The following is a 72,089-nucleotide window of genomic DNA, read 5'->3' on the forward strand; positions in this document are numbered from 1 at the left end:
CTACAGTGGCGCTTACGTCAACTATGCGACTATGGGCAGTCGAACTTGGTCCAAACTTGGTACGTTGTCTATTTAGTAAATATTTGGTACATGATGCAGATTGGGATGAACTGGGAAGTTCAACCAAAACGTTTGGCACATTGCTTATCGTTGTTTTGATCAGTCTTGCATGCTTCCCACGAAAGCCAGAGAATATCCATAAGTAGATCTGTGTGGTTGATACTGTCGTATGTCACCTTCAAGTCATTGATTTGATTGTGAATGGGGATCTGGTATTCAAGGTTGTTAATTGCGCAACGTCTACCAACGACCTTACTACGCCTCTGACCGTACCTACTGCGAACTTCAACCACACCCATGGAACAGTGAAAGGATCGGCAATGAGATAAAGGTCAGAGCGAACGGGAACGAATGAGCAAAAACTGAAAAACAATCGAAAAGCTCGAAAGGAATTGTTCGTTCGATAATTTGTTATTACTATTTTTTCCTAAAACCGTAAATTTATTATTCTATTGATTACTTGAACGGTAAGAAGTTATTTGAATTTTGATACCTAATTTGTTGAACTTAAACTATATATTATAAAAACAGGAATTGAAGAGAATTTGTTACTAGTAAAACCTAAGGCGTAGATGTGATAGCTTCTAACTAAAATCTACGAGGTGAGAACAAAAAAAAAATACAACATTATGATTCATGCACATACTTACTCTAAACTCTTAAGGTTTCTACGATCGAATTAGCGAGCTAACTCCCCGAGTTCATGCAATTGAATAGTTGTGCGATAACGAGAAAATCACTACAGTAGGTATATTAGAAGTATTCATGTAACCTCACCTAACGCATATTACCACCTACAGGAATTTTGTAATACGCCAATAAACCGCCTATTCACAAAATTGGGATTTTCATTTTACATCGCCAACAATTTACAAAATTCTGTACGACTAACGAATGGCGAGCCAAAGGTCAAAGGAAAGCTCCCAAGGTCGACGTCCAGCCGGCGCAGATGGAACCTTAGCCGATGTTGGTGATGCGAATCCGGGTACAAGCGATACGAACCATCCGGAACAAGTTCATCCGGAGACGACGAGCCAGTTGGAGAATGCTGCCCAAGCACGCCAACAAGGGCTAGCAGTACAGCAGAAGGTAGTCCAACGAGAAAGCGAGTCTCAGTCGGCGGTCATCGCTGACCCCCCTCTCAACGATCAGGTAAAGGTAGATGGAATGGTGAGTACCGAGAAAGGAGCAGTTCGAAGGCCCCTCCAAACACAATCGAGCGCCGCGAATAATAAAGATCAGAACAAGTTATCTCATTCCCTGACTCGTCCCATGCCCGTGTTGCCTAATACCTTTCAACCGCGACGAAACCCACTGCGCCGCGTTCGTCAAAAGATTATCAGTAGCTGTGGATTATGTGAGACGCCCGATGACGACAATATGGTGCAGTGCGACGAATGTGAGTTGTGGTTCCATTTCTACTGTGTTGAAGTGACCGAATCGATAGCCGAGGTTAGCTGGTTTTGCCCTGGATGTGCTAATGTGACGATAATGAAGACCCCCAGTGAAGTGTCGAAAGCTAAGTGTATTTCCAAAACATCAGCAGTGACGAGAATCCAGCAATACGTTAATCCACCTCGTAACGAAGCAGCATCAAACAAGTCAGCTGGAAGGTCCAGCCGACGTAGCGAGACAGCGCGAAAAATCGAGTTACAGCTGCAGAAACTCGAGGAAGAAAGAAAACTACAGCTGAAGTATCTAGAGCAAAAATACAGCTTGCTGGAAGAACTGGAGAGCGAACGTTCGTCCGCAGCGAGTGACCAGGAGTCCTTTACCGAAAATGCATCGAAAATACAGCAGTGGTTGAAAGACACGGAACATTACGAAGACGATTCCGGTTTAGTTGACGTGCTAGCGGAAGATGACCTCGAAGCGATATACTGTTTAGACGGAGATCCGGAGCCGAGCAACTCGAGACAAAACTCGGATGCACGGAAAGTGTTCCCAGCGCAGCGTGTGCGATCCTCGGTGCGATTTTCCAAAGCAGACAGTGGGATCTTTGGTCAACAACAAATCCCGATTTCAAGCTTTCAACGTTCGCAGCGTCCGTCAAACGTTCGTCCAGAAGTGCGGTCCCAGTCCATGAGCAGGCGCGCGACTGACACCTTCGTGGATGGAGCGAATTTCATTCCCCGACAAAGATCTACCCCAGTCCAGCAACGAAGAATCAGGGAGGCTCCGGTTAGCACCGATGGCGGGGACTTCGTTTACTCCCTTAATCGAAATCAGCTAGCCGCCAGACAAGCCGTGTCAAAAGACTTGCCAGAGTTTAGCGGAAGTCCAGAAGACTGGCCGCTGTTTTTCTCGATGTTCAACTCGTCCACTCAGCTATGCGGATTTTCAAACGAGGAAAATATGCTAAGACTGCGCAAATGCCTCACAGGAAAAGCTCTGGAAGCAGTCAAATGCCGTTTGCTACATCCCTCGAACGTGCATGGAGTTATTTCTACACTCAAGATGCTTTACGGACGTCCGGAAACGATTATCCAGGCGATCGTTAGGAAAATTCGAGCTCTGCAGTCTCCTATCATCGAGAGGCTAGACACCGTGATCCAATTTGCATTGAGTGTAGAAAATTTAGTTGCAACGGTGGAGGCTTGCGAGATAGGGGATTTTATGTACAACGCATCGCTAAGATATGAACTGGTGGAAAGGTTACCTCCGACACTGAGACTGGATTGGGCGAAAACCTCTCGCGACAATCCCTCTCCTAACCTTGCGGATTTCAGCTTATGGTTACGGTCCATTGCGGAAGATGCCAGCGCTGTGTCAATACCCGCAGGAGTTGAAAGTCGAACCAGAAGTGGAAAGAAAGACGGCTACCTAAATTTGCACGCAGAAGAGGACCAATTGGCAGAAAGACTGACCACGATTGAGGTAACCAGCAAAACCTTCATTCCAAAGGAGTCGGCCAAAGAATGTGTTGGCTGCAGAGGAAGCTGTACAACACTCGCGCAATGTGAACGGTTCAATGGATTCAGTTGCGATTCCAGATGGGCGGTAGTACGGGAGTTCAAACTGTGTAGGAAGTGTCTAAGAAAACATAACGGGCCCTGCAAGTTGAAGAAAGAATGTGGTACCCATGGATGTACTTATTTGCACCATCCACTTCTGCATAGTGAAATGAAGGAATCGAATACCTTGGCTTCCGTCCCGACTCCCCCGTCAATTCAAAGTACTACAACCACGAACTCAAGCTGTAATGTTCATCAAGGTCAGTCCGAAATTCTGTTCAGGATTGTTCCAGTGCTTCTTCATGGTCCAAGAAAATCCTTGCGCACTTACGCCTTCGTAGATGACGGATCAGAGCTCACGCTGATGGAGCATGGTTTAGCTGATGAACTAGGAGTCGAAGGACCGCAAAGATCGTTATGCTTGCGATGGACTGGAGGCGCCAATCGAACGGAAAGCCTCTCACAAGTAGTCAATCTCGAAATTTCAGGTGTAGTGAATCCCACCAAAATGTTCCCGCTTGCAGATGTGTACACAGTGGAAACACTACAACTCCGACCACAGACGCTTCTAGTTCCAGAGATGCAGAAGAAATACCGTCATTTGGAAGGCTTGCCTTTGGAGTCATATAAGGACGTCAGCCCGCGACTGCTTATTGGTTTAGCTCATGCAAGCTTGGGGAACGCCATAAAGTGTCGCGAAGGGAAACCTAACGAGCCAATTGCTATCAAGACTCGGTTAGGATGGACGATATATGGGAGCTGTTCCAGAGATACAGACACCTATGGACATATCAACCATCACTGTGTCCAGCTCTGCCAGTGCAACCATAAACAAGATGAAAGTCTAAACGAGGCCATGAAACAATACTTTTCGTTGGAAAGCCTTGGAGTCAGTGTTACGAACGCGACGCGTGAAGTACATTAATTTCTAACAACTAGAGCACACTAATTCCAATCATTTCCTACATCTAGCATTAAGCAAATCGCTTGTACTAATCTAACGCAAAAGCTTGTATAATAATCGTAGAGGTAACGTTTTGTGAATCGTGTTGGTCACATATTCATGACAACCAGTGTAAATTGCAATATGCAAAATCAATTAGATCGAATTGAAAACGAGCGACCTTTCACACAACGTTGTATACGATATGCTACGATAGCGCAGCATCGAGGATGACTGATCAAGAACGGAACAAACTGCGCGTGCGTAGTAATCGATTAGCCCGGAACGCATACTCATAGCATACGTGGGGATGAATCATTCTAATTCATATTAGAAACGATATCATATTCAAGTATGTTCACGGTTTCACAGCGTAAATGCGCAAGCGCGGTATGGAATTTCACCATCGGATTTAATGTTGCGCAATCGGATAGCACTTACACATAAGCATGATATATAATTACGCAATATTGTGAAATTCATTAAACTAGAATACAAGCTACGCCATTTGTAATTGTTAGTTCCAGACATGCACCGATAGGATATAAAATTGTAATCAATTATCTATGCTCACAACTAACGTAAAGTCAAGAACACAACCCCAATGTATTGTAATGGTCAAAGTACCAGAAAAGGTTTTGATCAGGGATTAATTATTTGTTAGCAAAACTTGTTGGAAAGATTCATTGCAGGATTGTATGTATACAAGTTAGAATTTTGATGAATCATGAGTTAATTAATGATGTAAAGAGGGTGAGCATAGTTTCTGGACGATACACATATAATTAATATGCTTTACGTAGGAATCAGGAAAAGACATGTAAAAAGAGGGTGCGAATAATGTCTGGACGATAGTATAAAAAGCGATCGAACAATAAAGACGGTAGCAGTTTTGCCTTGTACGTCACAAGCTACAGAACGCTCATTCACTTGCTACTCGAAATCCTTCTTACCAAGCACTTTGAGAAGCTTAATCTTTTCTAATCCCTCCTATTACCCAAGCCTTCGAATGCGAAAGGAGTTGGCTGGAGCTTGATTGGAAAATTTAAGTCTTTGAAAAGAGTTACTTGGTACTTAGAATCGAGAAAGTCCTAAATCATACTGAATCGATCAAACTTTTTCCACTCTGGCACGCTACGGTTCCGAATGCGAGTAACTTTGGCAAGAGTCTGAAAAGGCCAGTTTGACACCGATTCAAGTGTGGGCAAGCATTTATTTTCTCACTCTGGTACGCCACGGTTCCGAATGCGAGTAACTTTGGCATGAGTCTAGAAAAAATATAAATGCATTGCGATCAACTTTTCCTCATCCGACTAAGTCACGTCTTCGAATGCGAAAGAATTTGACCGGATCTAGGAAGGCCAGTTGATTGCTCCCATATTCGATTTGGACCAATCGATTTTAATTATCTACCACTCAATCCTCCGAGTATCAGTAAGTAGTTTCGGTCGTCGACAGTTTATTCAGTGCGTTTCTCTTGCCTGTTGATCGGCACACGCGGAATCGAATACCGTCTCCCTTCGCAACGGTACCGTGCATCTGATGTGGTGTGATTACCATCATCGTCGTCGTCGTCATCGCCAAGTGATCGTCGCGGCAGCTGACAGAAACACCACACGGAGTGTAAGTGCCCCGTCGTCAACATATGGTGGCTCCAGAGAGGACGAGCTGCTGCCACCTTCCAGCGACAGTGCTTATCTCCAATATCACGTGCCTGATTTCAACATATGGTGGCTCCAGAGAGGAAATGCTTCTGCCAACATTTGGCGGTCTGTCAAAGCAGAGGAAAATCGAACTCCAGGAGCGCGCTGAAAAATGGAAAGGCGATACCAGATCACAATGTTTTCGGACAAATTGAGCAGTGGTAGATCAGTGAAAATTTGAACAGTGAGTGCTAGTAACCACGAACGAAGAAAAGAGAACTTATGGATTATGTTTGCTGAAAAAATAGTACCAAAATTGTGGAAGACTTGTCGTGAACAAACGTGAATGAACTGGTTACAAAGTGAGAAGAAATCAATGTCAACAAACAGTGACGTTTAGGATCCGAACTGTGAACTGACTGACATTCACGAATAATCAAGAATAATCAAGAATAGTGTTTTTCAAGTTGTAACGTGGAGTGTTATGCATAGTCACGAATTATAAGTTACAATTCTATCGGATCCAAACTCTGAACTGACATTAATAACGAAACAAGAAGAAGTCAATCCACGATAACCAAGTGATTAAGAAGACGAATACCCAGCAGCCCAAAACAAAGAAGAAAACTAAATCACGATCGTTTTTTATGTGACTGACCTGAACAGGTCAAATTGGTCTAGTCGTGCCATAGTGACTAGCTCCCTTATGGAAGGCAATATTGAACTAAACTGCCGTAATTCTGAAAAGTGACAAGTACGGCAGTGAACAAATCGATTCCATCGAAGAACTATAAACAAAGTGTGTGTTTTGCGACCTTGTAACGTGGTTTACTGCCGCCAGGAGTGCAGTCTGAGTGTTGTGCTAAGACACAATAAATACGGTTACAAACTGAAGCCTACCAGGCGATCGGCATCTTAACTTTGAAGTCAAGTGACATTAACGTATGAAGTGGTATCTTTCGAATTGTAACGTGGTTTACTGCCGCCAGGAGTGCAGTCTAAGAGTTGTGCAGAGTCACAAGTGAAACGGTTACAATTCGAGCCGATAGCAAACACAACTTGGTCTAGTCGTGCCATAGTGACTAGCTCCCACAGGGAAGGCAACAATGAGCTCAACGATATCGTGAAGAATTTAAGTGAATTGATACCACAATTTGGTCTAGTCGTGCCATAGTGACTAGCTCCCTCCAGGAAAGGCAACATTGAACTCAACGATATCAAGAAGAATTTAAGTGAACTGACATTCATAATTTGGTCTAGTCGTGCCATAGTGGCTAGCTCCCTTAAGGAAGGCAACATTGAACTGAACAATATCGATTACATCAAAGAATTATAATCAACATTGAGCTCAACGATATTGTGAAGAATACGTGTGAACAGAAAATCACCCGTTGGTCTAGTCGTGCCATAGTGACTAGCTCCCTCCAGGGAAGGCATCATTGAACAGAACAATCGTGAAGAATTAGTGAAAGTGAACTGAATTTCACAAAAGTAGTACGATATAATAACACTGGGCAGACAGTCTTGGACGGCGAATTTTTATACAACGAGACCTAAGTGAACTCAAGGAAATTCCTAAGCAAACCTGGTAATCAGCAAACATGTCTATAAGGTTCGTATTGAACAAGAACGGCCATTGCCGTCTTTGTAATGAGGATGATACAGTGAGCGATATGGTATGTTGCGATGAGTGTGACCGTTGGTTTCACTTAACTTGCGCCGAGCTTGATCATAAACCAACTGAAGAAGAACAATTTTTATGCATAAAATGCACACAATTGGAAATGGAACGCAATGACTTGCTGGATAGGTTACAAAAACACAGCCTGTCTGAGCAAATAAATCAATCGATCAGTAATGCGTTAATAAGAAATAAGGATGCAACACCATATCTTAAACGACAAGGCCTAATTCAGCTTCCAGTCTTTAATGGAGCACCACGTGATTGGCCAAAATTTAAAAGTATTTATGATAATACTACAACAGAAGGAGCATTCACAAATTTGGAAAATTTAAACCGATTGGAACATGCATTGAGCGGATCTGCAGCAAAATGCGTTGCCAATTTGATGATAAGTGCAGCAAATATACCACAAATTATTAAACGGCTCGAAGAAACCTTCGGAAGGCCTGAAATAGTTTATAGGCAGCTGCTAAGTGACTTGATGAAAGTAATTCACCAAATGCAAGTAAATCCTGTTGAGTTATCAGACACTCTGGACAATCTCGTCACAAATATGGAATCGTTGAAGAAAGTAGATTTTCTACGTGATTATCGACTAATTGAGGATATCACGAAAAAACTACCATTCAATTTGCAAATCAGTTGGACGGAATTAGTACAACGGAATCAATCGCAACCTACACTGATTGATTTGAACAAGTGGTTGAAACCGCATGCATCTACGCTTCGATTGCTGTTACCTTCAGCTGGAACATCGAAAAATTAACGACGACATCAACCCAAGCAACCCGTTTAAAAGTACAAATCGGAGAGGAATAATCATCATGGCTATAAAACTAAGCAGCATCGACAAAGCCATCAAAACGTTTGCAGTTTTTAATCTTCGTTCACCGCTAAGCATCATCGACGAAACTATCGCAGACCAGATGATGAAAAATTTGATTCATTATGCCTCACTTGGATGCAGAATTTATCAAAAGAAACTCCAAGCAAACGAGTAAATATTCAAACACTAGAAAAATGCAAGCAGTACGTCATGAAAGGTGTTGAAACCATTCCGGACTTACAATTTTCAAAGCAATTACTGAGGAACAAGCACATCAAAGGACGTTTTGAGTATATTGGCAAACTTGGACATCGATGGACCATGATGCAAAACCAACTACATATACTGGTCGGGCTGGAGCATCTTCATCTCCTGATCACAACGGACAGAAGACATGCTGATGAGAACTCACCTATTGCGGTAAGAGCTAAACTCGGCTGGCTGAATTTTGGTAAGATTTGTAAGGAAGATGATTATTTTTCATTATCAATAACAGAAGAAACGAAATCAGGAAATCTTTCCAAGATGTTAGAAGAATTTTGTTCACTAGAAAATTTTAGAGTGAAAATCATTGAGGACCTTCCTAATCAAAAGATGACGAATGGGCATAGCAAATTCTTAATCAAACCTTTAATCATAAAGATCGAACATGGTCTCTTGTGGAAAGTTGATAAATCAAGTTTTCCTATTAGTTACAATAACGCCCTTAACAGATTGAAATCATTAGAAAGGTCACTGAAGAAAAGCCCAGAATTAAAGATAGGGTAAATGAGAAGATTTCTTGGAAAAAGGATACACTAAAAAGCTTTTATTAGCAGAATTAATGAGTGAGAATCCCAAAACATGTTATTAACTCGATTTAATCGTCATCAACGAAAATATCATTCCATTGAAGCCAAGTTTATACCTTATAACTTGCTTACCAAACCCTTAATTGATACGTTGATTCATGGAATCATTTTATTTGATATATATGGATTAACCTGGAAACTAGTTTTGTCATGCTGGGACTCACTCACTAATTTTCTATCTCACAAGGAAATCATGAAAGAACCAAGAAATCTAAAAGATGAAAATAACAGAACTAAGATATGGAAGTACACAGTTGAAGAACTCCAAGTCATCAATCAAAATGAAAATATTGATGAGTCATAAAGAGCTAGTGTGTATCCAATAATAAACACTAAATAGTTAATCAGGATTAACACCCAAGAAACAGAATAATAACAAAAATTATGAAGAATCATGTTATAATACACTGACAAGTAAATTTAAAAATATATTCAACAATTGTAAAGGAAATGTTTGGAAACCACGTCGCTTATCTACAAGTATTTAGTAAATCTCCTCAGTAGATTTACGAGGGCTGGAATGTTACGAACGCGACGCGTGAAGTACATTAATTTCTAACAACTAGAGCACACTAATTCCAATCATTTCCTACATCTAGCATTAAGCAAATCGCTTGTACTAATCTAACGCAAAAGCTTGTATAATAATCGTAGAGGTAACGTTTTGTGAATCGTGTTGGTCACATATTCATGACAACCAGTGTAAATTGCAATATGCAAAATCAATTAGATCGAATTGAAAACGAGCGACCTTTCACACAACGTTGTATACGATATGCTACGATAGCGCAGCATCGAGGATGACTGATCAAGAACGGAACAAACTGCGCGTGCGTAGTAATCGATTAGCCCGGAACGCATACTCATAGCATACGTGGGGATGAATCATTCTAATTCATATTAGAAACGATATCATATTCAAGTATGTTCACGGTTTCACAGCGTAAATGCGCAAGCGCGGTATGGAATTTCACCATCGGATTTAATGTTGCGCAATCGGATAGCACTTACACATAAGCATGATATATAATTACGCAATATTGTGAAATTCATTAAACTAGAATACAAGCTACGCCATTTGTAATTGTTAGTTCCAGACATGCACCGATAGGATATAAAATTGTAATCAATTATCTATGCTCACAACTAACGTAAAGTCAAGAACACAACCCCAATGTATTGTAATGGTCAAAGTACCAGAAAAGGTTTTGATCAGGGATTAATTATTTGTTAGCAAAACTTGTTGGAAAGATTCATTGCAGGATTGTATGTATACAAGTTAGAATTTTGATGAATCATGAGTTAATTAATGATGTAAAGAGGGTGAGCATAGTTTCTGGACGATACACATATAATTAATATGCTTTACGTAGGAATCAGGAAAAGACATGTAAAAAGAGGGTGCGAATAATGTCTGGACGATAGTATAAAAAGCGATCGAACAATAAAGACGGTAGCAGTTTTGCCTTGTACGTCACAAGCTACAGAACGCTCATTCACTTGCTACTCGAAATCCTTCTTACCAAGCACTTTGAGAAGCTTAATCTTTTCTAATCCCTCCTATTACCCAAGCCTTCGAATGCGAAAGGAGTTGGCTGGAGCTTGATTGGAAAATTTAAGTCTTTGAAAAGAGTTACTTGGTACTTAGAATCGAGAAAGTCCTAAATCATACTGAATCGATCAAACTTTTTCCACTCTGGCACGCTACGGTTCCGAATGCGAGTAACTTTGGCAAGAGTCTGAAAAGGCCAGTTTGACACCGATTCAAGTGTGGGCAAGCATTTATTTTCTCACTCTGGTACGCCACGGTTCCGAATGCGAGTAACTTTGGCATGAGTCTAGAAAAAATATAAATGCATTGCGATCAACTTTTCCTCATCCGACTAAGTCACGTCTTCGAATGCGAAAGAATTTGACCGGATCTAGGAAGGCCAGTTGATTGCTCCCATATTCGATTTGGACCAATCGATTTTAATTATCTACCACTCAATCCTCCGAGTATCAGTAAGTAGTTTCGGTCGTCGACAGTTTATTCAGTGCGTTTCTCTTGCCTGTTGATCGGCACACGCGGAATCGAATACCGTCTCCCTTCGCAACGGTACCGTGCATCTGATGTGGTGTGATTACCATCATCGTCGTCGTCGTCATCGCCAAGTGATCGTCGCGGCAGCTGACAGAAACACCACACGGAGTGTAAGTGCCCCGTCGTCAACATATGGTGGCTCCAGAGAGGACGAGCTGCTGCCACCTTCCAGCGACAGTGCTTATCTCCAATATCACGTGCCTGATTTCAACAGTCAGCAAGCCAAACAAACTGTTGCTATCCAACGACGATCAACGAGCAACCGAATTACTGCAATCACTTACCAAATACAGGAATGGTCATTACGAATCCGGCCTCCTCTGGCGATACGACAACGTCAGGCTTCCTGAAAGCAAGTCCATGGCACTAAAACGATGGGAATGCCTCGATCGCAGAATGCAGAAAGATCCTGAACTGACGCAGGCGCTCGGGGAAAAGATGAACGACTACTTAGGTAAAGGGTACATCAGGAAACTTACTAAGGAGGAGCTAGAGATATGTCATAATCGAATCTGGTACCTTCCGATGTTTCCAGTACTAAATCCCAACAAACCCGGAAAGACACGACTTGTATGGGATGCAGCCGCCATTTCCCACGGAGTGTCGCTGAACTCCGTCCTCCTTAAGGGACCCGATCAGCTAACGTCTCTTTTGTCGGTGCTGATCCGTTTTCGTGAATACCGTGTGGCAGTTACTGCAGACATCCGTGAGATGTATCATCAAGTCTTGATGAGGCCTGAAGATCAACACTGCCAACGTTTCTTTTGGAAGGAAAAGGAAACCGATATAGCCCCGAGTACCTTCGTCATGCAGGTCATGTCGTTCGGAGCTTGCTGCTCGCCCAGTGTAGCTCAGTTCGTAAAAAACACCCACGCGAAGCAATTCGAGCTGGAGTCTCCAGAAGCCGTTCACGCTATCGTCTATCAACACTACGTCGATGATATGCTGCTTAGTGCGGAGACAGAGGAAGAGGCGGTAGTACTGGCAGCGGATGTGAAAAGGATCCACGAATCCGGCGGTTTTAAAATGCACCATTGGATTTCGAATTCCCCTACGGTTGTCGCAGCTTTAGGCGGACCGGAAACGTTAGAAAAGAACATGAGCATTGGAGAAGCCGATGCGACCGAAAAAGTGCTAGGAATGTGGTGGGATACTACTCTGGACTGTTTCACGTACAAGTTATCTCCTCGACACAACGCCGACTTGTTGACAGGCAGTAAACGACCAACGAAACGCGAGGTCCTGCGAACGCTGATGATGGTCTTCGATCCACTTGGACTAATCAGCCACTTCTTGATGTTTCTCCGAATACTTCTTCAGGAAATCTGGAGAGCATCCATCGACTGGGATGATCAGATTCACGACACACATTTCGAAAAATGGCTCACGTGGCTGAAGGCACTTCCTCATGTTTCAAACATCAAGATACCTCGATGTTATCGAACCGTTACATCCGCAGGAGAAAACAACAACGTCCAAATGCACACGTTTGTAGACGCAAGCGAGAATGGATTTGCAGCGGTCGTTTACTTACGGTTTCAAGAAGGAACAACAGTGGAGTGTGCGTTAGTAGGAGGAAAGACAAGGGTTGCCCCATTGAAGTTCTTGTCAATACCGCGATCCGAACTACAAGCCGCGGTTATAGGAGTAAGGCTGGCGGACACAATCCTCGGTTCACTTTCGACCAAAGTTCAGAAGCGCTATTTCTGGACAGATTCCAGAGATGTGATGTGTTGGTTACACTCTGATCATCGACGCTATAGCCAATACGTAGGAGTGCGAATCAGCGAGATCCTTGAAACAACGAATCTAGGAGAATGGCGTTGGGTACCGACGAAACTAAACGTTGCCGACGAGGGGACGAGATGGAAGCGTATTCCGGATATGGACAACTCCAGTCGATGGTTTCGTGGGCCAGACTTCTTGCGGGAGCCTGAAACGCAATGGCCGATATCTAATCAGCACGCTGGAGCAACCAATACGGAGCTTCGTCCACACCTGCATCTTCACATCAAGGCTCTCGAACCGGCCCTGTCCGTTTATGGATGAAAAGGGGGTTTTGAGGGTGCGCGGCCGGACCAACGCTTGCCAATTTATCAATGACAGCGTTGCTAACCCCGTTATTCTTCCCCGTAAGCACTGTGTCACGAGACTTCTTGTGATGGATGCTCACCAAAGATTCCTCCACCAAAATCACGAGACTATTATAAATGAGCTAAAGCAACGCTTCTACATTCCTCGTCTAAAATCAGTCTACAAGTCCATATAGAACAGCTGTCAATACTGTAAAAATGAACGAGCACGCCCGCAGCCTCCGTTGATGGGGGACCTCCCGCCATCCCGCCTTGCTGCCTACAGCCGTCCGTTTAGCCACATAGGAGTGGATTACTTCGGCCCAATGCTGGTATCCATCGGTCGTCGTACGGAGAAACGCTGGGGTGTCCTAGTCACGTGTCTCACTATACGAGCCATCCATTTAGAAGTTGCGCACTCACTCACGGCAGATTCGTGCATCATGGCCTTACGCAACATAATTGCTAGGAGGGGCGTCCCAATCGCCATATACAGTGACCGCGGCACGAATTTTGTAGGGGCGAGTAACGAACTCAAACTTGCCCTTGAAACGTTGAATCAGGAGCAGATTGTACGGGAGTTCACCTCGTCGAACACAACGTGGAATTTCATTCCTCCTCTTTCTCCTCACATGGGTGGGTCATGGGAAAGGCTCATTCGAACGGTCAAGCAGAACCTTAGCAGGCTGCGTCCCAACCGTTTGCCAACTGATGAAACCTTGAGGAACATGCTGATTGAAGTGGAACACATCGTGAACTCACGACCACTGACTGAAATTCCGCTTGAAGACGACCAATCCCCAGTGCTAACCCCGAACCACTTCATCTTGGGGTCATCTAACGGGCTGCTGCCATGGAGCTGTTTTGACGACAAGCCTGCTACCCTAAAAATGAACTGGCGTCTATCTCAGGCTATGGCGAACCAATTCTGGAACCAGTGGGTTCACGATTACCTTCCTTCTTTAACGCGTAGGACAAAGTGGTTCACGAAGGTAAAACCGATCGAGATCAACGATATTGTCGTAATCGTCGACGCAAGACTTCCCCGAAGTTGCTGGCCAAAGGGACGAGTCATAAGTACAAAGGTTGCTGCAGATGGTCAAGTGAGAGGGGCCACAGTACAAACCGCCAACGGAATACTCGAAAGACCCGCAGTAAAACTCGCCGTGCTAGACGTAGGCGTTAATGGTAATGCAACTCAGGACGACCTTCGGTGCATTAAAGGGGGGAGTGTTAATTGCGCAACGTCTACCAACGACCTTACTACGCCTCTGACCGTACCTACTGCGAACTTCAACCACACCCATGGAACAGTGAAAGGATCGGCAATGAGATAAAGGTCAGAGCGAACGGGAACGAATGAGCAAAAACTGAAAAACAATCGAAAAGCTCGAAAGGAATTGTTCGTTCGATAATTTGTTATTACTATTTTTTCCTAAAACCGTAAATTTATTATTCTATTGATTACTTGAACGGTAAGAAGTTATTTGAATTTTGATACCTAATTTGTTGAACTTAAACTATATATTATAAAAACAGGAATTGAAGAGAATTTGTTACTAGTAAAACCTAAGGCGTAGATGTGATAGCTTCTAACTAAAATCTACGAGGTGAGAACAAAAAAAAAATACAACATTATGATTCATGCACATACTTACTCTAAACTCTTAAGGTTTCTACGATCGAATTAGCGAGCTAACTCCCCGAGTTCATGCAATTGAATAGTTGTGCGATAACGAGAAAATCACTACAGTAGGTATATTAGAAGTATTCATGTAACCTCACCTAACGCATATTACCACCTACAGGAATTTTGTAATACGCCAATAAACCGCCTATTCACAAAATTGGGATTTTCATTTTACATCGCCAACAAAGGTATTGGCGTCTGATCGACCGGTCCTCGACTAAGTCAGCTTGATAGATTATCACGAACTCATTCGCTTTAGCTGGTAGCATCTTCTATGGGATAGCAGCACTTTGTAGGCGGTATTCAAAATGATGATCACATGGAAATCCTCACATTCCATGTATGACCGCCATCCTTTTAGTGTTGTTTGGCCGTCGGTACCGTACATTATTGTTGAATACTTGGAGTTTTTGGTACAATTTGCACATGGTTAGGTAATAATTAGACTTGATGTCAGATACACGATAGGTCTTAACGTCGTTAATGTCGATGAAATGGCGCCTATAAATCAGGTTGTAATGTATTTATGATTTCGTTTGCTGTAGTAGTTTTGCAGGTGTAACGATAACGGAACTCTGTACTGAAAGAAGCTGTTATGAATCGATGTTCTTAAAGGTGTTAAAGTTAATGAGTCGTAGGGCGTTTTTATAAAAAAAATAAAATAATAATCGATCATTTGTACTTAATCAACCATTGTGTTGATGCTGATCAAATAAATTTATTTTTTTCTTGCTTCCTCGTTTCTAGAAAATCGATCGTATCACATACCTCTCAATCGGAAAATTGGATTCAATTTCACAATAATAAAAAACTCTCTCGCAAAAAACCCTACCCCGTCGAAAGTTGCTTACATAAAAGAAGCACATCCGACTGTGATACGTTCCAATCCGTGTGTCGGTGATTGCCAGCCATAAAATCTGCATACCATCTGTTCGGGACTACTGCTACTGCTGCAGCACCCAATGCAATGTAAAGTCGACATGTGTATTCCGAAGTGTCGCCACCGACGACAACGACGACGATGACGACGTGGCGGTAAGCTCCGTCGCATTTTACTCCGAACCCACCGAGAACATCCCACGATTTAGAGGGACAAGGAGACGTAAAACGAAACTATCTCCATGAAAGCGACTCACTTTGCCACAGCAGGACTGAAATCTCTGGAGGAACCCACCTATAGACGATCATGGCGAGGAAAACGGAAATTTGTGGAAGCTTCTTACTACGCCATTGGAGCCAGCCAAAAGGCGAAATCATGTTCGCAAAGTGTTTATATCTACATATACAATAAATTTTGGTATCAATATTGAGAACATATTCATTTTCCGTTCCATTTTCATGCTGTCGACGTTGGTTAAAGGTATGTGATGTGTTGAAGGCAAGTCCTGAATAGCAGTGTCGACAAAGACGAGTCTATAGAAAAACAATAAAACTATTTGTAAATATAATACTTTATATCTTAGTAAAATTAGGATAAAATTTATTTATTTTTTTGAAAAAAGATACCATTAGTATCAACGTTTATGTATGTTGTTTATACTTCAAAACAGTCGCTATTAGCATTTGCTTTGATTTCAAAACTAAATAACCGGGTTTCTAGAATCAATTCCCAATGATTAAACCTGACACAGAAAGCACTCCATATACCGTTTTTTATGAAAACCATATTCTTCTTTAGAAGACTGCCGCCACATTACAGATTGATAACCAAGTATCTTTTAGTTGGCAGAAATTACTCCTGGTACCTTATCTTTTAGGTTGGAATTTTTAAGAGCAGTTGCACCAACTAATTGTAATCTTCTGACAAAACATTTTATTTTGCGATATTGGAAACAAATGTGATAGACCAGATATTTGTAATCAAAGTATACCCACTGTCAAAAACTGACCCTGTACCCCTACAATCAAGCGTATCGAAAGTGAGAAATTGCCATAAGAGATTGAACATTCCACCAAGTCTCGTGGGACCATGCAGCGACGACGGAAAGCATTCTGAAAACAAAAGTACCGCGTGGTTTGGGTGTAATATTTTGCCAGCTGCATGTTGACAAAAACGGGTTTCTATACTACAAACGAGCAACCGAGACGCCCGGTAACGTCATCGTTTGCAGAGTCGCTGCACATCAGAAGCAGTTTGGAGAAGAAGCGGCATCATATATTCAGACTGCTGCAGTAGGGAGTGCCAACCTAAGACGTGTAAAACATCCTTCGGGGATTTTGGGAAGCCAGAACTACCAACCAACACACCCCGTAGAATATGGTCAAGGGCGCTCGACGGAAGAGATGTTGAGAAGACATTTATTATTCGCTTAATTGTTTACATAATTTTGCAGGAGCTGATATGCTCGAGAATAGTTTGCCAGACGTGTTTCTTATGGCTCTAGACTAGGGTGTGATAAAATTTAATATCGATTTGGAATTTATTGAATGGTACAGGTGGTTCCTGACGGTACTGTAACGTACGGCGTTCGTTATTGGTACTTCTGTTACGAACATTCCATTGGTCGATAGCTTTAAAAGGAGAATTCATAAGGTTTTTTTTTATGATAATACATATAGTGTTTGTTGCATCTTATTTGGCTATTTGGTAAGGACTGCATTTTTTAAATATTTTCAATTAGGGCGTTGGACTATAATAGTTATAATAGCAATAACTTATTATTTACATTCATTTGCACAACATCACAATTAGGATAACACAACAATAATACGCCACAATACTCGGGTTTGTGGCTGCCGCTGTCCATCCACGCTCAATGCTCGCCAGATCACGCTCCGCTTAGTTCATCCATCATGCAATGGCAAATGCCAACTTTGCAGAGTTGTTGTCCGACACTCTTTCACCGTACCCTGGCAACCGTCTTCTTCTGGGTTTTGCCACCGTCTGGATGCTGGGATTGTTTTAGAATCGTAGAGTAACGAGCTCGTTGTTCGTCTTTCTCAGCCACATACCGTTCTCCTGCACCCCGGCTTTTTGATTGTTTTTCCAAAGTGAATTACTAAAACTTGTGCTGGAACGTGGAAAATTAAAAAGTTTATGCAGATTTCACATCGCCGATTCCTCAAGCAACTGCCATCAAAACTATAATCATAAGGTCTGTCCAGAACAATCATGGTCAAATCAGTATTCGACGGATTCTTGGCTACAATCACTCAGCCTTGGACGCAACTGTGCTGGGTTTCGTGAGAAATTGAATCAAAATTAGAAGCACACACTTCAGCTGTACGCAATGGCCGTAAAGGCCGGATGATCCGGACTACCGACGGGGGATCCAGACTGCAGCAATATCAAGTTTTCTGTTTCCTGATAAGATAATTAGGTTGTTCTGAGGAGTTCTGCTGCCCTTGCAATGCTAGTGCTACCTGGATGAGGCGTGCGGTGAAGTGCTAATTTTTGGTGAGATCTAACCAATTACTTGAAAATCTAATGTGATCTTTTCATGCTTTATGTTTTCTCGTATAATGGGTTATTAACTGCAATCGGGGAATGGGTCACCACAGAAGGGGGGGGGGGGGGGGGGGGCATTATTTATTTAAGTTTTGAAAAATTATTCCTAATACTTTCTGTTTCAGCGATAGAGGTAAATTATTTTATTGACGTATTTGTTGTGTTTTCGCCCTTTACATCTCATCCAAATTCCAGCATAACTTAATCATACTAAATTCCAGACCATTCCAGTTCCAAAATCCTATTTCCTTTCTATTTTCGAGAGCGTCGGTGAGTCGCTGGCATCTCGATAAATAGATATCCCTTCCCTATTATCCCTTCCCATCCACATAACGAGTTTCTTATCGTTTCAGAGAGCGATCAATGGCGCTTAAGCCTAGGCTTGTTAGCCAGGACACATGGTCCAAATGCCTGTGCCCCATCCCGGAAGCAATAAGGCCCATGGAGTGACAAATTTCTTAGCTATGTCACTCCCAACGTCGGTGTTAAAAAAAATCACTTACACTCACATCAACACATCTACATGATCCACTCAAATACACTTACCCAATCTGAATTTTGCCGAATCACTCGCTTATAGTGAATCCCCAATCAACCCTTTCCAAATATTCAACTCCTTGACACCTATGGGGGTGTCGGTGAGTCGCTGACCTCTTGTAAAGTAGGTGTCATATCATCACATCCTTTCCTATCCTCGTAACGGAGAAGATGGGCGTGGCCGGCAATGGAAGTTTTCATGTCTTTTTTACTTCAACCTCTGATTGGATAGCTGTTCCTTCCCAAATAGCATTCCATAAGCAATTAGAATAGGAGTACTAAAGTTATAACATGACAACTTTCAGTATGCAATCTACGAATTACTCCGTTACAACGCAACGCAACGCAACGCAACGCACATACCGTTCTCCTGCACCCCGATGAAAATCATCCTTAGCAAGCGTCGCTCGAAAACTCTTGCTTGAAGATCCTTCTCAAGCATGGTCAATCTCGTGTCCATAGAGAACCATAAGAACCATAGAGAACATAAGCGTTTTGTACAGGGCACATTTCATGCCGGGGTGAATACAAGGGGGATACAGCTTTCGCTGTGGATTCTTTCAAAATTCTTTCCGAAATTTCTCTAGAAATAACTTTCGAGATTCCTACACGATTACCCAGCAGTTTTTCCTGACGCTCCTCCAGGAATTTGTTCCATATTTGCTGTACAAATTTATTCCAAATTTCCTCAGGCAGCTCTATCCAAAATCTTAGAATAGAAAAGAATTTATTCTTTTTGGGGTTCTCTTAGAAGTTCCCTTTTGAAATTCCTTAAAGATTCCTCCAGGAACTACTTCCATATTTCCTTCAGAGATTCCTTCTGGGACTTCAAGGGATTTCTTTTGGGACTTATCAAGCAGTTCCGAAAAACTTCCAGCAATTCATTCCAAGATAGTTTTCTTTACTGTCTTCATAAGCTTTATTTTACTCTCAAAATATTGCTGGAAATTCCAGCAAACCCATCCGGCATTTCATACGAAAATTTCTCCAGCAGTTTTCTCGGAAAATGCTTGAGGAATCCCTTCAGAGAGTCCTTCAGAAACTCATTCCAAAATCAGGTATCAATTCCAGGAAATCCATGCTAGATTCTGTCAGGGGCTCTTTCGGGGATTCTTTCAGAAACTACTTCTGGGATTGCTTCAAGAATTTCTTGTGATATTCATACGGTAATTCCATCGGGAACTCCTTCCGAGGCTCCTTCGAACCTCTTCCAGGATTCCTCCAGGAAGAACTTCTAGATTTTTTTTCGGAAAATCCTTCAAAGATTCCTTATGAAGTTGCTATAGCAGCGTTTCTCAAACTATGGGTTGCGACCCACTGGTGGGTCGCGGGATGATTATTAGTGGGTCACGAAGTTTTGGGCGATAATGTTATAAATGTCATCCTTAACTAATTGTGAACTCCGAATTTTCGGAAAATTTGTTTGATTTTTAATTAACATCAAAGCGAATCCAGAAAAATCTATTCAAGAGTATTGTATGAATTCGGAATGTTAAACCATTTATCTCAAATGTCCCAAAATAGAGAGTTCGCCGAAACTGATTGCATGGTCATTTTAATATATAAAAAAGAAATGAGCACTGCAAGTTTCAAAATAGTTCAAAACTTCAGATGATCTTGTTATAGCACTTAATTGTATGTATATTAATGCCACAAATAAACTAATAAGGCCAGACTCGATTATCCGGAGTCACGTTCTGAAATTTCCAAAACGTGTACGTGGCTGATAGAATGTTTTATAAAGCTGCATTTTTTTAATTTTGTCAAACCAACTTTGATTAGTAATCAGTCAAAATTTCAGCCTCATACGGCATCTCGTTCTTCAGATATATATTTGGGAAACTTCGAAACACGACTCCGGATAATCAATTAACCTGTAGTACAAAGTAAACCTGTAGTATTCAATGGAAAATTCAGTTCAAATTTCCAAATTTGAAAATTATAAGAAAGTATGAAAGCGTTGGTGTGGTGGGTTGCCAAGTTCTATTACAATCAGAAGTGGGTCGCGAGCTGGAAAAGTTTGAGAACCCCTGTGCTATAGGATTTCCTTGAGGAAATATTCCAATAAGTTCCTAATGATTTTCCTCCAGCAGTTTCTTCCGGGGACCCATTTTTCCCAGAATACTTTCTGGAAGTCGAAAAAACTTCTGAAAACATTCCAAAAGATTTTCAGAACTCCTTGAGAAACCCCGGAAGAAATCCTTTGAAGTCCCAGAAGGAATCCTGGCAATGATTCCTGGAGGAATCTTAGGCGGAACGTTGAAGGAATCTCCTAGAAGTTCTGGAACCTCTTTAGGAATCTCAGAAGAAACTCCAGGAAACGCTTGAAGAAATACCAAATAAGCCCCCGGAAGAATCTCAATCTTGGTGATTTTCTATAGCTTACTTTCATTTACCGTCTTGCTTGAAGTTTACGAACAGGTGATATGTTCAAACCTGGAGAATTTGCCATACAGTGAAGGTCTGGTGGTCAGTTGTCAAACGGCCTCGTTAAGGCCCCTTAGCGTGTCAGCTCAAATTTTGTTCTTCTTATTTGATTCTTATTCCAAACAATCATCAAGCACGATAGTAGTTGTGTAGCCTTTCTATATCAATTCCATAAACAAACAAACAAAAATAGCACCGCTTTGTTTCGGTACCTCCAATGTAAACATTTCGACAATATAAATCATTTGAAAGCAACTCAAGCAGTAAACTACTCTACCTCAATGAATAACTAGGAAACATATTCTAATGTTACGAAAAATGTTAGATTTTATATGTAACAAGCTAGAAATGATCGAATTATTTTGGTACGCTTTCCCACTGTTTATGTTTGCTGCAACAGCAGTGCTGGCGGTGAAGATTTCGTAAATTTTAATGCTTTGCTTATTTCACTAACAATTGTGATAAAGAAGTAAAAAAATAATCACCCAACAAATTATTATTTTATGACACATAACCAATGGGTTTGACTTAACTTTTTGATTGATTTCGACCAATTTTTTTGATGCTTTGGCCAGCAGTATCGACATCACTGCGTGCAATGATCGATGATTGTGCGCGCCAAAAGATATCACCGCGCTGCCGCCGTCGTCGTTGGTTCTGCGGTGGGTGGTAAACACCGCCAACCACATTTTGAGTGCGGTCGAAACAAATCGTTAAAAATTTCTACTTTCGAGTGAAATAATGCTTTAGTATCGTGATTACTTGGAAAGAGGCTTGTATTTGAAGTAGTGTGAATTTATTTTTATGCCAAATATCTTGCGTGTAATTGATTATTTTATAGAATAAGATAAGCGTCGATTTTTTACAAATATGTATTGGTGCAATGTTGTGTAAAGTTGATTTCTGTCAATGATTTTGAAGAAGCCATTTTGCGATGACACGCTAAGGGGCCTTAAAGCCGGCCAGATAACTTCCATGAACTAATTCGCTTTAATTGACAGATGACGGAAGATGATCTGGGATAACGCTTAGTAGACAGCAAAGAGTGGTCGTTCTGAAGTTCCTCACATTCCAAATATTCGCCTTCTTGTAAATGGGCTTTCTTTGCAGTCCTCTGGTAGCTTTTCGGTTTCTCAGATTCTTACCATCAACCAGTGGAGACAGATGGCCAACTTTTCTGGGCTCATCTGGATGGGTACCATCTTCTACTGCAAAGATGCAGCCGTTTTTTGGTCTCCCGACCCTGCATTCTGGGCTGCAAAACGGTGCATTCTTCGCGACTTTCAGGTATTCATCGAAGTGCTGCTTTCGCCTCTCAATCACTTCACGTCCGCCCGACATATTGCAGCTCGCGGCATGAAGTTCTTGTGTGCGTTGAACTTCTGGTAGTGGAAGTTGCTTGAGAATGGCACAGCAGCTCCATTCTCTCGCGCTGCGTTTCTTCTATTTGGCTTTTCTTTTCTATCGAAAGTGGTGCTCTGCTGTTTTCGCTTTTATGTATATTGTTCTCCGTTCTGCCGAGTTTCACGCAGCAGTTGGTTAACGAGCTCACGCTGCGTTCTTCTCCTCCAAATTTATTCAGTACTTGATGTTGAACCAATCATTCCGTCGATTCCGTTCCACGTACCCGAAGGTCGTGGTTGCGGTTGCGTCGTTGATAGCTGCTTTTACTGTCTTACTCCAGCAGTCCTGAAGAGAAAGATCACCCTTACCCCGAGCTTACCCTCGTCTGGCAACGCTGCCGCGAGAATCTGCGCGTACGCTGATTTTGGAAAGTTTTGGGTGCAGTTTGACCATCACTAGGAAGTGATCAGAGTCGATAGGTCCTGACGTCGATAATGTCGGAGAAAGGCCATTCTTCAATTAGAACGTGGTCATTTGGTGATTCCTTCTGCTGTGGTGATCTCCAGGAGGCAGTGTTTGAAAAAGGTATTACGTTGGCTCTGAACTTTACAATCGTCCTCGATCTGAATCTATTCTCCTGGAATCTAGGTCTCCTGCTGATCTTGACGCTGTTGCATGTGCAGCGGACGTACTCGTGTTCGAGATGCACGTAGAATGCGCCTTTCTTGTCATCCATGATTCTGTTGTGAGGCCTGTGCACGTTGATTATGATCCACTTGAAGAATCGGCCCTTGATCATCAACCTGTACACTCTTTCATCGATCTACCTCAATCGATCAAGCGCCTTTTGAAACGGTTTGACGTTTTTTTTTTTAAGTAAACTTTTTTTTATCTATATTAACGAGATTTTTAGCCCTAGGCTAGTTCATCTCGGGACCCACGCTTTACTTCCCTTCCGAACTTGCTTCCGAAGGAAGAACTCACTTTTTGCGAGTTTGTCGGGAGTGGGATTCGATCCCAGGTCCTCGGCATGATATGTTGTTATGTTGACTGGTTAGTGTCTCGGCTATAGCCATACCATAATAAGACGTAGTGAGTGCAGCAATGTACTCTGAATATATCGGCACCAACATTTCAAAAGGGCGTAACTGCTTTTGCAACCAATGCCTTCTCATAAAGCTGTGGACCGTATCTCATCCCTTCCGAGCAATCCACTAGCACAAATAGAAAGATAAAATCCTCCTCTTTCGTTTAATGGATGTGAATTGCGTAAGATGAATGATATACGATGCACAGCTCTGTGAGAAGTAATTGGTTGTAGCAGTTACGCCCTTTTGAAATGTTGATGCCGATATGTATCTGATTATAACCATCTTGACGAACCTAGACAAGCGCCAATTTCTTGTGTCGCATTTGAATTTGTCATTGACGCAATTGCAGAATATAATGGGGGGATTGTTAAAGTTAGGTTTCATAATAGAGTCGACTTAAGCTGGAATACTTCGCTCGCATATCGGCTAGAGGATAGAACTTCTGAGACCTAGTTGGGTCCCGTTTTTAGCGCTGAAAGTTTTCCCCTTTTTCTTACGTTTCCGTTTTCGTTTGGGCTAATTGAGCCGCCGGACTTCTATTTTTCATTCGAGATTGCGGTTTAGGAATGAGAACACCGCTAGCCATCATGGTTTCCCATAGTGGAAATCATCATGGTTACAGGTCGCAAGCCCTGGTAAAGTGTGGAACGTTTTGATGGCTGTGATTCCTGACCATCATGTAATCAAAATCCCAGGGATACTCAAGTGACCATACTGTTGGGTTGTGAAGGTTGCGTGTGTGGGGTGCATATATTGACAAGCATTGCTATGGATCGTTAGGGCTGAGTAGGAGCGGGGAATGGATCTACGATTGCTTAATTGCGATCATACCTACTGGTATAGTCGTGGTTCAACAGTGGTGGCGCCGCTTTTCGCTTGTGTTCGGCCTAGGTGGTTTGTTTAGGCGGTGCGGGTAGGTCTGTATGTACTTCGTACGTGCAGTGCGTACGGCTTCTGCATTGGGGTTACTTGGGTAGTGTAGGATAATTGGGTTTGGGACTGAGGGAGTCGTCATTGATTCTGCCGACACCATTGAGTGCTCATTGTTGGCGGTTGTGTTGGTGACGATTTCTTCATCTTTATAATCTCATTTATACCACGCACAAACTTTGGGAAGAGGGACTGCTTTGTAATGCAAGAGAGGGATTTAACTCTGCGTTACGGGTTGGGTGAGGTCATGCAGATAGAAGCAACCCAGGTGACCGTCCCAAGCAGCACACTTTATCGCATTTATGTGACTGTCACTGCTATGAAACATATCGTAAATTACATTGAAGGCCTCTGTAACGTAAATTTCTACACCTCTGTAATCCAAACAGCGCAGGAGGTGGAGCCTAAATGTAACTTCTTTATTGTTACAGAAGATGTATTTTTGTAATCGATATGAAACTTGATTTGTCGCATTTAAGTCAAACGGTCACAGATAAAATTTTTGAAAGGTGCTCTTCAGCAACATAGAACGGGTAAAGTTTATGTTTCAATCTAACCAATTTCTGCAACATATGTAATATATTTCCACAGACAGTTTGTTACAGAAATAAATTTAGAATGCCGCACACGAACTTTTCCACATGGACTCATTAAAAATATTACATCACTTATTTCTTTGGCAAAATTATGTCGATTTATCGTTTTAAGAGCAAATTTAACATGCGGCTCCAAATTTATGGTGAAATACGGTGTTGTACTTATAAATAATTCACGCGCTTCAAGAATTATGAGCATTTTAGGAAAAATTGCAAATAATGAACCAATGATTTTTTTCATGTGCATCCATTTACAATTACATGTTTTTTAAAAATGTGCTCCAAATAAAGTTCAAACCAATTTTTATCTTATTATATTGAAACTTAATTGCTTGGCGGTTATTTTGGCATAATTTTACTGTGTGTAAAGTTCAGTGATAATTTAATTTTCGCCATTTATCGCCATTTTTTCGGGCTTACACTGCCGTCTGAAAAAATGGATATTAGAAGGAAACAAACATGTTTAAAAAATAAAAAATACAAGAATCACCCTCTCTTTTCCTTGGCGTCATGTCCTGACTGGGACAAAGCCTGCTTCTCAGCTTAGTGTTCTATGAGCACTTCCACAGTTATTGCCCGTAGTGTGGCCAGCAAAAAATACACCCGTAGAATGCCGGCACGAAACTACAAAATTAAAATGATGCGGTCCACTAATTTTCCATAGATTTTATTATTATTATTATTAGCTTTATTAGGGAGATTTTCAGCCCGAGGCTGGTTCATCTCCGCCATACATTTTAGAAATTTTGATCTTGTTCAACTCAGACAAACATTATTTGTCGACAAACCGGTCGGTTGGACCGGTCCGATCACCGTAGGTACCGGATACCGTTATAATAACTTCACTTTGAATATCTTTTGTTTGGGCCTAATAGCCAAGGCAGGGGGAGCTATTTTGGGCACATTCCGCTATAACTCAATCAATTTCACACTAATTAACTTGAATTTGTGTACATAGCTAGATACTGTACGTATCTCACCGTGTCCAAAAAACCACGTTAATCGAATAAACTATATTAGGAAGTGTCCAAAATAGGTCTCCATGCCCAAATGGGCGCAAACAGTATATGGTATTAGAATAACCCGTATAAAAGCTGAACAACGGATAGTGAAAAGAGTGACATAGGTATGTCAGTTTGTCAGCGAAAAAAAACTATTCAGTGTATACTAGATCATACATACTCAAGAAAAAATTCGTTTAACTCAAGATTTACGTAAAAAAAAACAAACTCATTTAACATATGCATACAAAAACTTTTGATCGGCAGTTCAGTCTATTTTTTACATCATCATAACGCCGGCGTATAGTACCGTACAGTTGCATTGTGACTGTTTCGAGACCAATATGTTACTTCTAACATGTGAACTTGTCACTTGTATCGAATCATGTTATGTTTCATTGAAACATAAAAAAAAGTTAAGTCACAAGTTCATAACCCACAATGTTACACTATGTCCACAATTCAACTAATGTTGTCACTAAACAACTGATTTGGCTCCTGAATTTTGTCACACCGTAACAACACATTTTGACAGCTGCCAACATTTTGATTTGTTTTTATCATAAAGCAGACACGAGTGCGTCTTGTTGGGCTGCGCAAAGTTCGTCAATTTTAATTCTGTCTCCGAGGACATTCTTAATCATTGTTGCGCTCTTCGGTGATTATTATAATATTCGCGATGTCCTTTTGTATCGTACAAACGCGTAAAACTAAAAAGTCATTGCCGTCTATGACCGTGGTTCCGGCTAACTGGGTAGAAGATAAATTTGTCTTTTGGCCTCCAAGCAATCTGATCAGTCTTTCCAAAAATGAAAACTCAATACCAGAAAAGTTGACTTGGAAAAAGCAGAAATGCAAGCTAGCAGGACGAGCACAAACATTCCAGCTTGCGGAAGAAATGATGGCTCTGTTGGAGAAGGTAACGGACTCCGAAGACGCCGTTGAGATGGGCCATGGTACAAGAACGACTCCAGCGAGAAAACAACCCAAATTCAAATCGAAAAGCTATAAACTTGTAAGTAAATTAAGAGAATTTCTATGTTTCAATAACACTCAATAATTTTACACAGGCACCACCAGCTGCCGCAGTTGCTGACGATGGAGCACCATCTTCCAAAATCGCAAAGGTAACTCCCTCGGAAGATATCTCTCATCAATCAACGCCAAACACAGGTCCCGAAATGCTGGTGGTAAACATGAATTCCGCAACCGCTTCCGAACCAAAAGTTGCTTCGTCCAAATGTCGTCTAACAGACCCTCGTCTGCATGCCGTGTTCGATACAGGCTCTAATACCATGCAGCTTGATTCGAACGCTCCAATACCGAGCGCCATATCCGCTGATCGAACCTCAGCACAACTTACGTTTCCGAAGCAATTTTCCATCAGAAGCCAATCATCGACGAATGCTCAACCTCTTCCAGTGAATGTTGTCTCTACACATGATGCACACACTTCCGCTATCAACGCGGTAAGCAATACTCGTAGCATTTCAACACCGGGGACTTGTCTGGAGATCATGAATTCTGCAGCCACCGCTACTTTGACGAGGAATACTGCTTCCGCCTTGCCACAGCAAGTTCAGAATTCACATACAGGAAGCGTGACAGGAAATAAACAAGCGGGAAGTGTTTACAACATTTCATCGGACTCAATTGGTACAAATTCGGTAAGCAAAATTAATGTTCACCATTTTTTTTTTCAAAATTGCTTCCATTGATAGAGGAGTGTTTCCTAAACTATATACGTGACATAAAAAGTATTTTATCACGTTTTCTTGGAATCTAATTTCATTCATAGTTTACCGTTGGGTTCTGTTAGGATTTTACACGTTTTTAATTGAAGACACTATTTGACGTAATGTTTTACTACTTTTACAGAACAAAGCTGAGAAACAGACTCTTGACCATCGGGACGTTAGTTCAGAAAGAAAAAAAGAAGACAAACGTCTAGTTGAAGTTGTTTTAATTTTTGTTCATTGTATATACTTGCTTATATCCCATATCGCACGAACTTATGCTTTTACGGTTTCAAACCAAAGAGATTTTGAAAATAATTCTGTCAAATCACTTTTTACAGAAGTTCAAATTATAAATAGGTAGCTACCTATGTTGAACCTAGTGTTGAACTTTGTCTTGTGCACGGTTTTTCTATCACCTTTCCAAGCAATGCAGTCACTACGGTATTCACAGCAATAGGTCATAGAATGCTACACTGATTACACGAGCCGTCAACATTCGGGGAACTTGAATGGGCATCGCCCAAAGTAAAAGAAAAATCTTCGATGCACCTGTTTCGAATGTTGCATCCTGCAATTGCAGGTACTAATTGATTTCGCAATCATCATAAGAGTCAAGCCGCCGTCATTCCACACAAGGAATCTCGCCGTACCCATCTCTATCCACTGCGTTTGCCTTCATTTAAACCTGAAATCACATCACACAAAGTATCAAATTATTGCTTTGAATACTTACAATAAACTTCCCGTCATTTGTAGAAAATCTTAGGAATCCAGTGCCTTATTTGCAGCATACACTGCAGCTTCTGATGGAACCAAAATAATTCTTTTTGAAGTAATTTCGATTATGATAACACATGCACTCAAATGTTGTTGTTTTTACTGCACTGACCCAGTACGTATCTCTGCACTTCTGCACGAGTTCACTAATTTGACATTTGAGCGGCGTTGTGCTTACTCGTATCCATGGCCGTCTATAACACGGCACCGCCCAAAAGTCAAACGGGTGAGCCGTGCATTTTGCTGTCTATCGTGAGTGCCACAGTGAAGACGAAAACAACAGGTACCGCACCATGTACCGCACGAAAGCGCACTGTGGTAAAAACGCAACAAAATGGTAATTGAATTGAATTGAATTTATGAATTAAATCTCAATTTGTCTAATTTTGTTCTATATGATTTTTGAGTAGAGTGATGTTATCTAACTGGCCATGAAACCGTCCAGTTATCCTAAACACAGCACCGCTCAATAATAAATTATGGATATCGTGTACTGGTCCATACCAATATGTTTTCATACAGTTTGTACCACTATGCAACGAAGTGCTGGAGTGATCATTCATAAATGACGTGGCATTTTAGAGGGTACAAGGTGGTTCTAAATTTTGCTTAGCGCCATGTTTCAGATAGGAAAATAGACTACGAAAAGGGAGGAAATGTCACGTCATTTATGAATGCTTCCAAACTGTGATTTGCGCGAATAGCAGCAAAACCAAAACAAACATCTCTAAAAACTAGACGACTGAATGCAGTCCAAACCTATATCTTTATTAGAGGTTTGATTTGACTGCAGTTTAATGTGTTTAATGTTTAATTAAGTTTAATTAAGTACGGTTTCTGAAACCGGAGCTGACGGGAAGTGAATTGTAAGTTATTTTGAAAATAATGAATTGATACTTTGTGTGATTTTAGGTTGTCATGACGGAGGCAAATTTTTGTGGCATTACATCGGCCGTGGGTGCACGAAAAAGTGTATCAATTACCTAAATGCACCCCGTATCCTGTATTACATGTTTGCAGTGCTGCTGTGTTTCAAAAATCCCATTTAGGTAGCTTGAATCTTTCGCTGATTGCTAAATGGTTGGTTGACTAATGTGTGGGACTGGATGTGGGTGTAGCGTTCTTCATCGGTTTTAGGCATTTATACCAGACAACAGAAGACAAGTTCCCTATTACAAACAGTGTAAAATAGTTTGCCTTAGTTTTACAATTTCAAGTATATGGTGACCTCAAATTAATTTTTGCTATAAAGATCTCCTGTAAATAGTAGGAATATGTTAACAATTTCAACTAAAAAAACAATGATACATACTATGACGATTTAGTTTTTCTTTCTTGCGATTGCTGGTTTTACGTTCCTTTTTTCATCGACCAATACATTATAGTGTTTCTTTTCCATTTTACTTGTTTTTTTATGAGCTTCATACCAGAATACATATATATATGAATGGGATCTCATCAAAAGTTTTCGATCATTTTATGTATACATGTTTCTTTTTAAATTAAATTTTGAACAACTAAAGAATGCAAAAAGTAGGAGTAGGAAGTGGATTGTGGTTGTTTATTTCTAAAGTTCAAATGGCAAAAATCATTACCTTTATATTTACTTTCAAGAATGAATGTAAGTTAGGGAACACTTCTCTTAATTAGATTATAAGTTGATATAATTTGAACGAAATGACGATTTATGGACATCTTTACTATTTTAGGTGCATCAGCCGATTAGTATTCCAGTTGTCATGGGAAATGACGGTATACAGTATGCACAGCTTGCCAATGGATACTATTACGCACTTACGGACAGCAGCGAAGCCGCCGAAGCACCAACATCTAATGTTATAAAGCAGGATGAGGTTGACCTGGGCATCGATAATGAATTAAACTCGTTTAATTCGCCATCGCCAGCATTAGATGACTCTCATGATGTACTGATCGAGTTGCGCAAGATAAACGACCGTCTAAATAACTTTGAGAGAAATTTGTCCGAGATTGCATCCGAGCTACGTAAGGCAAATGACCGATTGGACGTTCAGGAAGGACTGCTAGTGAAGACGACAGAGTTCATGGCTAACTTCAACAGACTTATGGCTATGAAGAACATGAATGATGCAACGCCCATCGCGAACCGCCAAGAGGAAGACTTTTCTGAATTTGAAAATATTCCTAAAATTGATTCCGATGAATCTTTCAAAGCATTTGAACGTGGTTTAGCTGAACGCGCGTTTTCGGAGAAGTTTTTCCGGTATTTACATTCAATTTACAGTCTGAATGGGAAGCGAGACAGTGGACCACTGTTCCGAACAATTATGCGAAAACTATTGGCGCCGAATGTTTTGATCCCGTATTCTTGGAAAGGAAACAAAAGGACAAAGAAAGGGTCGACTGCTGATTCAGGGGCGAACATGAATTTTCAGGAAACATTCCCGAATTTCATCAAAACCATACACCAAGTTCTTCATGCCGCAGATTACTCCACCACACGCGAACAGAATGACAACCTGTTTAAAAACCTTTTAAGGTACAAAGTATTAGAGCTCAAGCGATACGAAAGCGGCAATGGTGAGCGACGTGCATCGTCGTCGAGGAAGCGACAGAAGCGTCAAGTGAAGGAAGATACTGCTCCCGTGGAAAGTGCAAACCATGCAAATCACGACGAGCCATGTGATGCGCCCTCCAAGACATTTCAAGAAGCACAGCAATTATTGCCTCTAAATCAAAGTCAAAGCAGCGAGAACAGTTCTGAAAATGAATCTGGAACTAGTGATGACGCGTCTTTCGGGAGTGATGAGTAAAAGCCTGCAGTTCACGCACTCACTACGCAGGATTTTCGTTGTAACAGAAATAATAAATCGTATGATAGATGTATAAAAACGATCGAAGTTTATTAATGTTTACAATATGAGCAATAAAGATTGATTCCGTAACAAATATTACTAATATTTAGCATCGTCGAACTACTATCCCCATAGATATTCTCATGTCTGTCTAATTGTATGAATTAATGGAAAAAGGACTGATTTGGGCAATTTCGGATCCTGGCAATCTATTTTGACCATTTTGCAGTAAATATCGTTTGATTTAACCACGATGTTAGATGCATGACTAAGATGCGATCCGAAAATTTGCAAGGATGATGAAAGGACTGGTTCTTCAAAAAAGTCGCATAGGTCATTCAATGGCTGCCCAATAAAATAGATATTACCTGATGTACTATTTTGCACAATTTGGTCAATAGAGATTACTTGCATACTTCGAGTCAAAATCCACTTGTCCACAGCTCTCTGAGTGTCTACACAAAAATCACCAAAATCTATGAAGGAATAGACATCTGAATCTTTCTCCATTTGCGATGCAAGTTGATCTAAGACATTATTCGCTGGTAATTTTCGCTTTAGGAGAGGCCGTTGGTTTCGTTCAGGAGTTTTTGATACATTCTGTTGCATTTCACATATTCTTTTCGCAACTTGTGCCAGAGGTAGATTTCCAGTACGAATTAAGCGTTTTAGAATGTATAGCTTCGACTCAAATGGGTAAGCATCGAATGTGTCGAGAGGTCCAAACCTTTCGACATCGTCAACTAAATGCGATAAGCTATGGACGTTACTGCAGAACAATTGCTCACCGTACAATATTTTTACCCCATTTAGAAAGTCCGTTATTAAACAGCGTGCCACTTTGTAATTACTCTGATCCTGATCACGTCTAATGCAAATTTGAATGGCACAGAAAAAATTCAAGAAGTGATCAACTATTTCGCTGGACTCGAAAGATTTCTTCAGCACAATTATACTCAGGTATAACAGAAAGGTTCTGAACTCGGTGCCCTTCCAACGAGCAAGGTGATCTAAGCTCCTGACTGGTCGATTAAACTCTCTAGGCAATTTGCAAGTTTTGAGGTAACTAGAAATACCTTCTGTTTATTTAGCTGACCATTTAGCATTGAAATTATTCAGGGTGCCAGTTTTCCATCCATTTAGTAATCGTTTCATAATACCTAAGTCAATTAAGTGCAGTGAATCGCCTATCGGGAAATCTTTGATCATATCTAGATCCCGTATTTCTTCAAGAATGCTGTCGAACTTGTAGTGGCCTTCGTATACTCGAGAGCGAAAATCTGCATCATTTCGCAGTGCAGCGTTGATTTCGGGAAATATCATTGTTTTGAATGCATATGAATATTCCCCTTCAGTAACACATTTTAAGCACGAATTGTAGCCGTTGTGACCAATCACGCCTGAAAGAGAGAATTCGTTAAAACATGTTGTTCTCAATAGCATCTATCCAAACTAGCCTCGAAGCATGGAGCGAGCCGGCGTATCACAGATAAAGCAACGCAGCTGTACGGTTAACAGCTGTTGATTGATGAGAAGTCCGCGGTCAAATATGTCGTTCAATTCAGTAACAAGAGGTCTTAGAAAACCATTTACATCTTTAGGTTTTGCTGAAAAAAGGATATTAGTTAGTGATGGCATTATACATATTATTTATTGTCCAATTACTTGTTCCACAAAACACACCAACTACTAGAGGAGACATGGTGTTTTTAAGCTCGTGAACGTTTACCAGTATTGGCCAAAATGATGTTGTCGAGCTTTTAAACGTAGGCAAACCATCGATATTAATGTTCAGCGATATTTTGTTTGGTAGTTCCGCATATGTAGATAACGTATCCATAAGAATCTTTCGTAAGCCGTAGTGCCAGTATTCTCCTCCAATGTTCGGGTCCGACAAAATACCGGTGTTACGGGGAGTGCCGACTAATGTTCTGGCATCCTTGGGAAGAATGTTATCTGGGATATGACTTTTCAGCAAACTTAGCAACGAATTTATAGCTGTGTGTTTGATTTGAAATTTTAACGCCCAGTTTTTCAAATCTTCTCGAAAATCTTCCATGTCTGCCTTTGGGTTAACATCATTCGTTTCGGTTTCGGAATCAGTTTCATTCTTATCATCGTTTTGAGGATACTGCTCGCCACTAAATAGAATCGACGATTGCATCTGATCCACAATCATCTTTTCATCAGCGATCATTCCTGGTTGTGCAGGGTTTGTTGAGCTTTCTTCTGGGATATGTTGATGATTTTCTTCTGGTGTCTTGGTACGACGTATTAGCACTTTCTTTGTTTTGGAAAAATTGCCATTCCTCTTTATTTTTTTCCATATTTTTTTGTCGCTTTCACTGATAACGTTTGATGGGTCCATTTCCACATCCATATTTTGACAGATTTCAAAACATTATATCACTGTAAGGATTTGAGACAAGCATGCTACATTGAAGTTGCTTAGTGATGACGTGAAAACAAAAAAACATATGAATGTTACTGAGAGATAACTTCGTAAGTGAATAGTAACTACCTTTGCTACATTTTAGTTACTGTTTGACAATCAAGTTGCAGCAACCGCTGTGCAACGTTTATGTACCTCAGAATGATAAAATGTCAATGCGTGTCAAATATGTAACTTTTTTCTCGCATATGTAACCCAGTTTGTTTCAACGTAGCTGCTATGAAATCTTAATGCAACATTTTTTTTATTAACTTTTGAGCGACGATGTTACAGGTGCTACTTGGGGTGCGGCTCGGGTCGTGATGGATGCATGAATGCAGTGTGTGTGGGGTGCGCTACCCTGTGGGTGCAGTTGAGTACGGGTTGGAGTGGAAAGAGACCCTTCTCTACCCAAGATCGGTTTCGGTTGTACGGGCGGGGTAGTGATTGTTTTATTTGTGACGTGTTGTGCGTGATTTGCGGCCCGAGCTGCGTGGTTACTTGGGAAGTATTGTACTCTGCATTCTAGATTTTTGGTTTTAAGGTGAAGCTATGGCTGGGCTGTGCCTCGGATTTGTTGGGCGCAGGTCGGGAGAGCTGGTGGCGGTTTGTGCTGGAGGGTTTGCTCGATTGGTTATTCACTGATGGTGGCCAGTCGATCGACTGTTCGCACAGCCTGTCATTTGGTTCTTGGGGTTTGTGCTCTCGAAGTTCGGGCGTTGCTTCATTGTATCTTCGCTTTAATACTAATATTCCTTATTTGATTAACTGACTTATGTACAGGCGCTTAACTCATTCTATTTCATAGATTGCCAGATTTAAGGGTAATGGTTCAATAGGGTGTTAGCAATCAGAGTGGATTAGAACCAATGTGGTGTAGATAAGGTGAAGAGATCATTTTGTGTATTACACTAACGTTTGCATGTGTAAGTGCATATTCCCCTTCCATTCGTAGCAACCTAACTGCCACTTGACAACGGCTGACGTCATAGAGTTCGTTATCAAATTTTCATCAAAAGTGCGCCACTCTTAAAATAAGTTACACATGAGTATGCGTATTTTGCAAAAACATACGCAATGCAATTGGCTTGTTTCCAACCAATGCATATTGTTGTATCCCACAAAAACTTTTAAATTTCGATATATACTTCCATTGTACATTGTTGATGAAATTATCAGATGTTGAAACGCACCTTTAACAATAAAGACGAAACGTTTTGGCAAATGTAATGTTGTATCAGCTTTGTGTCAATTGTTTCGAACGTGCAGCTTAGTTTTCGTTTCTAAGGGAGATCAGCAACTTGTTATGCGGTCCTACATAAACAAGAAAAATGGTTGCCGGCGTAAGATGCTAACATTTAAGGTAAATCATTCAAACTTTCATTATTTTCTATTCTTTTAGAGGAAATGAATGCTGCAAATAATGAAAAACAGTTACATGCGCAATGGACGGTAACTGCTAATGGACCAGAAGGTCCAGAGCTGTCCAGATTAATGGATTAGTTCAACGGAAAAGATCGCTGCGGAACGTAATAACGCAATGGGTTTTGAATTCAAAACGGAGATGATTTGAAAACGCAATCTAAGTTTATTGTCATCTTTAACTTTAGTATTGAGGACTTAGTGCCAAACTCGTTACTGGTGAAGCATTACTTTGGTATGCAAATTTTGATAAGTTGGGAGGTACGTATTTAACGATTATCTCATATGATTTGTACTGTGAATCAATTGATTCAATCACATATTGAGATTGTATGACGTCACGCCCTCCCCTCAAACCTTGTTTACGCTAGACATCCTACTAATACAAGCATAAGGTGACTTCCTCCCCACCTTATTTAAATCACATTGGATTAGAACGAGTTGGCGCCTACAATACACCAACACTAACACACTTACACCAACACTTACACGCACACATGCACCTACAACTAGCTGTAAAAGACCAGTGGGCGGGACAATGGTGCCTACCCAACAGTTGTAGGTGGGGTGTTTGGCTTAGCTACATGACTTGGTCCGGCAAGCCCATAAACATCAATTGGTAGACGTATTGCCTAGTGAAAAGACAACGCAGATGGGCGAAAGCCAGTGGATGCGTTGATAATAGCAGAATAGCAGAATAGCAGAGATTGCGGTTTGGGAATGAGCGAGTTTAAGTCGACAAAGATTTGCGTAATTTGAGCAATAGGATTGGCAGTCTTAGAGCGAGAGTTTCTCTTTTTTTCGTTTTTTCTAGCGGTCCAGAAAGTGTCGAGCTCGGTCATTTTGTTTTTGGTGAGTCAAGCAGCCATTCGAATAACCCCTGAGGGGTTGGTTATCCGATCTTCCCTAAGGTTGCTCGTTGCTCTGCCGATGGCACGAGGAGATTAGAGACAAGAGTTACTAGGAACAGATTAATGACCTTAATGGAGTCTGTTTACGCTTTTGTCGTGCTCATGCACTACAGGTGCTGATAATATGCTTAATTGCATTCATAATACTGAATTGACACTGAAATGAACTTTCAGTGTTTAATTGAGGTCTGTCATAAATGCTTATGGTTACCTGGGCGAACTTGCTACGGTTTCTGCATTGCCTCCTAATAAAGTTCTCAATAGCTACATTTAAATATGTAAAGTGGGGATGATGGTATGGAATAGGCGCCCAGAAGATAATATTTTAGCTACGCCGCCAAGTAAACTCGATTTTAATTCACGAACATTTTTTGTCAGTCTTTATTTTTGTATAATTTGTCGAAATATCATACTACTTGTTTATACAGCATTCAGGCAGTCGAACCGAAATCTCCAATCATATGGTGGTACGCTTCCACCGTGTAAAAAGAGAACCGGGCGTACTTCATGATAATAAGGCCAATTAATCAAATTCTCACTTACAGTCATTCTGTTTATTGAGGGCATAATAAAATTCCTTATCCGCAGAGAGCCACAAGAACCCAGCGGAGCAAAACTTTGCTAATTAGGGTCAATCTTACCTTCCGGAGAACAAATATCTGTATAAAGGAAGGTGTGATTAAAGTGTATTAGGTCGGTAAAAGTGTACCTGAATGAATGTCGTCGCTGCTTCATATGTGCCTGCCATAGTAGGGATCCCATGCGTAGGTACTACACAGTTGATGACACCACCTCTATACCGCACTTCCGTTTTCATGTAAGCAGCAAATAGTAGCCTTATTACGCCCTGTTACCACCGACTCTCCCTTGCCACATTCCATGCCCCTTCCGTCAACATTCTTCCAGTAAACAAGAGTATCTACACACTTTTTCCTATCTAAATATTTATGGAGTGTGTAAGCTTGCCGGTACGAACAGGACAAGTTGAGGTCTTCCAAGCTGCCCAACTTCTGAAACCACACAAGTTTTCCTCCTTTTTACCATCTTAGCATTTAGCTCCACTCTTGCATCCTCTCCACCATACGTCGTCATCCCAACGAGAGCTGACACACTAGACGACGAAAACCAAGTTCAAGCCAGAATTTAAGTTTCCCTTCGCCCTATAGGATGGTGTCCATCTTGGCACATTCTCAACCAACCAAGCTTGAAGCCGTGAGGAACTCGAGCACATGTGAGACTATGATGGCTATAAAATAACAAGAAGGAAAATTGCCCTGCTTGAACATACTGCAACTCTGGCAGGGCTGTTGGCATCCGAGAAAAGATAGTTTCCTCCTAGCAGTTGCAATTTCTTTAGCATATCTTTCATGGTTCTGTGTGCCTGAGAAGATTTTTTTTTCTCTTTGAATTTGTTGTGCTCTATATCTAGGTATAAACATGCTCTACGGCGGGAGGGTATCTGGTCATCTGGTTCGTCTGACATGTCGTCCCTGTTCTCAAGTATTATGTAGAACAAATTGTCAAACTGTCGATGAAGACATGTTTGTCGAATAGTTATCGTCGGTAAACTTTGTCTTCGGTCGCTTGACAGGTTGTTTGCTGGAATGAATAGAGGTTATATATATCCGAAAGCCCGTACCGATTTCCTCAGCTATGCGACATTGTGGATGAAGTTTGGACAAGTATTTCGTTTGGGATGAGGTGTTTATAGCCAGTGAAATGTGCGACTCCCCGAGCTGGAAGGTGGGACTCGGAGGAAATTTAATTAAAATTGATATTAGTCTCAGAGAGTGGCTCGGTCCTTTGACGCGCGTAATCATAACGTGGAAGAAAGCTCAAACACTACAACCGGAGCAGAGATCGAGCTGAGCTGTTGTGTAAGAGTTGTGGCTCTTGGTAGTGCCATCTGAGAATAAGTTTTCCGCAGATAGTTCGTTGTGGTTGTGGGGCAGAGGGATGGAACTTTGACATGATTTAATATTAAACTAATTTGATTACCCCATTATGGAATATGACAGTTGGTTTGTGGACTCGAGCTGTGACCTCAGAAATAGCTTTGATGGGTTTGAAGCAAGCATTGGCGGCTAGCGTGTAATGGATTTAATCTTATGATGGAAATTATTGAAGTGTGAACTCGGAGGCTGTTGCCACCGACACTTATGTATTTTGTTATACCGTACCTTGGAATCTATGGTGATGCCCGATACTTCGTTGCCATTTAGTGATAGGTATCTCTCAATGAAAGATTTCGATAGTGTCCTCCAGAGATTGTACTATTTTTATTGGATTCTACATGTGGAAATACGGTTAAATTCGAAGAGTAATCCTGAACACCATGAAGTTTGAAGAAACGAAATAATGGACATAACAGTGGTTCAAAAATCTGAACTTGGATATGGGTTACGTTCATATGTCATATCTGTAGTGTATAGAGGCTTAACTATGAAATTAATTTAATAAATTGTAAAATGTGTTTATTTGCTAGAGAAGAATCGATTTTGGTTTATCCATATGATCGGGATACGTACCGCCAAAGCCGAACATGAACAGTTTGCCTGCTGTCTGCATGATCACCAGCCGCAGAGTCAGTCGCAATACGCGACCAGATCGGTGATGGTTGATGATTCACCGACACATGCAAGCGCCCTTATGTACACCGTTGTGTGAATGAAGCTGACTGGATGTACGGTACCCAAAAAAAAAAGAAGGGAGAGTGCCGCCGGCATCGGCGAAGGCTTTGAATGTGTTTGTGTGGGTGAATGGGGACAAAGTTGGCTGATAGGTCGTTCGTGTGAAACCTCGAATTCAGTTTGTTAACGAGTTTTGCGACAGACGGATGTCTCCAATGTGGAGGTACAGTTGGTCGGTTGATTTTTTTCAGTTTTCTTGTTCAAACACGAGTTTGAACGACTGTTTACTACATGGCGTAGCTGGTAGGTATATGAACAAGGTTGATACAAATCATGGAGGAAAATTCGACAATGGATAGTAGAGTGCGCAGTACTCTACTTTATACAAATTCCAGAGCGAGCAGGACTCTGAAGCACTCTACTATCCATTGTCGAATTTTCCTCCATGATTTGTATCAACCTTGTTCATATACCTACCAGCTACGCCATGTAGTAAACAGTCGTTCAAACTCGTGTTTGAACAAGAAAACTGAAAAAAATCAACCGACCAACTGTACCTCCACATTGGAGACATCTGTCTGTCGCAAAACTCGTTAACAAACTGAATTCGAGGTTTCACACGAACGACCTATCAGCCAACTTCGTCCCCATTCACCCACACAAACACATTCAAAGCCTTCGCCGATGCCGGCGGCACTCTCCCTTCTTTTTTTTGGGTACCGTACATCCAGTCAGCTTCATTCACACAACGGTGTACATAAGGGCGCTTGCATGTGTCGGTGAATCATCAACCATCACCGATCTGGTCGCGTATTGCGACTGACTCTGCGGCTGGTGATCATGCAGACAGCAGGCAAACTGTTCATGTTCGGCTTTGGCGGTACGTATCCCGATCATATGGATAAACCAAAATCGATTCTTCTCTAGCAAATAAACACATTTTACAATTTATTAAATTAATTTCATAGTTAAGCCTCTATACACTACAATATCAAAAGGTGTTTTATATTCTGGGTGTTCCAAACTGTCCTATAGTGAAGTTCTTCAAATCTACAAGAATAATTTTATGTGTTTTTGCCATAAATAATAGCATTACATAATCTATAGGGATCCGTGAAGCTTTTGAAATCGTAATGTCATTTATAGACACTATAGGAATATTCCAGGTCAGCCAAACTACCTTGGAGTTCAGAACTTCAGGTCTACACTTATAACAGTAGCCATTAGCGTGGGACACAAAAAGACATTTTACTCCTGTACACTTTTTGAGTTCCATTTTGGTCCCATATCAACTGTGCAAAATTTCAGATCGATGTACTGTACTTCGCGAACATTAATGGAGAAGGCGCACGGGTCTGTCATCAGGACACGATGTATACACTTTGCTTGTTGGACATTGAATGAATAGGGGTACTCACGAAACAGATTAAATTGCAGCGTAAGCCATGATTTTATGCTTATTTGAAATGTTTCATGATTTTGCGAACGAAATAATCAAAGATTGCCTTGGTGATCGCGACGTTTAATCAGTTTAATCAGTTTACGCTGTTAAGTGAATCCCCCTAATGATTTTTATTAGTTAGAAAAGTTACACATTACCTGAGGAAAGAATAAAGCATGTTCACACGAATTAATGCTGCGTGGTCAATTCGAGCCGCGCATGGGGTGTTAGATGACATCGGCCGGTCAGGTAACCAAAAGTCGGCACGTTGTCGTTAAGCTAAGCATAATTCATTATTTCTCGTGGGAAATAATAAATTTGCGATGCAGAAAAAGATGTTGTGGAAAATTCCACTACACCTTCCCCCTAAAAGAAAATTATGGTATACAATAATAAATTTTCCGTTTATGCTTTGTTCTTACCTTTACAAATAATTTTCAGTATACAAATATTTTTTGTTTTGAGGGCTCTCTTCCCCTTTTTTAAGGAACGATAATTTTGAGTGTAATAAACAATGTATTTGTTGTCATTATCTTTTTTGTTCTAAAGGTTTAAATTTCGTAAGGCGCGTTTTATGAACTTGAAGTCTTTGTTGATTATTCTGGTTAAAGATTACTGCATTACAGTCCATTAGTTCTTTTATTGTGAATGGTCCGGAGTTTACTGCATCTAGTTTTTGTCTATTTTCATTTCTTAGATAAACTGTATCGCCAATTTGTAAATCTGTATTTTCAATTTTAGCGTTGAGTTGTGTAGTTCTTTTTGTTTTTGCTCGTACAATTGCTTCACGTACTCTTAAATGTGTGGTTTGAAGTTTGAATTTCAATTCTTTCTCATAAGCTTCGTAGTTATACAAAGGATCTGGTTTAATACAATAAGCTATATCAAATAAATTGCATGTTTTTCCAAATACTAACTGAAATGGCGTATATCCATGATCTACACATGGTGTTGTGTTGAAGCAGAAACTAAAAAATGGTAACCATTCATCCCAATCATTTTTGGTATCATTAGTAAAAATCCTCAAATACTCATTCAATGTTTTGTGGCTTCTTTCTAATGATCCAATGGTTTGGGGGTGATATGCACTGGCACAAGTATGTGTTATCTTAAGAAGTTCACAAACTTTATCGAATACTCCTTTATATTCAGTACCTTGGTCAGTTTTTATCGAAGATACTGGGCCAAATATCAAAATACATTTTTCAATAACTGCTTTTGCTATAGTTGTTGCAGATTTATCCGGAATGGGAACTATTATAATAAATTTTGAAAGATCACATTGCATGGTTACTGCATAGCGATTGCCTTTATTTGTGTAGGTAAATGGTCCAACTGTATCAATTGAAAGTATATCAAATGATTTTGTAGGGGTAGTAGTTTGAACAAATTTTGTTTGAACTTGAGAATAATGTTTGTTTGTTTTACATAGTGTGCATGCTTTTACATACTCAGCTATGCGTTTTTTCATGTGGGGCCATGAATATAACGGTCTAAGCTTTCTGTACAATCGATTTGTACCTAAATGTCCTCCGATAGGAGTTTCATGATGTAGATTAAGAATTCTCAATATATCATCTTCATGTGTCACTAGTTTTGGTCTTTCGTATATCAATATGGTGGCATCCCTAAGGATGTTATTACCAATGTCTTTAAATGAGTTTATATCAATATGTTGGAATATTGTATCGTTCTTTGCGATTGCTATTATTTTACTCAAAAATCCTTTTTGATTCTCATTTGTTTTATGGCTGGCCAGCCTTGTATTTGTGGATTTCTGGATTTCATTCTCCAATATTTTAAAAATTTGCTTCAAAGCTTCTTCCTTTTCATGTTCTGTTGTTAATTTGAGATCTAACGCTAGAGTTAGTCTCGGATTATAATTCTTCTTTGACAGCACCATCGATAGTTTTGATGACTGTGGATATTTAATGAATGATAGTTTAGATAGTTTGAAAGCATCTGAATTATTGAGCGCTTCATATACATGAAGTTGATCAGGCTTCTGCATCTGAGACTCATTAATTGGTTGGCTTGATATATTTCTTGTCATTGATCGTGTAATGACATACATCTGTTTTAACTCATCCATGTCAAGCGGGACGCGAGAAAATGCGTCTGCTACGATGTTTGATTTACCCTCTATATATTCAATGGAAAAATCATATTCTTCTAAATCCCATCTCATCCTAATGAGCTTTGATGATGGGTTCTTCATTGAAAAAAGGTAAATTAACGGACGGTGATCCGTTTTAATTACAAATTTTCGTCCATATAAGTACGGGCGAAAATATGAAACAGCCCAGTGAATTGCTGTTAATTCTTGTTCAATCGTTGATTTATGTGATTCACCTTTTGTAAATGCTTTGCTGGCAAACGCAATTGGCTTCTCTACACCATCGTGTAATTGAGCAAGAACAGCACCACATGCAACTTTTGATGCATCAGTTGTTAATATGAACTGCTTTTGGAAGTCTGGAAATTGTAGAACGTTTGGTGATAATAAACTTTTTTTTAACATTTCAAAAGCGTTTTGGCACTCTGCGCTCCAAATAAATGTTTCATTTTTTCTTAGAAGTTTGTTTAATGGATTGCAAATATTAGCAAAGTTTGTAATGAACCAACGATAGTAGTTGCAGAAGGCAACAAATCGACGTGTTTCATCAGGGGTTTTTGGCACAGGATATTTTTCTATAATTGAATATTTTGCTTTATCTGGTTGTATCCCCTTGTTAGATATATGATGTCCTAAATAGGTTACATCACTTTTGAAGAAATGACATTTTGGCAGATTCAGTTTGAGATTATATTTTCTCAAGCATAAAAATACTTCACGGAGATTAGATAAATGATGATTTATCGAACAACCGATGACGATGATATCATCGATATATAAAAACGCACATTGAGGAGGAAGTCCGCATAGAGCGATCGACATCATCCTCTGAAAACTGTTTGGACTGATATTCAATCCAAACGGTAATCTATTAAACTCAAAGTGTCCTTTACTTGAAGAAAAAGCAGTAAATTTTTTACTTGCATCTGTCAGCGGAATCTGATGAAATCCTGACATTAGGTCGAGCGTTGAAAAATATTTTGCTCGTCCCAACTGGTCGAGAATCTCATCGATTCTAGGTAATGGGAATTTATCTGGGGAAATGTTTTTATTTAGTTGGCGAAAATCTATAACCAACCGCCATTTTTTATCAGTTTCTGATTTTTTGGGTACTAATAATATAGGGTTGTTGTAGGGCGAAGTGGAAGGTTGAATTATACCATCGTTTAGCATTTTGTTGATTTGGTTATCTATTTCTTCTTTTTGAGACTCAGGGGTCCGATAATTTTTTATATATACTGGTCGTGAATCGTTGAGGCATATTTCTTGTTTATAGAAATTGTTCACGGATAAAACATCATTTTTAAGTGCGAAAATATCGTTGAACTCCTCACACAGTCGTTCAAGTTTTTCTTTAATTTTTGGATCAATCTTCGGATCCATATTTAATTCCTTCAATACTAGCTTACTACGTTCTTTATTCCATGGTTTTTCTAATGAATTTATTTTATATTCATTTAAAGGAACCATTTTTGGTACAAACTTAGAACATATTTTTTTCGTTTCATTAGTAGTATTAATAATTTTCATATAAGCATTTTTATTACTTATAATACCATTTGCACAAAACACACCTGGCTGTATTTCTTCTGCAATGGTAACGTTGTCTACAATATTGTGTACATTGATTCGTCTTATCACCTCACATCGAGGTGGAATTATAAAATTACCTTCCAATTCATTGGTGATTGGTACTTGAATAACATTATTATTTATTTTAACAGACAATAAAAAGGAATCGTAATCTATGTTACACCTATATTTACAGAAAAAATCTCTTCCCAAAATCCCGTCTGTGGGAATTGGAAAGTTGTCCTCCACAATTTGGAAATTTTGTGGTAGTGGCGTATCATCTATTACTACATTTGTAATAGTATCACCTAAAGTAGATATTTTTCCACTTCCAATTCCTGTTATTTCACATTTATTATTTGGGAAATAAATTTGGGATGGTTTAATTTTATGTGCTTTGATGACTGAAATTTCAGATCCACAATCTACCATTAACGAGCACTGTTTACTAGATGCTTCAATCATCAAGCATACAAAGTTAGAAGCTGATACACTTATTGCGTACGCTCCCCGAACGGTTGTCCTAAAAAATGTTGTACATTATTGTGACCTTGAATCTGTGGAGCTGGAATAGGTGGCGCGTTTTGTTGTGTTGCGCCTACTGGAGTCTGTTGCTGTTGGTAGTACACATGAATATTTCTGCCACGAGGGGGATATCCTCCTCGTCCTCTTTGATTGTATTTGTTCGGAGGTCTGAATGAATTTCCTCGTGCTTGCCAATAATTATTGCTAGGATACCTTCCGTTATTATAACGACCTCTGGCTTGGAATCCATTATTGTTAGAACGAGAAAAATTGTTCGAACGATTGTAACTGTTGTTTCTGTCATTTGGTTTCGCCTTATTTGCGACAAACATTTGTGTTGGTTGGCTAGCACTCGGCTCATTTTCCACCATAACATTCAGGGCTTCTTGTACCGTGGTAAATTTGCCAACTTTTAACATTATTTTAGTTTCAGAATTGTGTGAATTTGAAATTAGCGTCTGTATCGCTTGCTTTTGGGCCAATTTCTTAGCTACATCTCCTGGAACTTGCTCTCGAATGTACGCTTGAGCAAGGTTTTCACAAAGATTTTCGACATCTTTTGAAAAATTTACCATATCATCAGTTTTCTTTAATTTCAAATTTTTCAAATGGGCTGCGGCTAAATCGTCTGATCCGGTTTCGCTACAATTATCCTTAATTTTCTGGATAATTTCATCTAAAGTTGCAGGAGCTACAGAGAATAAATCTCTTGCTCTTCCTGTCAATTTCGTAAGTACCAATTGTATTGCACTCGCGTGGTTTGCCTCTGCCACTATCGTTTTAGTTAATTCCACCGCATCTATAAATGATTTTGATCCTGACGGCTTACCGTCGAATGCTGGAATCAACTGCGCTAGCTGCGCAGCAGTAGCAATATTGAAGGCCATTGCTGTGTTTGGAGCGATGGTCAAAGGCTGTGTAGAATTTGAACGTTTCTTATGTTTAGAATGATGATGAGGGGATTTGTGTAGATTCTTTCTTCTTGTGCCTAACAGCAACTGCGAACACAATACCGTAGGGGAGGAAGGGGTAACCCCGTCACCTTAAGCATTCGGAGTTTTTAAAATAAATGTAAGACGTAAATTGATATTTTCAGTACGCAGAATATTTGATTCACTAGTTTTTTATAAGACTTGTGCATTAGAATTGTCAAATTATGTTTATTCTGACGAACAATGTACATAACACTACCATATTAAATATTGATGTTTTTAATTCAGTGCGGGTAAGACCGTCACCCCTATGGGGTAAGTCCGTCATATATATTTTTTAAAGATACTTTTTAAGATTTCAATTTTAAAATATTTTCAAGGCATTTTTGAAGTGCAGTGATGGTTTACCAATCATTGTACAGCCGATACTCTTATAAAATCACTGGTCGGGGGGCGCAATTGGAATCCGCTTAATAGGAGACTAAGCTTATGGGATTTGGGCTTTTCGGGGGTTTGGCCAATTATCTCGGGTGTGTTAAGAGATAGCGCAATACTTTCTTCGGCAAAGTTTTAGGGCTTGAAAAGATTTACCATTTAGAACTTTGGTTCAAATGATTAGTTGGTAACATGGCCGCCAGAGGCGCCACCAACAGTTTGATGCTAAATTGCACTACAGGAACTATATGAGGTTGACAAGCAAACGTTACGATATGCGACAGATCAAGACCCTGATAATAAGGAATAGTGTCGTCGGAAAAATAATTGGATACGCCAATAAGGCCGTTACAAATATTTATTTCACTTTTTGTCCCACCACTCTTTGACTAGCCGAGGGGGGGGGGGATAAAAATAATAAAGCATTTATTTTGAAAAATATTAAAAACTCATCGGATTTGTTAAAGAGTTTTGAGCAAGACCCGAAATTTTGATAAATATTTTTTTATCTGCCCCCTCAAAATGCAAAATCCAGCCAAAAATTTTTGAAGGGGGGGGAGACAAAAAGTCAAAATAAAATTTGTATCAGCCTAACTTACAGATGATGAGTTACGAAGTTCGAAATTCCTTCACTGGGCGGCGCTAGTGAGCATGTAAATTTTTAAAACCTCATATCTCAGAATCCAATAATTTAGAAAGTTGGTGTCTTCGGCAAAGTCGATCAGTATGACATAGACTTACATTAAACGGGACACGTGTTTCGGAATTCTGGTACTAGGCAGCGCTAGAGAATTTGCAATCGCTAAAAAAAATCCACAAATTATGTCCTTAGAAGGTCCAGAAGGAACAGGAAGAGTCCAAGCAGGAACTCCTGGAGAAATGCTAGTAGATTTAGCTGGATAATTCAGGAACCGTAGGAAATACTGAAAGAAGCCTTAGAAAAAATCCCGCAGGAATCCCAGGAGAAACTCATATGGGGTCGTCCATAAATGACGTAGCATTTGTGACGATTTTTGACACCCCTTTCCCCTTCCCTCGTAGCCTATTTTCCAATACGTAATACATGACTCGTAGCATAATCCGAGACTTCAACTCCCGACCCCCCCATAAAATGCTACGTCATTAATGGACGACCCCTGTAGAAATTTCCCCGTTTGGTCATCATTTTGTAGTTGCGTGGCATCTGATAGAAATGCCTAGCCAGTTCAACAAACATCCGGTGATCCGAAGAGCATGACGGTGTTACCCCCGCCGATGAGTGACGGGCTTACCCGAAAAGGCCACTATTCTTAAATTACACCGTATTTTCTGAAAAATTGTTGAAACTGACCATTCAATGAATCTTGACACTAAAGAATAGTACAGATGAGAATACGTGATTGATGAAAGTGAATTTCTGCACTTCTTTTGTAATCCAGAAACTAAATTCTACCGACGAAATATTACATCCGCCGTTGGTGCATTGACGCGTGCGTTTGTTTTGTTTATTTTCTTCGTGTTTGACAGGTCAATTTTGGTATCATTTGTCTCAAAAGAGTAAAAATGGTAAAAACAAATAAAGCGTGTGGCCAAAAAGCTACTAAATAACTGTTTCCTGGTAAAATCATTGGGGTGACGGGCTTACCCACCCTGACGGTGTTACCCGCTTTTCCCCTAGTCTTAGCAACGCGTTTCAAACTGTGTCTACTGGACGAATTTAAATTATTTTGTATTTTGTTTTCAGCAATTTTTTTGATTAACAATTTGTTGTATTTCGTAATTAAAGAGACGCGAGTTTTTACATATATTAGTAAAAACTGTTTCCTCCAAAATCGCACAATTTTCCTTTAAAAATGCTTCTATTTCGTTGTACAACGCAGTGCTTATGTCAAGTTTTGCTTGCAAGGTTTTGTCCGAAATTTTATTATGTATGGATTTTTTCAAGTTTGAATGAAGCTTTTTTTAACTTTTCGAACTGATTCATTGATAATATTATTCAAATTATAAGAAACTGACGATTGCTTTTCAAATTATTAGAAAGGAAAATCCATTACCTGAATGTAAACTTGAATTGTATCACAACGCATAATTTTTAAATTTTTGAACTATTTCATTTATAATGGTACTTAGCTTTACTGTCAGCTGGAACGGCATCCCGTGGTGCATGAGCTGCAAACAACTATCATCCAAGTTGCCATTTGTGCCCCCTGCACACTGCTTCGGTTTTACTGCTGAGATCGGATCCACACGAAATTGTAGTAACATATCCACTGCACTCAATTGTTGTGTCTGTACTCGATGTAGCAGCGACTCAAAATATAAACATCACTGATCATCTGGAATCCAAGGTTTCACTTGTTCATGCTGCAGTAACACATTTGCGACACCCAACTGTTGTGTTTATACACCTAGTTTGAATTGTCCATCAGCGACTCAAAATATAAACATAACTGATTCTCTGGAATCCTGGTTTCGTACACTGTTCATCTCACGTTATCAACTGGAATTTAACGTTGATAATTGACTTGGCGTAATCTAAAACGATGCACTTGCTTAAATATCTTCACCTAGGTTCACCGCGAAAGTCGTTTTTCGAATTCGCTGGGGCTTATTAGTTCCTTTTTGCACTTTAGTCTTTCTGAACCATGCTTCACTAATTCACTAATCACGGAGAAGGCGCGGGTCAACGGTCAGCCATGTACTGTACTTCGCGAACATTAATGGAGAAGGCGCACGGGTCTGTCATCAGGACACGATGTATACACTTTGCTTGTTGGACATTGAATGAATGATTTTTATTAGTTAGAAAAGTTACACATTACCTGAGGAAAGAATAAAGCATGTTCACACGAATTAATGCTGCGTGGTCAATTCGAGCCGCGCATGGGGTGTTAGATGACATCGGCCGGTCAGGTAACCAAAAGTCGGCACGTTGTCGTTAAGCTAAGCATAATTCATTATTTCTCGTGGGAAATAATAAATTTGCGATGCAGAAAAATATGTTGTGGAAAATTCCACTACATCGATCGGAGAAACTATATTTTTGCGCCAGCCATTTTTAGTTTTCATACGCTTTAGCATGGATAAAATCACTTTTTCAAAGAAAAATCGCCACAGGTTGCCCCTTAACCACTAAAAATAAATCGATGTCTGATTTCTGTTGGAAATTTTACGAGGAACCAACCCTCCGAAGACCGCAAAGCGATCTGAGGCATGTGGAAAAAGTTATTGACTGAAAACCGAATGGCATGCAAACGCTGTTTAACATGTAAGGAATAGCAATAAATAATAAAATCTCGTTATTTTATCGATCGGGTGAGACCTAATAACTTTTTCCATGAACGCTGCATCGATTTGCTGTCTTCGGAGGTCTGATTCCTAGTAAAGTACTCTACAGAAACCATTCTTCGACTTATTTTTAGGGATCTAGGGGTGACTCCTAGCGATTTTTCTTTGCAGGAGTAAAATGTCCCCATAGTAAATCGTATGAAAAACTAAGAATGGCGGGCGCTAAAATATAGTTTTTTCGATCGATCTGAAATTTTGCTCAGTTGATATGGGACCAAAGTGGAACTCAAAAAGTATACTGGAACTTGAGTTTTTCCATTTTTTTTTGTATTTTCCCATATAAACCGTGTACCAGGCTAGTAGCCATATCTGTTATCCTGAAGAACGTTGCAAAATCAACCGCGTTTACTGGATCAATCTGAAATCTACTTGATATTATTATAAACCTTTGGGACATTCAGGGTCGTTCAAATTGTCCTATAATGAAGTCCGTCAAGTCTACAAGAACAACTTTATGTGTTTTCGCTAAAAATAATAGCATTGCATATTCTACTGGGATCCGTGAAGCTCTTGAAATCTCAAATGTCATTTAGAGATGCTTAAGGAATATTGCAGATCAGTCAAGCTATCTCGGAGTTCAGAACTTCTGGTCTACACTCGTAATAGCAGCCATATCTGATATTATGAGCAACGCTGCATAATCAATCGTGGTTACTGGACCAACCTGAAGTCTACTATGTATTATTAAAAACCTCTGGGAAATTAAGGCTCGTTCACACTGTCCTGAAGTTTAGCTCATGACAGAAATAGTAGTTATTCTCTCAATGAACTGTAACATTACACATTCAACTGTTATTTGTAATCCCCCTGGCATTTCATGAGTCATTCCAAGATAGTTTCGAAATATTTCAGATCAGCCAAACTATTTCGGAGACCATAGCCTTAGGTCTACTACTTGGGATAATAGCTTTTGCCAGTTCGTTAAGTAGTGTTACATCCACTGTTTTTACCAAAGTAGTTCGAGGAACAATAAGCGTTGTTATAAATTTTTTCATAAAGGCACTACACCGTCTTCAACCGGAGGTTGTACAGACTGAACAAGCACTAACATTTGACAACGGACAACACACATAACACCCAGTGGCCCAGTGGAGAATTTTCCGTTTGACGAAAAGTTTTCCCCGACTGAAGCGGGAATCAAACCCACACTCCGAGGCCTACGAAACGCCTAGATGACTGACGCCTTTAGCCGCACGGCCACGAAGCCCACATTGGGATATTATGGGCCATCGTTATGGATCTTAGTTGATAAAAGCAATCACTCTACCCAAGCAACACACATGTTATATACAAGTTACGGCAGCGCAAGTTTTATTTGTATAGAAGTTTATTTTACGTTATTTAAACACAATGTCAAAATTACGTCAAATAAACTTCTATACAACCAAAACTTGCGCTGTCGTAACTCTATTATAACATGTGGTGATTTCGTTTGAGATAGTAACGTTACACAACCAAATAGGATCTATGAACCTCTTAACTCTAAAGGGTTACTTCATGATAGATTTGTGATAATTTAGGTCATCCAATCTTTCATGCTACACTAAATAATAATACATAATGAACCATGTTTACTAATATTCTTCAACGACTAGTAGGCATTGTTCTATACCTTTGAAACATTAAAGGTTGTTCAAACTTTTATGAAACACATTTTATGAAATCTGTACTCGTTGTAGTTCTTACTTGGGCTATAAAAAATAATGCCATCTAGTCTAACCCACCCTGATTCGTGAACTTTTGTGAAACTCTATTTCGAAATACCATTGAGATTTTTCAAGATTACTAAACTTCTCTACAACTAAGAACTTCCAGCTAAGGTATGACGAAGCCACATCTCAAGCACAAATCTGAAGGCAAATATGGGACGCGACTGAGGAGTGCAGCCACGAACCGGGTGTTGTGGTGAAGAAATGTTGATCCAGTTTTATTAAAATTGTTATTAACGCTACATAAATGAAATAGATACAACCATTGCGGTTGGTAATGTTGTGCAACTCAAAACAGCAAAAAAGATATTCTAACGGCTGTAGACTTCATGTTGCATGTTGTCCATATTGCTGGACAGTGTGTATGATGCTGAATATCCCAAGCTACGTCATAATCTCTGATAGTAATCTGTGAGCTTCAGTAAGTATAGTAGATTATACAACAAAACTCTATATAGCATCAATTGCTGTAGATGCTAGATTCTTAACATCATAATAATTTGTATGACCTCATCCGATCTGATTATGTCCATTGAACATACAGAAGATTTACTGGACATGATAGATTACATATCGTAGTTATGTATAATGAAAGAAGTTACTGTTACACCCGCAGATTTTAGGATTTAAACTCAAGAACAGTTTGGAGGACCTATGTCTTTTGAACTTTCAGAAGATTTACTATACATGATTAATTACATATCGCAGCTTTGTATAATGAAAAAAGTTACTGTTACAGCCGTAGACTGTAGGAACTTATCTGATACTGTCTATTGAACTTTCGGAAGAGTTACTGGACATGATAGATTACAAATCGTAATTTTGTATAATGAAAGAAGTTAATGTTACACGCGTAGACTTTAAGATCTGAACTCAATAATAGTTTGGAAGACCTAGGGTGTCCAAAAAAATATTCTGCATCATATTCTACCCTTTCTATAATGTTGAGCACTAAAACCACAGAAATAGGGTATATGTACCATTCCTTGGCCTAATTTGCAAGCCGCCTTGACAATTTTGGCTATAACTCATGAATTAATATCACTAGAAATAATATGTCGACCATATTACACACTCTAGGCAGTGCATGTTTCACCAATTGGAAGTAAACTAACGTAAATATTCAAGAATTTACTTAATTAAGTTGAAAAGATTCGATGCGATGGTATGCAACGTTGGTCTATGGTACAAAAATTGACCCGTTAGTGGATACAACGTTGGCCTATTGCTATCCATGCACTAGAACCACTAATTATCTCATTTTTTCAATATTTCTGCTGAAGTATTATCTCTGTTTGTTCACCAATCTTACTTTTAAATTACATTTTCGGAGCCAAATTTTCAAAAAACTATAAATAAATCACTTTAACTAAAGTTTTTTCTTAATTTAGTAACGAAAACAACAACCCTATTATTGTGTTATATTTTTACAGTCACCGCCAGGGATGCCAGATGATTTTTCCAAAAATCTGTATCAGGATTTTAGAAAATCTGTATTTATCTGTATTTTGAAACCGTGACTGAAAGAAAAAAAAATAAAAAGTTTCCGTGAATCCTGTCAGACCCCGTTAGAAATCTGTGGGTTCAACATGTAAACAACATGTTTGTGTCCCAAATTTTGCACGAACATTTCTATTTGCAGTAAGTTTTTACTAAACGGTGTAAATAGCAGAATGTTATGGTTTTGAATAGTAAAATAAATATGTCAATTCTTAATAATTCTGAACTTTTACGTCGCCGGGTTTCTGCGAAAATTTCTCCAGGGATTTTTCTAAGAATTTTCTTTGAGACTTTCCTGGGAGTTTCTCAAAAAATACCCTGAAACTGGTTCACGGGTTTCCACAGAAATTCTTTTCGAAAATCCTCATGGGATTCTTTAAAGGATTAAAGATAAAATTCCTTCAGGGATTGCTACATAAGCTATGCTTCTTTTTTGAAATATTTTTGGGGAAATTCCTCAAAATTTTTTACAGGAGTTTTTCTATAGCATTTCTCCGAAAATTTATCAATGGATTTCTCCAGGGGTTTCTCCATGAATTTCTTCTCACGTATGTCGAAAAGATGCAATTTCATGAGATATTTGTCTATAATAAACATTTAGAGATTCTATCAGAAATTCAGAAACTTTCAGTTTGTATGAAGAACTAGCATAAGTTAAAATACACAAAAATAGAGAGATTATGAGAAATAATCTTCAAGAACCATTCCAGAAATTTTTGCTTGACTTTCTACCTAAAGGATTACTCCATTTTTTTCAGAATTTTTTTCGGGATTTTTTTTTGGAAATTCCTCTAGAAATTCTCGAAAGATTTTGCTATAAAGTTCCTCCAGGAGTTTATCCAATAGTTCCTTGAAGTATTCCTCTAGGCATTGCTTTGGATTTGTTCAGACCTTTCTTCAGGGATTTTTTTCATTTTTTTTCCAAAAGATTTTCTCAACAATTAGTTCTGCAGCAACTGTTGAGAGAATCTTTTGGAACTACAAATAAGCTTTATTCAATGATTTTTTTTCTAGAAATGTTTCAAAGTATATTTGTCTCTCCAGTTCTTGTAGGTTTCTCAAAGATTCCTTGAAAAATATCTTTTTTTTTAATTTTTTTATTGGTTCTCTAAAATATTCTTCCAAGAAATCTCTTCATAAACTGCACGAGTTTTTTTTACGATGAATCATCAGAAGTACCTTCAGCAGTTTTACCAAGGATTCCTTCAGAAATCCTCCAGGGAATCTTTAGAAACTCATTGAAGGATTTCTTAAAAAAATCCACAAGTACCTTTGTCTGCAATGTCTGCATTTTTTCAAGAGATTTCTTTAAAAATTCCCCCACGGATTTTCCAGGAATCACTACAGAAATTTCTCAAGGATTCTTGCATTGATAGAGTTACTCCAGAAGTCTATCAAGATTTTTTTTCATTTTTTCTAAAAAAAACTATGAAGGAGTTTCTGCAGGAACCACCGAACGAATTTCTCAAAAAATCTTGGAGATTTCTGGGAAGAGTTTCCGAACAAATTCCTTTAGGATTTGTGAATAATTTACTTGAAGATTTTCAGAATTTTTATTTTTTCAGGTATACTCCATGAAGGAACTTCTAAATTTTGAAATCTTGATGAAATCTTTGGCGATAAATATGTCTTCACATACGAATTTCTAAAGAAATATAAGCAGAAAATTCTGAAATAAGTCTAACTCTTAAGTAAAGAAAAGTTAGTTTCTTTTGACTTAATCGCGTTAAATACTGTGCCTTTAAATTCCACTAAGAATTTGCATCCTTTGACAGATACGTATTACGACCTCAACTGTAAGGTCGTCTTCGGTATCTCGTACTTGACTCGACTACTGTCAAGTCCAGTCGATTCAAGTGCGAGGCACTGAAGACGACCTTACAGTTGAGGTCGAAATACGTATCTGTCAAGGGATGCAAATTCTTAGTGGAGATGAAGAGAGCAGTACTTAACCCGAATTTCTTATTTTTTCATCATAGAAGAAGTACCTGGAGAAACATTTCGGGAAATCCTTGGTGGAACGCATTACACAACATTTGCAAAGATCCCAGAAATAAATTCTTTAGGTATTTCCTTAAGAATTTTCGTAGAAATTCTTTGGAAATATTCCTGAATGAATTTCTCAAAGAATCCATCGACAAAAAATTTTCTATAGCTTTTTAAACAAATCTCCAGAAGAGTGTGTAAAGATTTTCTTGCTGGAAGGAACCCATAGAAATCTATTCAAAAGAATTCCTGGAGAAATTAATCAAAGAATATCTTAAGAATGCCCTCTAGAAATTCCTCAAAAAATCCCTGCAAGAATTTCTTTAAAAAAATCCCTTCCCATTACCGGTGTTCCATACACTAGACGCCTCTTCGCCTTTTACCATTAGAGAAAAAACCCTCCCATTCCGCTTTCCCTGTGCTTCAACAAGCTAAGATGGGCAAAATTGCTAGGGCGTGATATTCACACCCAAAGGACCTGAGTTCCATTCGCGTTCGCAATTCTTTTCTTTTCATCTGCAAGGTAACGTTGAGAATGTTCAAATATTTTAATCACATATGAAGTGTTAATTTTGCTACATTCGATGCATCATATTTTTGCAGGTTGTATTCGTACTCTATAGTTTCCAAAAGCTCTATCGATTTTTATCTTCAACACAATTTTATAGTTGTTTGGAAAGAAGTGTACTGGCTATTTCTTCTCAGGTTCGATTCGATATTATTATTTAAAAAAAAACTGTCATTATTTTCAATTTTCAACGAAAACATTATTCGTAAGTTTTTTTCATTATTTTCATTCAAAATATAAGAATGAAAAGTAAAAAAAAAAGTCTTTTGATTAGCAAAGTTTTTAACTTTTATTTCATTTTTCATGTACTAAGGTTTAAATTTTCCTTACATCTTCATATTTCACTGGAAATTCGCAACTCTTGCAAATTGTCCAGCAAACAACAATACACATAAAAAAGAATCAGCAAAGATATAGTTTATTTGATTTTTCCTTATACTAACATAATCTTTGAAAACTTGCTAAAAAACTTCATTTTGGGCGTAGGTTAAAAAGTTTTATTTTACAAGATTAAGTTTTCAACGTGAGAAAAACATAAAAAAACACCCTTAACGAATGCTTATTACATATCTAGGACGTTTTATGTTTCGTAATATTTGTTTTATTAAATTCAATTCTAAACAAAAATTTCCTGTAATGAAATGATTGAAAATTGAGGTCGAATGTGAAAAATATAGATAATTTAATGGGTACTCTCAATAATTTTTATTACTTTATTTTCCATCTTGCATGAATGTATGAGGAAAAAATATGTGGAGGAAAAATCTGTATCAGGATGATGAAATCTGTATTTTTTCTGTACTCTGTATCCTGTCTGTATCAACCTCCAAAAATCTGTATAATACAGAAAAATCTGTTTATCTGGCATCTCTGGTCACCGCACACAAAATCTTTCTTCCTGTTCGTTCTTTCTGGTTCTTACGCAAGAAATGCTGTTGACGTCTTTTTATCGTTGTTTTTGACGTCACTTTACTGATGGGCCATGGGTACATAGTAAAAAAATGTCCTCAATATTCGGCCCACATTCAATTTGTAAAATAGTTATTATTCGTTGAAAACAAATACACAAGTTCAAAATAGCGTCTTTGACCATCGCATCAAATGTTCAGTTATTGAAAAGTTAATTCGAAATGTTTCAGAATCATGCCATTGATGATCATGTGTATAGACTACCCACTAAGCCGAAGAATCATGGCGTCTACAAAAGGTAAACAAAGTGACATTTTCATTAAATTCAATGTTCCAAAGTGCTAAAATTGAAACGAAATGTTACAGTTGTTTGGCAGATAGCTTTTCCGATATCCAGTTATGCGTGTTTGTTTGAGTTTTTGGTTTACATTGAGATAGGCCGAACGAGGCGACTATGCCAACGAAGCATCCTGATACCCTACCACACCACAGAAAAAAAACTCTATAAATTCCGGCTTCAAAGGGTTAAAGCGGGGTTGAGTATTAGAGGGTTAATAAGTTTTTTGCAACTTTTTTCATACACTTATGTGAGTTAAACTGTCATAATAAGATAAAGTACCAAGCGAAATCGTTTATTCATCGCAGTACGTAGCTATGTGATTTAATTTTGCACTTTATAATTTTACTAGCACAATTATGAGAATAACTGATGTTATTCGTAATAAAACATTAGAATGTCATTTCTTGCGATGTAGTTGATTTGCATTCTTAACCCTCGAGTAATCGCGCTGTTGTATTTTGTACAACACGTTGAAGAAATCTCGCTTTTTGTACTCAGAGTTAGCGTGATGCTGACGGCAGTGGGGTGACACAACTCTAACCATCATCATTTTTGGTCATGTCGCGTTTCGGTACCCTCTTTCTGGTCGGTTTACCCTAACTTGCTTGATTTTCGGGTGTGTGGCTCGTGTGGCTAGTGCTTATTTAGGAAATAACCTATTTCAAACGAAATTGTTGTTTTTGATGATTGTTTCTTTTTGTTATTACATTGCGCGATATTATATGTAGCAACGAAGCAGTGTCGATGTTTCAAGCGCATTTTCGCCATGAATAAAGCAATCAAAACTAAAACTTTGGACGCCATGTTGAATCGAATGCTGGGATGATGATTCTGGCCATTCGTCATCGCGAGTTCTGGAAGGTTAAAAGGCTTTACAGATACATTGCAAAAGATTAAAACACAACATCATATGAGACGGAAATTGTCCCTTCACCATACGGGCATGCGATAGTAACTTAAAATAGTATTTTCTACGATGTAATGCACTTATGTGACTCCTGGTTGTCTGGAGATATGCACTGCAAACTTCCATGTTTTTGTGGGGCTGTAGTTAAAGTGTCAAAAATTAGTCTGGTTGTTCTCGTTGCATTGAATTATATGAATATATAGTAGAGATAACGAATGATCTCAAATCACTGTAGTGAAGAAAAACTGATTTAAACAATTGTTGTTAGCTGTTGTTGTTCGCTGTTGTGCTTTATTTTGCATATTATGTGCACCACAGTTGTGGCATGTTTTATAATGAATTAATCCAAAATCAATAAATACACAAACACATTGGCATGGTGTGGCAGAGGTATGGATCCTAATTGCATTGTGGCAATCCTCCTCATCCAGCACGTTCCGGTCAACCCTGGCCAGCCAGAAATCGCATCTATTAGCCCCAGAATTGGATATTAAATTTGGTACCGACTGCAAGAGACGTGTTTGTGACAAGTGGTCTCCAAAGTGCCTCCGCACTCTTTGGCCACATCTAACGCGTCACCGGGGGTCAACGCCACACACTCCCCGGCGCTAGGTACAGTGGCAGCTCGTAAACCGCACACAGTTTGCCCTGGCTGTGTGTATCCATGGAGTGATGTCAATTAAGTTAGGAGGAAGAGTAAAATTTGACACGCAGTGTGTTTATAGCGGCTAACTTTTTTCATAACCTTAATCGAGTTACTGTGGCAGCTGCATATTGTCCGCTTCCATGAACAGGACCTCGAACAAGGACACTATGAAACGCGTCATAATTGATTTAATTACTTCAGTACGATGGACAAGGTTTTGTACACCTAACTTTGTGGTTTTAACATGGATGGGGTTTTAGGGAGAAGTGCTCCCTTACACATGAATAAAGAGCAGCACAAGGAAGCGAAAACAGGCAAGACGGGAATTCTCCTCAAAAAAGAAAAGCAGTATATGGAGAATGTCATTGTTGAGACGCAAAACAGTGTGGAACAAAATGATATGCGCAAATTTTTAAAAACTGATAATCGAGCTTGCAATAAAAAAAACTGCGCCGTTTTTCGTCATGTGCATGAAAGAACCGGGAAGGTTAGCTGCTGCCAGATAAAATTAAGGTAACTGGAGGAGATTGGCTCAGAAGCGCGTCTAAAGCTAAGTTTCCTGTTGCCAAGTAGAGCGCTCAAGTAAAATTTCACCTTTTTCCGTAAGTAATTTTGACATTTGTTTAACTGACAGCGTTTTAACGAAACGATGCTATAAGAAGGATATGAAGAAAAAGGCACCAGGTTGTTTACGATTTGGACTTGGAGAAATTTCGTTCGTTCCCTCAGGAAATGTTATTGAAATTAAAATGTACTTTTTCGCGCGCGTGTGGGGAAAATGATTCAATTTAAAATTTTTGGGTGGGCTTCTGGGGAAAATCCAGATAGTGAGATTCCAACGGAGTTGTGAAGCTTTCCAAAGAAAATACTGATTAGAGACATTGCGCTGGAATTCTGCGGGAACTTTTAATGGTATTTAATGGCGTTCGGACTACGGTGGAAGGAATTCTGCTGGGATTCTGGCGGTTACTTTATGGAGTTGTTGAAGAAAACTGGGACAAAGCTTCACGGGAAATTTTATGAAGATTCACGAAGGATTCTTTGTGATGAATCTTCTGGCATTCCGTACGAAGGTTTTTCTCTGGGATTTCGCAGAGAAAATCCATCCTCCAGCAACTTCTTCCGGGATTCCTCCAGATTCTCCTTCTAGATCTCTGTAGTGAAATGGATAATATATAACCCCTTAACTTTCTGACAATTCTTGATAATAAATAAATACATTCGTAACTGTCCTTTTATTTTATTTAAAATTGATTATAAATAAAATAAAAGAAGGATTCTTTTATATACGCGGCTGATATTCATTACTTCTATGAGAAAAAATATTACCGTTCGAGATTCCTGAAGGAATCTACTAAGAAATTCCTGGAGGAATCACCAAAGAAATTACTGCAGGAATTGAGGAACTGCTGGAGGAATCTCCGGAGGAATTCCTGAAGGATTCTCCGAAGTTATTCCTGGATGAACCTCCGGAGAAATTCCAGGAAGAATCCCCGGAGGTATTTCTTGATGAGGAATTCCTGGAGGAATCTTTGGAGGCATTCCTGGAGGAATCTCCGGTGGAATTCCTGAAGGAATCTTCGAAGGAATCTTCGAAGGAATGCCTGGAGGAATCTCCGATGAAATTGTGGAGCCTCGTAGCCATGCGGTTAGGGTCACCAAGCTTCTAATCGCACCATGCTATGGGATGAGGGTTCGATTCCCGCTCCGGGCGATGAAGCTTTTCATGAGAATAGTTTCTTCTCCGTATCCATACTGGTGCATGCTCCGTGTGTCCGTTGTCTAGTGTTAAGTTTTATTCAGTCTGTGCAGCCTTTGGCTGAATACGGTGCCCGCGTCTTTTTTTTCAATTACTGCAGGAATCTTTGAGAGAGTTCTTGGAGAAATCTCCGAAGGAATTTGCGGAGGAATCTCCGAAAGAATTCCCGGAGGAATCTCTAGAGAAATTCCCGGATGAATTATTGGAAAAATCTCAGAAGGAATTTCTGGAAGAATCTCCGGACGAATTCCTGGAGGAATCTCCGGAGGAATTCCTCCGGAATCTCTGGAGAAATTATTGGAGAAATCTCAGAAGGAATTTCTGAAGGAATCTCCGGAGGATATCCTGGAGCCATCTCCGGAGGAATTCCTGAAGGAATCTACGAAGGAATGCCTGGAGGAATCTCCGAAGAAATTACTGCACGAATCATTGAGGGAATTCTTAGAGGAATCTCCGGAGGAATTTCCGGAAGAATCTTCGGAGGAATTTCCGGAGGAATATCCGTAAGAATTCCTGAAGGAATCTCAAGAGGAATTCCCGAAGAAATCTCTGGAGGATTTCCCGGAGAAATGTCTGGAAGGATTTCCGGAGGAATCTCCGAAGTTTTATTGGGGGTTTCCTGGAAGAAGAACCTGATAATTTTTGGATGATTTCCCGGGGGAATCCCTGGAGGAATTTCCGGAACACTGCTTGAGGAGTTCCCGGGGAACTCCTGGAGGAATTCTCAGGAAACTCCTGGAGGAATTTCCGGGGAACTCCCACGGGAATATCCGGGAAAATTCGGAAGAATTCCTGATAATCTTCTGGAGTAAGAACTGGAGGAGAACTTCTGGATAAATTTCCGTGAACTCCTGGGGGACATTCTAGAGGAAGTATCGGAAAAGTCCTGAGAGAACTCTTTTAGGAATTTTCGAGAACTAGAAACCTCAAATTTTTTTTGATTGAGCAAAACAGAGCAGCAAGAGCAATGCTGCAGATTCTCACATAATTCCTTTCTTTCAGGAAACAAACATATTTACCGAGCTGGAGTTGTTCTGAAATTAACCGCAGGATATCCGCGCTCATTGTGTTTTGCCGCAGCGGCATACTTGCGGATTTTTTTTAGTACGTACCGCAGTGCTTCCGCATTCCGTTGCCGAACCCATTGCGTTTTCCGCTTCAAACTGATGTTGTTTCTTGAGTTCTTTCCTTGTCATTTTTTTATTTATTTGACGTCAATCAAATAAATAAATAAATAAAATATTTGACGCTGTGTACTACATGCCTAAGGCCCCCGTGTACTAACAGCTTAAGGTGCCGGCCAGAGTGGACGCGTCACGCGGCGCGGCGCGGTGCAATGCGGCATTTGACAGGTCGCGCGTCGACGCGCGGCAGAACTCCGTTCATTGGAATACAAGGAAAACAATCATAACATGCCAGAGTGCGCGCGGAACGATGCGAAGTGGAAAGCGTTTAGCCGCGCGACGCACGACAAAACAGTGCATGCACTGTTTTTGATGCGGAAGTCACGCGGTTCGCGCGGAGAATTTTGTATTTTTGTGTGGATTTCGTCCGTTTTTACCAAACCATGACGTTAATTTTACGAAATTGTTTTTCAAATGTATTCAAATGTGAATATAAAAAATATTAACATGAATAATACCACATGTTTATTATACGGTGGCGTCTCGTAACCTCACTTTTCACCTATTATGCGAAACAAAATCAGTAATTTCTTCAAATTTATGACTAAAGACTTAACGGAAATAATCGAAATTATTATTATTATTATTGACTCTTTATTATGGGGATTTTCAGCCCGAGGCTGGTTCATCCCCGAATCGAAATCTCTGTCATTCTACACCCATTACAAGCAGAGCTTTCATATTAGCCCTACCCATGTTTCATGCACAAAAAGGGTTGATATCCTCACGTTTATTTTACTATCTCAAAGTATTCTACTAGGGTGTAAGCTTAAAAAATAGTTTCAAAATAAAAATACACTATTTTTGAGTTAACAAACTTGTTCCAATGCCTTGCTGTTTAACCTTCCAGCGCGCGCGCCATCAAACAACCGAAACTGCACCGCGCTAGCGCTGTATACGAAAAGCGAGGTATTTTGGTAGTGTTGTACTTTTTACAACAGCGCGCGCGCTGAAGGGTTAAAAATAAACCAAGGGGCGCCATTTTTTACGTATACAACCCTGTGGTAACTCTGACTACAAGCTCACTTGTTCATAAAATTTCAAAATTTGTACCTGTAGGACGGGTAGATTTGAGGTTAGGGAATCACCATTGTCCCAAATGTATATCTCTTCTGAATCATCTGAAGTAAATAGCATTTAAGGGTAAATTTAGATAAATGATTTATTTTTAATTGTAGGTTGAGCACAATAATCACATATCTCTTGGAATTTTTTCATCAGATAACATGTACTCATGTGCAAAGGTGACGGAAATTATGAAAACTTTTCAGTTTACCGTCTACCCTCGTTGGTTTGAACGACACCTCATGCAAACCAACGGGGTTCATTTTTAGTTTGAACATCTAGCAACCCTGTTGGCATCGAAAAACACACTACTGGCAACCTGATTGGGTGTTTTGTTTTGATTCTGCGTTCCGTTTCACATCGTTCCATAAGCAGAATGACGTTTGAACCATTTTTAGTTTGAACGATGTGCAGATTAGAGGGGGTCAAACTAAAAAGTGTTCAGATTACATGCAGTCAAACCAACGGGGGTAGACGGTACTTTACGAACAGACGCGTTGCACCGCGTTCACTCTGGCTATCAAGCCGCGTTGGGAACCGCGTCAAAAACGCGCCGCACCGCGTCGCGCCGCGTGACGCGTCCACTGTGGCCGCAGCCTAATGCACCCTGATGTCTTTGGCGCGAAAGAAGAAACAAAAACGAAAGAGAAATGCCATTTTAACTCACGGAATAATACATCGACATATTATTCCGTACGGAAAATTAACAACATGACTGACAGCATCGCATGACAGTGCCATCTGTTGGCCAATCTTTCTGGCTGCAAATTACTTATCAACTGCGAACGTTTAAGTAATTTGGATTGCAAAAGTTTTACGTGACCATTACTTGTTCTATCTTTTTACACAGTACTTACCAGGTGGAAACTAGCCATAATGTAGAAATATTCTTCATTCGATGTAGATTCTACGAAGCGAATGGTATTTGAAAATCGTTCATTGCTACGTTTATTTGAGGAAATATTTTCATTTTTTTAACAGAATCTACTTCTAAATTAATAAATGCAGCATCCGTCCTTCGCACTGAGATTTTCCTGTAAGGAGTGTATCGGAAAGTAGTTGAAAATGTTCAGAATGCTCTATCTCGAAGCTGGGTTAGTCTCTTCATTTAGGTCCTTCTATGAAATCTTCACAATATAGTTAAGTTTAGAATACCTTGGAAACATTTGGAAAATGCTTTGTATTATTGAAAATATGGTTAAATGAATACACCTCACAAAATAAAAATCTGCACAAAATGCAATTTTGTTAAGCTTTTTCAACATTTCAAAAATCTGTAGCGAGTAAAATTTGTACGATAAAAAATCTGAAAAATATTGGTGTTTATTAACAGTTATGTACACATAACATATCATTCAACACCGACTTTCAAAATTCATATTTTCGATAGAAAAATCTCCTATATCTACAAAATGGTCCACTCCAAAAAACGTATATTTTTTAATCAAACTTTGAAGTTCTGCTTTTAATATCTTAAAAGGTTAAAAAATTCTATTTTTTGCTCTAACTTATTCGTCTATAAATTAAAAAACATACCCTATTTAAAAAAAGCGAATTTTTCATTTTGTGTATTTTTTATTTGCGTAAGCATGATTTGGAGGAGCATAGAAAAAAGGGGTTCCTCAAAAATGGCCTTTTTTCATTTTTAAGAATTGCTCATAAATGCAGTGGAGATTTTTCTTGAAAAAAATAATTTGCCTATATCATGAGGATTCTGGAGCTTTTTTTTTTTTTGTCTAGTTCGTTTATTTAAGGCTCGTTCGCTTAATGAAAAGCTTTACGGAGCCGAGGATCTCAGAATACAATTGATTATTCAAAAAAAAAAAAACATAATATTTGCTAATAAAAAGTTCTACGGATGCACTTCTTCCTTGGAGCGGAGCCAGAGCCAGAACCTGACCGGGAAGCTGCGAATTGAGCGCGCCGTTGACTGGCCGATGGGGTTGACATTGCTTCCTGAATTGCTTTGGCAACTTCTTCCAGTTGTTTTATACTAGATCTTCGACGCTCTTCCTTGTCCGAAACAATAGTTGTCTCAGAAGCTACACTTTCCACCTGTTCCTCTTCAAACGCATCCAGTTCATCCAGTTCTTCCTCCACAATTTCGATGACGTCATCTTCCACTGTTTCCGATGGGTTTTCTGCGGTTTCCTTACCTGACACTATGTCAGCATATGAGCTTGGGCTTGAGGGTTCCTGTTGATGCTTTTCCTTCTTGTTCCCGGCTGCACGTTGAGGACACGAGTCTTTGCGATGACCTACAGCATGACACATAAAGCAGGTGTCCTTAAGTCCGTAGTAAAAGATCCGTGCTTTCCAATCCAAGACATCGACCGTCGGTGGAATTCCTCTTTTAACGTCTATATATACGCCGCGTACACCAGTGAACAAGTAGTCGAGTCCGGTATCAACAGGAAATTTTTCGCGTACAACTCGTTCCACATTTCCAAACGACCCAAGCACCAAAGATAAGCTATGATCACTCAGCTCTGGTGGTAGGTCGAAAACTCTCACATATTGTACATTCGTGCCTGCGACGCACATACGTACCGCTACTGACTGCCCATTCGCATAGACAAACATCCGCGGCTCCGAATTCCGTTTAATTGATTCCATCATCGCATCCAGGCTCTTAAATTTAACAAACAAAGAGCGGTCACGTGCGGTTTTGTACACCGTCTCCATAAGCGTTGGATCGGTGTCCAACTGCTTAATAAAAGTCGCAATCTCCAACCAAGACGGTCGGGGGCTGCCCGGCGGGAAACGAAATTGTGCTGTGTTCACAATCTCACCCATTGCGATCGGATGCTGTTTTCGGCGACACACAAAGCACCGACAACGAGAGTGGCCAAGGCTATTGACCGGGATACAAAGCACGCGATAATTACGACTGCCTAAACGGTGGATACCGTGGCAAAGCAAAGCCTAGCTGCAGAGAGCACGCACGCTTGCGTCTGCACTGAACGACAGCGAAGATAGAACTGATTCTGGAGCTTATTCTATTTACACAAAAAAGTTAACAATTTTCGAACATTATCGAACTTTTTTCGCAATTTCAATTTTTTAGAAGGTGTGCAAAAATTTAAAAACATGCGTTCAGTAATCTAGGTAAAAAACCCAGTTGAAAGAACATTTTTTAAAAATCATAAAAGCCATTTCTTTTTTCAAGTATTTATACAGTATCTCCAAAAATAAAATTACTCAAAAGTTGTATTAAACTATTTTTGAGGCTAGTTTAAACATTTTCAACTACTTTGCGATACACTCCTTATATGAAAGAGAAGCATTCTTGCTACCAAAAATTCATCCCCTAGAGCTAGGTTGAGCCAGACACAGCCCAAAAATTCAAATGTGAGCCTGTCATGTCTTGGTACGAGTTTTCCGGTAAGACAAGATGGAAATTACATTCCGTATGTTGTGTACGTAATAAACCATCTCGGTGATTGACATACAAAGGGGAATTCTAAAAACAACTATTAGGTCCTGCTGTGTTTGCCTGCAAAACGTTATCGACCCAGAATGTGTGGTTTTGGTCCGGCGGAAGGGCAGCGTCGAACCCCGGTCGAAAGAGTTCTGTAAGTTATGCATTCAAGGTGGTGAGCCAGCTTTCAACTGGAGTTACACAGCGAAAGGTTCTAGTTAAGAATGAGTGCACCACCGCAAGCAATCACTTCAAGGAACATTGAATATGCAGATTCATACATGGAGTATTCCAATGTTTTTAGAAGAGTGCAGTTAAATTGCAACTTTAGAGCGATTCCAAGCAACAGCATCAAAATTAAGGAAATTTTTTAATTCATGATTTTCTATTGAACTGAAACTTTGCACAGTTTTTCAGTTCCATCTAAATCGCCATTTTTCGATATCAAATTTTTATTTTGAATCACGACTAACTTTTCGAAAGGGTGTATGTGAAAATGGTTCAATAATATTCAAAAATCTGTACAGCCAAAATGGTTCGTTCGATTGCTATGAATTTTTCAGCAAAGTTAGATAACTAAATGGTGATTCCTATGAAAATATACACTGTGAAAAAAACATCTTTTTTAACATTAAAAATATCATTTTTGTCACAAAAACTCAAATATCTCAAAACCCTATCTTTTTACCAACTTGATTTTTTTAGGGAAGACGGTCCATTATATTAGCAATCTACCATAAAAATTTGGTGATGGTAAACTAATAAACAAAAAAGTTATAACATTTCAAACATTTCACAATTTTCACATTTGGTAAATATTTTTTTCTGTGTAAATTATTTCGGTCAGAAATCGCAGTTTGATGCTGATTTTATTGTTCAGCAAAGTTAGATAACTAAATGGTGATTCCTAAGAAAATATACACTGTGAAAAAAAATCTTTTTTAACATTAAAAAATATCATTTTTGTCACAAAAACTCAAATATTTCAAAACCCTATCTTTTTACCAACGCAATTTTTTTAGGGAAAACGGTCCATTGTATTAGCAATCTACCATAAAAATTTGGTGATGATAAACTAATAAACAAAAAAGTTATGACAATTCAAACATTCCACAATTTTCACATTTAGTAATATTTTTTTTTTAGTGTAAATTAGGCTAATACAAATTTCGATTTTCTCTTATGTCACCGCCCCCTCGGAAAATTTTGGTCGGAATTCAACATTTTGAGGGGGGCACAAATAAAATGTTCAAGAAAATCAACAAATTTAAGGTGTAATTCGAGTTCCACAGAAACTTTCTTAATAAATCCGATGAGTTTATCTATGTTGCCTAATTGATTGGATATTTTTCCATCGAATACATTTATTATTTATCATCCTCCCCCTTAACGAGTCAACGAGCGCTGTGACAAAAGAAGAAAATGAGATTTGTTCCTGCCTTTATTTCGGCCGGAAATCGCAGCTTGATGCTGATTTTATTGTTAATGGCCTTGCGTGAGTAAAACAAGCTGTTTTTATTATGTATTATGTATATTATATGTACAGTAATGTTCCGATTTTATCACGCCCTCCACGCATTAGTCGTTTATTCATTATTTGCTGTTACATTTGAGGACAAGTGTTTTCCCTCTTCTTCAAAATGAATGTTGAAAGCGTGTTTTGCAACGTTAAAAATATTGAAATGGGTATAGATGTTGAAGTATATATCAAAGCATTTTTGAAAAGGGGCGTGATTAATTGTTTAAACTGATGTCGCTGATGGTACGGTGACATGACTCTCTGCACTTAGCACTTCTGGCAATTTCTCAGTTGTTGTCGTTTTCGAACTTCCTACGCCCTGCTTTACCGATGATATACAGATGGCTCGTTTGTCAAAGTCTAGACGGCAGGACGTGCAAATGCGTAAATTTGGATTCAATTTTATGGTAGATAGCTGATATAAAGGGCCATTTCCCCTAAAAAATTAACGTTGGTAAAAAGATAGGGTTTTGAGATATTTGAGTTTTTGTGACAAAAATCATATTTTTTTTAAGTAAAAAAATAAATTTTTTACAGTGTATATTTTCTAAGGAATCATCATTTAGTTATCTAACTTTGCTGAAAAATTCATAACAATCGAAAAATCCGTTTTTGCTGTACAGCTTTTAGAATATTTTTGAGCTGTTTTAGCATACACCCTTCTGAAAAGTTAGTCGTGAGTGAATATGAAGGTTTGATATCGAAAAATGACGATTTAGATGAAATTGAAAAACTGTGCAAAGTTTCAGATATTTTTGAAATGGTCGCTCAGGATCGACTGACATGACTCCGTGGAATTCCTCTTTACAAAGACAAACTGAAATTGGTGAAGTTAAGATTACATAAACACAATCTTCACTTCACTTATTTCAGTAATTGCCATTTTACCAAATACATGAAGTGAAATTAGTCAAAGCTAAATGGCGAAATGATTTTTTTTCTTTCTAACAATTTAAAGTTGATCCATTTCAATAACAATTGTCTTTTTTCTCATTTTCCACAGGTAAATCCAACGCTTCAAATTTTCATTCCAAATCGTCAGTTAAATATTTCAGCAAACATTCCCGAAGCAGCTGAAAGGCACGACGCTCAACTTCAACAAACAAATTAGACCATTGTAATCTTTTCCTTCCTCGTTCCCGTCATCTGCACCTGAGGAAAAGTGCAAAATGAGAAAACCAACAACCAACCACAAGGTAAGAGATATCCTGTTTTGTTTTCCCAGTCGTGGCCACGATAACGGAAGGCGAATATTATTTACAAACCGTCGTCGATGGAAGCGGAGGGTTGCCATCTGAGGGGTGAATCGTGTTCGCAAAATTTTTGCCAATGGGAAACACAACACAAAATGAAAATCAACACAGCAAGGAAACCACACCCTTACCGCAAAACATCAAATCAAAAAAAAAAACTGAATGAAATCATAAAGCGTGGATGGGATTTCCGACTCAGAAACCACCCCCTATCAGCACCGCATTCTTGCAGACGCAATACCGCGGTCACACGGCTTAAGTCGACAGCTTTCCGATGACGATCGTGTCGAGCAAAACGAAATGAAACAAAAACATTTGCGGAAAATACCTTCCTAGCTTCTCCTGAATGGAAAACCGTTTGAATGGGAGCGGATTTTCTTTACTTTGGGCCCTGCCGGCGTAGGTACGTTCGATGAAAGGTACAGGTGTAAATGCAACCGCGTGTTGGAAAGCCGTTTATGTCACCAGAGAGACGTTGATGGGACAGAAATATTAATAAAAAAACTTAAACGGCATGGTGGCTGGTTGCTGAGAAATGATTGTTGCTCTTGTTGGTGTCCCAATGCCATGTAAAATTATTTTTTAACTACAAATAGATGTTGACCTAGTCGCTGGGTGACGATTGGAAATACTTAAGACGTTACGGCACACTACAAAACAAGCTTCATTCTTACATGACAATCCTATTCCCGCAAGTTCCACATCGGTGACTCTCGCCTCATCGCCAGCTCCAGTCCCCGGCTGTCCTACGAAAGAAGGCCAAGGACGAGGAAAAGCGCCTGGATGATCCCCTCTAACATCTCTGGAGATGGCTTTGTAGGACCCATTACACCTCTCGTCTTGGCCATCACGATCACCCCACGGATTCGCATTGGCACTCTGATAGAGACCCACAAAGCAGGCCTTTTTGCTTGACCTTATCTCGGCCTTCAGCGCGGCTTCTGCAGCGGCGAGAAGACACCATTTACTTTGGCGACCACGAAGCCTTCATAGGTAGTAGACACCAACTCCTGGACGGGGTATTCATCCGCCGTCCATATCGCCGCAATTTTTCTGAACCCACCCGCGATCCAATTCCCGTTGCTATTCGATATGGGTTCACTATGATGGCTTATTCGTCCCCCACTCAGAACCCGCCTGAAAAAGCCGTTGCTGAGCTGTGTCACAGTGGTTCAGGTTCAGCTGCGTTACCTGCACTGTGAATTGTTCACCACGGCTTTCTTGAAGGCCGGGTCACCAAATCAAATACATGGATGGACTCGTGCAGCCTTGTGTCTTATGGTTTTCGCTACCACGTCGCCTGCATACTGCACAGCTTGCTCCTATCAAGGTCTTTACAGTCCCATTGCTCATGTCCTGGTTCCAGAGTCCTGAAGCAAACTCTGCGGTGGCTCATGCGAGGTCAGTTGGCATACTAACCAGTCCACCTTCAGCTTCCGTAGCTGAACCAAGGCTACCTGTGTCCCTACCGGGTCCTTCTGTAGTCGCGGTAGGCTGCGGTGGACACCTGCACCTCACACTGTTGTTGCAGTGGCGTGACGATCTCTTCCGCTTCGATGATCTCGTCTAGGTTCTTCACTTTCAGAGTCGCCTGCGCCGTAATTAATCGACCCCTTTGCCAAGGACCTCTTCCGCCAAACGGCGGCGTCCTTGCGTTCCTTATCGCGCCCGTACGAGTACGTCTGATACTGCGTACGTCGGATCCCAGATCCACGAGATTGGCGTCGTTTCGCATCGCCTTCAAGACGCCCGTGTACTTAGACTGTTCGGTCTTGATGACGAGCGCGTCGCCTTTTTCGCGCTTGGAATTTACTATTTTACTTTTTTTTGGTTTGGCGTCCCTGTTCTCCTCGACCTGCAGCTTTTTCTGCTTCCTCTTCCGCTCAACTTTGGTTAAAGGGAGTAGGGGGCTTGTTTCTCTCCCTTGGTTCGTCCTACTCTGTGGTTGCTGAGGGCCTAACAACTGTTGCAACCCTCTGTTCCTTTCCATCAGGGACGAGCCAGCCTTTTCAGGCCCACCCTACCCAGCTTCCGGGACGCCTGGCTGGGGTCCGACTTACCGGCATTACTGCCGACCTTCGGTCGGGGTTAGCATCTTCCTAGCCTTGCGGGTACTGCAAGACATCTCCTCATCTGACAGCTGCCTCACCTGCTTCTTCGAGTGCTTATCATGAGCAGTCTTATCTGCCACACCTTTTGGACTTCCTGCGAAAGCGTAGACCTCCGCCTGGGTAGACTTCTTAACCTTTTCTTTCACCGGTCCGCCGCTGCTGCAGTCTTTACGAGTCTCATGTGGTCCTCCTTGGCATCGTCGATCGACTTACGAAATCGCAACAGGGCCGTTTTCAGTTCCTTACTTATGTTGCACTTCGTGGACGCAAAGTTGATGATCTTGCCAAGCTGCTGCTCAGCCACCTTGATCGCGGGCAGTCCTTCTTTCTTTTAGTTGATGGCCCTCATCAACCACGCTTCGTCCAGTATCTCCACCGGCGGACTTGTCGGGGAATGAATCGGAGCTCCCACGCTGGCGCTGCATGCGCAGCGTCCCGCTCATACCTCCTCGCTTCTCCTTAACGGCGACCTCGCCAACCCACTTCTTGCGAAAGGTTTTGTTAGCCTCGTCACTACCACTACCTACTTGATTTTGATTTTTACACTAAAACCTCAGGGTTTTCCATAAAGTTATCAGAGAGCTCAGAAAAGGGAGTTCGGGTTCCAAGGGGCTTCAGAGGCGTTTCAGGGGGTTGTTTCTGGGGATTGTGGGTATCTTTTAAGGGCGTTCTGATGGCGTTTTCATGGGTTTACGGGAAATTCATGGGCATTTCAATAGAATTTATGGGGTTTCAGGGACGTTTCAAGGTGCTTCAAGGGCAATTCAGAGGATCTCAGGAGCCTTAAAAAGGCGTTACAAGGGGCTTGAAAGGCGTTTTACGGCATTTCAGAGCAATTTCAGAGAATTTCAGGGGGTTTCAGGAGCATTTTAAGAGCGTTCCTTGAGATTTTAGGGGCATATGATAGCATTTCAGAGGCGTTTCGAGGTATTTCAGGTAAGGGTTGTATCAGGGGGTTTTAAGAACATCTTTAAATTAAATATCATTTCAGGGGCGTTTTAAATGATTTTGGGATGGGGTCGCTGGAAATTCTCTGCAATTTACTGAAACGCCTCAAAGATCCCCCTAAAACCCTCTCGGACCCCATGTAACGCGCCTGAAACGCTCATAAACTCTCTAAAACTCCTCCGTAACGCTTCCATAACGCCTTTGAATTCCGCCGAAAACGCTCTGAAATATCCTGAAATGCCTCCAAAATCCCTCTAAAATCCGCTCGGACACTATGTAACGCATCTGAACCCCCGAAAATACCTGCCTAACGCCTTCGAATCCCTCTAAGACCCACTTGGACCCCATGTAACGCATCTGAGACCCTGGGTAACACCCGAAAACATACCTGTAACGCCTCCAAACTCTGCAATTCTTTCGAAAACCACCTCAGACCCCCGAAAACCACCCTGAGATCTCCTGGTACCCCGCGGAAACCTCTTGGGCCCCCCTGTAACTCCCCTGTGACTTCCATTTGCTCACCCCTATAAACACCCCCTGGCCTCCGTTGCAACAGTTACCGTCGTTATTACATATTCTTATGTACAATATCGGTTCTGAGTAGCTTTCCTTCTTTTATCCCTTTCGGGACGAACCAGCACAATCGTGCTGTTTTTCGGCATTGGTTTTACACATTTTTTCAATTGTTTTTTCCTCAAAATATGTGATGTAAATAGTTTTTATGATCGAATTATTACTCTAACTTGAATTTCTGAACCTCAGCTGTGATTGGAATTGTTTATAAAAAAACGCCGCAATAAGTTAAACAAAAAGTAAACAATCACTCTAGAAGTTGAAAAAAAATTATCTGTCGTATACTCATAAATATTTGTTTAATCCAGGTATGCAGAAATAAAAATCGATAGAAAAAGAATAGTTCTGCAAAACGGCGAAGAAAAAGTGGTGCTTTGTTGAAAAGCACAAGATTTCTGGGTGGTCAAAGTGGGACCAGC

At 39.9% G+C, this 72,089-nt stretch overlaps 3 protein-coding genes across 7 annotated transcripts; all 3 read left to right on the plus strand.

The window, feature by feature from the left end:
• Positions 1 to 282: 282 nt before the first annotated feature.
• LOC134291734 (uncharacterized) lies at positions 283 to 8,478 on the plus strand. 5 transcript variants are annotated; one of them, XM_062859858.1, is made up of 3 exons: positions 283 to 662; positions 725 to 804; positions 861 to 8,478. In XM_062859858.1, the coding sequence occupies exon 3, from the start codon at positions 955 to 957 to the stop codon at positions 3,937 to 3,939; it is 2,985 nt and encodes a 994-aa protein (XP_062715842.1). In that variant the 5' UTR covers positions 283 to 662; positions 725 to 804; positions 861 to 954; the 3' UTR covers positions 3,940 to 8,478. The 5 variants fall into 5 exon arrangements, with proteins under 5 accessions (XP_062715842.1, XP_062715843.1, XP_062715839.1 ...); XM_062859859.1 differs by having other exon boundaries at positions 283 to 527; positions 592 to 662; positions 725 to 8,478; XM_062859855.1 differs by having other exon boundaries at positions 283 to 804.
• A 4,886-nt stretch (positions 8,479 to 13,364) lies between these two features.
• On the plus strand, positions 13,365 to 14,453 carry LOC134290673 (uncharacterized). The gene has a single exon (XM_062857850.1). The coding sequence runs from the start codon at positions 13,365 to 13,367 to the stop codon at positions 14,451 to 14,453; it is 1,089 nt and encodes a 362-aa protein (XP_062713834.1).
• An 11,669-nt stretch (positions 14,454 to 26,122) lies between these two features.
• LOC115258054 (uncharacterized) lies at positions 26,123 to 31,657 on the plus strand. Its single transcript, XM_062859864.1, has 2 exons — positions 26,123 to 27,195; positions 27,251 to 31,657. The coding sequence occupies exon 2, from the start codon at positions 30,436 to 30,438 to the stop codon at positions 31,486 to 31,488; it is 1,053 nt and encodes a 350-aa protein (XP_062715848.1). The 5' UTR covers positions 26,123 to 27,195; positions 27,251 to 30,435; the 3' UTR covers positions 31,489 to 31,657.
• Positions 31,658 to 72,089: the final 40,432 nt, after the last annotated feature.

This window comes from Aedes albopictus, chromosome 3 (genome assembly GCF_035046485.1).
Source record: "Aedes albopictus strain Foshan chromosome 3, AalbF5, whole genome shotgun sequence".
In the NCBI taxonomy this organism is placed as follows: Eukaryota; Metazoa; Arthropoda; class Insecta; order Diptera; family Culicidae; genus Aedes; species Aedes albopictus.

What these genes read in the sequence shown, in the direction of transcription:
- LOC134291734 (XM_062859855.1), top strand. Translation starts at nt 955, where the DNA reads ATGGCGAGCCAAAGGTCAAAGGAAAGCTCCCAAGGTCGACGTCCAGCC.
- LOC134290673 (XM_062857850.1), top strand. Translation starts at nt 13,365, where the DNA reads ATGGGGGACCTCCCGCCATCCCGCCTTGCTGCCTACAGCCGTCCGTTT.
- LOC115258054 (XM_062859864.1), top strand. Translation starts at nt 30,436, where the DNA reads ATGGGAAATGACGGTATACAGTATGCACAGCTTGCCAATGGATACTAT.